This window comes from Hibiscus syriacus, unplaced genomic scaffold (genome assembly GCF_006381635.1).
Source record: "Hibiscus syriacus cultivar Baekdansim isolate YM2019G1 unplaced genomic scaffold, ASM638163v2 tig00110556_pilon, whole genome shotgun sequence".
NCBI lineage: Eukaryota > Viridiplantae > Streptophyta > Magnoliopsida > Malvales > Malvaceae > Hibiscus > Hibiscus syriacus.
This window is the reverse complement of record NW_024062779.1, coordinates 1,690,632-1,762,720: the sequence shown is the minus strand read 5'-3', so window position 1 is coordinate 1,762,720 and position 72,089 is coordinate 1,690,632. Positions and strand designations below refer to the sequence as shown.

Here is a 72,089-nt window from a genome sequence, read left to right as displayed (position 1 = left end):
GCATGGACATAAGGAGGTGTGTTCCCTCGAAATTGAACTCGATCCCCTAAAGCCTGTGATGGGCCAGGATTGAGGGTTCGACAGCCCAAGGGGCACCGGCAAGGACAATTCGAGAACCTATTACTTTAGAACCGAACCCATCATATAGTGAACTTAGAGCCCGAACTTAGGTCGAGCCTAACCCGAACCTTAAGAGTCCCGTGAGAAGGGTACACAAGGAAAAGCTTTTTGAGTCATTTATTTTCACTTTTCGAATAAATGCATGCGAACTAGAAATCATGCGGTTAGGTTTATTTGTCAAGCAAGCATGTGAATTAGATATTATGCGGTTAGGATTTTAATGTTCAAACAAAGCATGGAGGTAGATATCATGTTGGGTAGGATCTACTAAAACATGATTGGGTAGCCAACATGTAAGGGTAGGTTTTATTTAATGATTATGATATTTATTATCTTGTTGTTGATATTATGTGTACTAACCTATTTTTTTTCTATGTCTATTTTATTTTGATTTTATTGCATTCGCATCTTCATGTCATCACAAGGTGTTAATTCGCAAGTGATTGACTAATAAGAAGGCTGGTCATACTGAAACAAGAAATTCTTAACCATGTAGTCAAAATCAGGAGGTTCAAAGATATTCAGATGATCCATGAAGAAGGACATCCGATGAATGAAGAAATCTGAAGCTGATTGAAGACTTCCTTTAAAAGAGTGAAGGCCAAGATATTCTCAGAAGATAGATACAATTATACCAAGGACAAGAAGACCCTTCACAAAGACATGAAGATCACTTCGTATTGAAAGTAAAAATGGAGACCTCAAGATTCAATTTAAAGACATTTGGTGTCATTAAAGGTGATAAAGTACGCCGACAATTTTGGACGCAATATTAGATTCCATGAAGAGTACAACTTAAGGAAATAAAGAAATGAAGAATCACATTTATATTTTGACTACATGGTGTACTGAATTCTTGTTGTCTAAATGAAGGTTGTTCTATGGTGGTCACTTTTGGAATTAAAACCTTGTGCATTTGCATTTGCATTCTTATTAGCATTAATTTATTTATTTAGTTATTGTTGCTTTTTTCATTTTGTTATCTCATTTGTACTAACTTGTTTTTGTGTTTTTTCTCTTTGTCTGCATTGCATGATCATGACATATTCAAGAGGTGTTGATTTGTGAGTGGTTATCATAGTAAAAGGTTTTCATGATGGACAAGGGGTTTCGTGATCAAACAGACTATAACACAGTCAAGAAATGGCATCCTGAGAAAGCTTCGAAAACAGTGGAGAGTTGCACACATAAAGATCATATGTCTGACGAAGAGCACACTGAGATAAGAGAGATAAAAGAGCAAATGTCCAAGATGATGGATAGAATAGATATTTTATCCAAAGGAAGAGAGACTTCTACCAAAGAAAAGAAAGAACTCAATGAAAACAATCTCGAGGTGTTAGATACGCAAGGGACTACTTTAGAACCTGCTGATTCTAGCCAAAATGAGAAACCACACACAATCATTATTCGTATCAACAAGTTGTTTGGAAATGCCAAGGAAATAGTGGCAACTATAGAAGTTCAGAATGATGAAAAGAAGACATGCAGTCCAAACTCGTTGGAGTTTGATAGTCTATTCCCAACATCAGGGGAAATAAAACTGGAAACTCCAATTCAACCCAAGTTGAGAGGTGGATCTCGTTGTGATTCCATCCCAATATCATATAAGGAATTATATGATGAACTGTTAGAAGCCCGAGAAGTGGCACCGCATTATGTGAAACCTTTGTAACCTCCATATCCAAGTTGGTATGACGTCCACGTTCGTTGTTAATATCATGCTGGGATTCAAGGACATTCTATTGAGAATTGTTCCATCTTCAAACGTCGAGTCCAACTTCTTCTAGATCATGGAGTATTGGAGTTTGGATTGAAAAGACAACCCAGTTTGAAAACAAATTATCCTGTTGAGTTTGAACCAAAATTGACCAAGGGTAAGAGTATCAGTGAGGACATCCATGAAGAAAATTGTTTGCCAAAATACGAAGCTCTGATTCGTCATTTAAGAAGTGAAAATAATAAATTGAGCAGAGAGATGGAAGCCATGCGAGATGATTTTTGAAGGATCAGTCAAACTTTTAAATTTGTTGGTATAGGAAATGTCCCAGAGGAGTGGATAATAGGGGTCACTAAACTTAAAAATGATGTTGAACAGTTGGGAAAGAATTGCAAGATGCACAAAGGTCAAGTTGAGAAGTTTTCTCATGATTTACAAATTGCAGAAAAAAGACGCAATATAGTTGTTGATAATTTGGGAAGATATCAGACCGAGAATCAGATGTTGAATAAGTCCATTGCCAATATGGAAATTTCATATCAACGCCACAAGCGGGAGAATGACGCTGAGCTTGAAGCCGTTAGAGCCAAGAACGAGAAGTTGATGAAGATTGTGGATGATTGTAGTGATCTTATACAAGAGCTTCATAACCACAATGACTTTCTTACAAGTAAGATTCAACAGCAGTGTTTACAGCTCCGAGAATCGACACTCAAGATAGAGAAAAAAGACAATGTCATGAAAGAAACTATGACACAAGCAAGCGATGTGGCTCACAAATGGGTTGATTTAGCTGGCTTTGCAAGAGAATTAAAGCAGATTAACAACTCGACCCCCGAGCATGAGTGGAAATTAAATTGGCTTTTGAAGGAGATAGAAAAGTTCGGAGTGAAAGCTGTCCATTATATGTAAAGTTTGTTTGATGTACCGAGACCTTTGTGTTCAATGAAAGTTATTTTAAGATGGTCACTCTGGAATGACACCTTTTGTATTTGCATTTGGCATTTGCATTTACATTGTATGTATTTATTTAAGCATTTTACATGCATTAATTATAAAAACACAAAAATAATTTATGGAAAGATATGTGACAGTAATCACAAGATCCTCCATTCATACTACTTCCTCATCATTGTGAATAAGCAAATGGAAGCAATGGAGCAATCTCATAAGGGATCACAAGATCAGTTGCAAGAGTAGTTAGTCGGGTCACAACAAGATACAAGGAATCAAGCATCGAGTTCTTTACAAGGCGTATCGAATCAAATGATCCAGGTACTGGTACCACAGGCTGCTGGTAAAGAGAAAATGAAGGATAAAGGAAATCAATCTCATCAGACTGGTACATCAAGAGTGATAATTTGCCCTGGAGCATCTAACTCAGACCTAGGGATGAGCCTCGTCAATTTTGAGCAATTTGAAAACAAATTCAGGTGGTTGAATGAAGCCATTAAAGATATGAAGGTTGTTAATGCCCCTCACAAGGAGTTAGAAGCTAGAGAACTCAGTTTGGTCCCTGATTTGGTTATCCCACATGAATTTAGGGTGCCCAATTTTGAAAAATATGATGGCACTAGTTATCCCATAATTCATCTGAAGATGTTTTGTAGAAAGATGGAAGGGTACCTAAATAATGACAATCTGTTGATTCATTACTTCCATGATAGTCTTGCTGGGCCAGCTATAGTATGGTATAACCGTTTGAACAAAGAACATATCAAGACATGGGTCAACCTAGCTGATGCTTTTCTGGGACAATATCAATATGTTAAAGGCTTAGCCCCAAAACGTCATGACCTTCAAAGGATAAGAATGAAAGCTACTGAGAGCTTTAAAGAATATGCCCTAAGATGGAGAGGAGTGGTAGCACAAGTTCAACCTCCTTTGTTAGAAGAAGAAATATCATATATGTTTCACGATTCTCTTCCAGCTCCTTTCTTTGAGTTAATGTTGGGAAAGTCGACGAATAACTTCAAGGATCTTATGACAGCTGGAGAGTTAATTGAGGATGCAATCAGCAAAGGAAACTTGAAAGACACTTCTAAAAACCCAACCGATCAAAAGGAACAAACTGATGAGGTGAATGAATGTTACGTCCAGAGCTCTCAAAGCCGTAAAAGAAAAGGGGTAGGCGGTTACTCGAGATATCCAAAGAAAGTCCCAAGATCGAAAAATGCTTTGAAAGTGTTCCAAACTCCTATCTCAGATCTATATTCCCATTTGATTGAAGGTCAATACCTCACACCGAGGCCAGTGAAAGTGCAACCAAACCCTTCTGCTCATAGCTATGATCAAGATAGTGTCTGTGATTTCCACTTGGGGGCATTGGGACATTCTACGGGAAACTGTAGGCCGCTGTTAAAGGAGATAGAGATGCTTGTGGCAAATGGGACGTTAACAGAGGAATTGGTGGAACAGTGGATGACGAGCTTGAGTGGGGCATCAAAGAACAATAAGTAACATCCGTTTGAGTTAAGTACCACGACATTAGATGGGTAATGGGGCATCCTAATTAGGAAGAGATCATTTTATTCATTATGGAGCTTTATTTCATTTGCAACATCATGTTTGAACTTGTTTTTCATCCTTTCTCAGTTTTTTTAATATATATAATGATGTTTAAATAAATTCATGTTACTTTGAGGATGGTGAGCATTGAATCGAATTTACAACTTGAAATTCTTTGAATACCTACTGAATTAAAAAATCTGTAAATGATTAAAGTTATAAATCTTTGACAAGATGACAAGGTTGAAACCTGATAAAACAAAGACCTTTACCTTATCTCCAGAAGATACAATCGAACACCATACCCTTCTATTGCAGGGATCGATATAGCCTTCTTCTATCATAAGGAGATGAACAATAGGTTTGGTATTCAGGTATGTATAGGAGCGGACAACATGAGGCATCTTTTGTGTATGATGTTACAAAACTGAATAGACCACACTTTTGTTGATGACGTTCAATGATGATTATGATCTTTACGGATGGAATAGTCGAGTAGGTGAATCTAGTTTAGGTCAGTTGCTTGGGAATTGAACTCTAACGATGAGATTTTCTGACTTTCAACAACACCTAGACTATGACAGGTTCTTCTTGACAAGCTTAAGAAATTGGATCCGTATACCCAGATTATAATATTATATGTATACAATAAAGCTTGATCTGTCCCTCTAGAGCAATTGGTTAAACACCCCGGCTTTATGGACAAAATTTAGCTAGCCTGATAAAAATGATTATATATTATATATATACAATAAAGCTGAGCTATTCCGCTAAAGCAATTGGTTATAGAGAAACTCGAAAGCCCTGGCTTTATGAATAGATTATATTCAAACCATGACCTTGATCGGGTACCTGGCAATTTGGTGTATGCTCCACTGTGATTGTCAAGTCAAAGACTTTGTGATGAGATGAACCCTTCAGCTAGCCTGATAGAGGCAAATTACAATAAAGCTAATTTCAGCTAGCCAGATAATGGCAAATTAAATCAATTTTAAATAAGGAGTTTCGGTAAAATGGTCTAAGGGAGTTAAGGAACACCTGTTATAGTCAATTTCATACGAGCACTCAGAAATTTCATTTTTAGATCGATATTTCTGCACTACCTTTGTTAGAGGAGTCTACGAAGCTTGAACAAATGGAAGATTTCAGAGAACTGAAGTAGAAGTGTTCTAGAAAGTCTAGTAATTGATTATGCAAGTTGCGTCATTTTGTTCGTATCCGATTAAAATACCAAGCCGAGAAAGAGGTACATGTTAAAGTATTCATGATGATCGAGAGGGAAATGAAATTTTGGTGGCCGAAACCTTATAAAATAATAAGCCAACCTGAAGCCAACTCCTCAACTTTTGACACTTGTCAAAGAGTTATAACCCTGAAAACATTAAAGAGCTATTGATTCTTTTGATATTCTGTGAATTCATGGTTATAATTGGATTCATTTGTGAGCTTGAATTAAGGGGGCAATGTTTTATAAAAATTCTTTCATTATTTGATCTCTATAATAAGAGAAAAGGAAAAAACATTTTCAAACATGACAGTTTCAAGTGTGAAAGGTCCTTGAAGCTTGTGAGACTCAATATGCCTCTATTAGAGAAGGAATAAGCGATTCCAGAACATGAACCATTCCATAATCTTGAAGTAAATGGTCCAAGAGAACAGAATGAATGAAGAATGAAACTTATAAAATTTCCTTGTGACGTTGTCAATTACCCATCAAGAAGAAGATGATCTCATTATTCAGAAGGGGCATTTATCACAGCTTGTATAAAATGCAAGACATTTTGTTAGAAAAATTGACCACTTTTTAAGTGTTTATGACAATGTGAAGAGATGCCTTCAAGATACTTGGCAATACCACTGTGAAGTGACACCAAAATGAGAACATTAAAGTTAGGATATGTTGGGCACGAAGAGATCTAAGAGTACCCACTTTGGGGCATGATCAAAAAACCAAATCATGTTGGGATGACAAGATTCAGACCAAGAAGTTATTGAGAATGAGTCTCGCAACTTGAAGTGTCAGGGGCAGATCGTGAATTTGAGCAGAGCTTACCTTGTAAAGCAAATCAACTGAGCATTGATCAATGGCAGAGTCCTGGAAGAACAACTCTGAAAGCATAATTGAGCCAAGGACGGAAATGGGGCAATACATTCATATTTCTGACCATAATAAGAAGTTGGGAGAGAAAGCAATTTCTCCGAAATGAAGATAGAAAATGAAGACAACAAGAAGATAGAAAAAGATCAGAAGGCTCTTCAAAAATGCAAATTGAAAATTATGAGTTGCTACACTGATATCAAAGCAAACCCTGGAAAGGAATGATCAAGTAGAAAAAGACTGAGTTTGCCACTTTCAAGTCAAATGAAGATGGAATCGACATTTATGCATTCATGAGAACATCATTTGCATAAAAGAAAATGCATTACACTAATACATTTAATTGCATTCGTGTTTCATACATAAACACATGGTTTTGACAGATCTTCCAGTGAAAAGAGAAGATGCAGGATGTTAAAATCCCGACAATTGAAAGGTAGAAGTTAGACATCAAATACAAGGAATCATGTTTAGAGAGGCAGAACTTGAGGAACGCAGGGGTCAATCCACAGATGAAGCTTTCCTTTGAAGAGGGGCACGTGGACCGATCATTAAGTCATTTTTATGAAATGAAATGAGAAGGATTTCTCATTAAAATATGAAATTTGAGATTTTGAAGAGTAAGAAAAGTTTCTTACTCATTTATCAAAGTAAGTCCTTTGGGCCATCAGTAAGTCTTTTGAGCATGATGATGAAGTCCTTCGGGTCATCAATAAGTCTTTCGAGCATGATAATTAAATCCTTCGGGTAATTTTTAAGCCTTCACGGAAGAGTAGTAAAGCAAACCCATCAGTAAGTCTTTCGAGCATGATGATTAAATCATTCGGGTAATTTGTAAGACTTCACCGAAGAGTAGTGAAGCAAATCCATCAGTAAGTCTTTCGAGCATGATAATTAAATCCTTCGGGTAATTTTTAAGCCTTCACGGAAGAGTAGTGAAGCAAATCCGTCAGTAAGTGCCATCAGTAAGTCTTTCGAGCATGATGATGAAATCCTTCGGGTCATCAGTAAGTCTTTTGAGCATGATGATTAAATCTTTCGGGTCATTTGTGAGTTTCTCGAACAAGATGATAAATCCTTCGGGTCATCCATAAGACCTTCGGGTAGGATATTTTCACACCAAGATGATAAGTCCTCCGGGCCATTTTAAGCCTTCTCGGAAGAGCATTGGAGCCAGCCATCAGATCATCAGATGTGGGAGGAAAGAGAAGGTTCTCAAGTACAAAGAAACGAAACAATTGATTAAAAGAAAATGCGTACGAATTAACCGATTCAAGGTCCCAGAAAGAGAGAGGTTTAGATGGTAGCCGAGTCCAAGAAGATTCTCATATATAGTTGCGAGACAAGCTCCCTCAAGAGAAATGAATTCTCAAAGATTCTCTTAAATTTTAAATTTTTCGAGTATAATGTTTTTCAAATCTTCAAGCATACATTAATGAGTGGCAACGTTTGATTTTCAGGTTTAACCTTCGAAGTTGAGCCTTCATGGAATAATATTGAAGCAGAATCACACCAGAAGATTGCTCGAGTTCTACTCCCTGAAGCAAGAGGGAGCGAACCCGTAGGCAGAAGTTTGTTCGAGTTCTACTCCCTGATGCAAGAGGGAGCGAACCCATGAGCAGAAGATTATTCGAGTTCTACTCCCTGAAGCAATAGGGAACGAACCCGTTTTTAGAAGATTGTTCGAGTTCCTTAATCCCTGAACAAGAGGGAGCAGACCCGCCATTTGAAGATTTTTCAAGTTTAATTTATCCCGAAGTAACAATGAAGTGCTTTAATCTTTTGAAGTTCTCAAGACCGGACAAACTCGATTATCTTTTGATCTTTGCTCTATTCTCGTTACACGACAATGAGCAAAGAGGGGCAGCTGTAGATACTCGGTTTGTCCGGGATTAAGTTGGAGCCCTGAAGAATCTAGCCCGTGCCCAAACCAATTATAAGCCCAACATGGAAATCAAAGACAGTTATGAGAAGGGTTAGTAAGTCATTATCAAGAGGGGTCAGTTTTTTTTAACTACTAGAAACCACTATAAGCCAGGATTAACCACCGGAAACGGGACAGAAAAAAGGGACCATCAGCAGAGATTGGGAAAAAGGAGGAGACCAACGAAAAATTTAAAAGGAAAGCATTTGAGAAGAGAGGACAGGATCAACAGGCAGAGAAAAGAGAGAGTTTTACACAGGAGAGTAAAAGGAAAGAAGAACCAGAGACTATTTTTTAAAAGAAAGGAAGGGCAAGCAGTGTAACAAAGATTTTCCTTACTATTGTCGAAGCAATACAAATTTATTGAGGTATTTTTTTATTTGTTTCAATTTTTGCTTTCCAGTGCCTTTGTGTGTGTGCAATTGTTATGTAAAACTAAAATGGGGAAAGAAAAAAAGAATTGAAGAGGAAAAAAGAGAGAGATGGAACCCACTTCCAACTTTGAAAATGTCGACGATAATGGCGACCAAAGCTACTTGGCTTTCACATTTCAACATCAAACCTTCTACATTATGGTCAGGGTCCACGTCTAACTTGTCTCCAAATCCGAGGCTCAAGTTGCAGACTCGGATTCACCATTTGATTGATGGACTTTGTAAGATGGGTGAATTGGTAGTAGCAAGGAGTTATTTTGTTTGTATTCTCAAGTATGGTGTTTTGCCCAACATTTTTGCATACAATTGCTTGGTTGATGGCTCCTGTAGGGCAGACAATTGGAATTCCAATGTATTTGGTTTGCTGTTTACGTCCAAGATGGAACCAAATTCAACTTATATGATTTTGCTAGTAAACCTCTCTATTGAACAATGTTGAAGCTATTCCCGCGTAAACAATCACCTTTTCTTTGCACCAAATACCCTTCAAATCTTTGTAAAATACTAACCTTCTCATCATCATCATCACCTCATCTGAATCTCACAAAGAATATCCTCAATACCCAAAACCCTCAACAAGCTCTCCAGCTTTTCAATTCCAATGCCAATGTCTTAAACCCTTTGAAGAATCTCGAGCCTTACTCAGCTATGTATCACGTCTTAACTGGTGCTGGATTTTACGCGGACGCCAGGTGTTTGATAAAATTCCTACTAGAAGCCCTCCAAAGCTCTTTGAAACCCCACCGTGCTTGCTACTTAATTTTCAACGCCCTTAACAGATTACAAACATCGAAACTCACTCCCAATGTGTTGGGATTCTTAATCATTTCATTTTCCCATATGGGTTTAATCGATGATGCGTTGGGGGTTTATAAAAATATCAAAACTTTCCCTCAAATGCAGGCTGGGCGTTTTGACTCCGGTTCTTTACGCCGTCGATCATGTGCTCCATACCCTGACTTACGAGTACGTGGAGGGGCCTTCCATCAAAGACGTTTTCCTCGGATTCGAGTCAAACGGCGTTGTTCAAGAACGTTTAGCCGATATAGCCACCCAAATTATCGACGCAATAGGCAAACTCCACGACAGTGGATTTGTTCACGATGGCCGGCCAGATAACGTGAGTGTAGACCCTTTGGCGAGAATGGCGCCGTGAGAGAAGAGATAGGGGAGAGTGGAGAGCTTGAGCGGCAGAGGTGAGGTTATTAGATTAATTTAGGTTTGTTTTTTTATTTAGGTTATATATTAGAGTTTTTGGTTAAATTAGTATTTAGTCACTGAATTTCTTGGTAAAATAAGGTTTCTAATCCCCAAAGTCTAAGCTTGTTTTACACTTTAGTCACCTTTAGGAATACTTTAGAATTTAACCTTTTGTGTTTGTCCTAATTTTGCTGTTTTTCCAGTTTTAATTTTAGTTATAATTTTGTTAAGTTATTCACGTGTAGGTCCCTTGTTTATGTGTATGCTTATATTTAGGTCCTTGGTTTATTTTTGATTTGCAAGCTGAATTTTACATTTATTTAAATTTAGACACTTTTTAATATGTACATATATATATTTTAATTTATAGTTTAGCATGTTATGGTTTTTATATTTAGGTCACATGTGTATATAATATGTTAATGTGCATAATTTATGATTTTTAATTAAAATATACGTGTATATATATATATATGTATTTGTATGTCACACTGTATGATATTTTTAATTTTGTTTAATAAATTTTGGCATGACATATTTTTCTGGATAATTTGTATGATACCCTCATGAGCATAACTCGATTTATAAATATATAATCGGACTAAGGGTAATACCCTTTTAATTTAAAATTGTCTTGAGTGGCTTGTCTTAACTGATTAGAGAGACATTTTGACTATTTTAAATTAAAAGTGAATCCCAAAAGTGAAACTAAAAAATCGATTCGTCACTTAAAATTTGGGAACGAAAGAAAATGAAATGTTCGTTTATTTAAATTTATCGAGAAAATGTTGTTATAGCTTTTAAGATCTGGTCTCGATATTTGTAAATAATCGAACATTCTTTATCTTTCTAAAATGACTCGGTAATTTTAATTTAATTTATTTGAGTGCTTTTGAATGTTTTAAATTTACATTTTTATTTTATGGGATCAAAAATCAAAATAAATTCGAATTTGTAAAGTTCATTGCAAATACGTTAATTAATCGACTAGGTACCGTTTTAGGGCGTTGTGGGGGTGCTAATCATTCCCTGCACGTAACCGACTCCCGAACTCGGATTTTGGTAACGCAGACCTTAATTTGTTGTTTTAATAAAAATTATTTTTTATTTAAAATAACAAACAATTTTGGGTGCCCAATCACACCCTAATCAAAGATTGGTGGCGACTCTTTGAACTGTATTTTTTTCGATCGTAAAGGAAATCCAAAATTTTTCGAAACGATAGGTTTTTAAATCGTATTTATTTTTAAATTAAAAAGCAGTTGAAAGAGGTAAATTAAAAATTAATGTGGTTTTTAAAATCTCACATTTTCACCTTTTTAGAAGAAATCGTTTCGACAATGATGTTACCCGACACTCCACATTTAAAAATGTCGATAGGTGGTTAAGAGAGTTGAGAGATCACACTGATCCCAACATTGTAGTCATGCTCATTGGCAACAAATCAGATCTTCGACACCTTGTGGCCGTCCCAACGGAGGACGGGAAGTCGTTCTCTGAGAAAGAGTCCCTCTACTTCATGGAAACTTCAGCCCTGGAAGCAACAAACGTGGAAAATGCATTTGCCGAGGTTCTTACGCAGATCTACCATATTGTCAGCAAGAAGGCGATGGAGACGGGTGATGAAGGGGGCTCAGCTGTTCCTTCCAAGGGGGAGAAAATTGACGTCGGCAAAGACGTGTCTGCAATGAAGAAGGGGGGTTGCTGCCCGAGCTAAGGATGAAGACTTTAAAATCTGCAGTATACGGTTTTAAGGGATGGAGGCAATTGAAGTTCTTTGTAATTTTTTTCTCAAAAATGGTACCCAATGGTAGGATACGGGTGGCCTGGAGACTGATTTAATTTACATAAAAAAATCCTAATGGCTATTAATTTTAGTAGATAGGAGGCGTATGAGGTCTAAAGTTATTAAAATTTTAATTTTAACATATTTGTATTTAGTGCAAATATCAATTTCATTATTTATTATATTCTTATGGTGTAAATATTAGGATTTAAAATTATATTTTTAGCAAGATCGTCTCTAAAATTTAAATATATTCTTAATTCTTCTTTTGTCTTATATCGAATGGAGTTCTGATAATTTTTATGCAAAAAAGAGGATGAAGTCGGGCCAAATTGCTCGAGGAAAAATCACACACCGGCATATGCAATTGCCATTGGCACACGCATTAATTAATGTTCTAACCCTGATAGGGAGAATCTAATCTAAGCTGGCATTTGTTGTAATTTACGTGCAATAATGGAATGGATAAGATTAAAATATATTTTTATATACGTCATCATAGATCACTGCTCACGTTACCCCTAATTTATTTCAAATTACAGAGATTAAATTTGACTTAATCATTAACCAATTAAAAACAATTTAAACGTCTGATCTTTTAATTAAATATCAACTTGGGCCCCCTCTTTAAGCCCTCATTATTGATTAACGCCTCTAATTTTTCAACAGAAATTATAATATTGCAAATTGATGTGCGTTGGGTTTGGCAGTGGAAACTCAAAAATTGAGGTTTGAATGAATGAAAAGAGCTCGAGATATTTCACAAATATGGGTTTTAGGAACAAATTTTTACAACATAAAAGCCAAAAGTTTTGGGGTATGGCCGGCAAAACATTTCAACTTTCATCAAAAAAAAAAAATCAGAATCTTCCCACGTTCCAATTTCGTTTGTACACATCCAACTTGGCTTTGGTAGGCCAATTTGAGATGCACCTTCATTTTTTTAAAAAGCCAAAACTTCTAAAACTCACCCACAGATGAAAATTCCAAGAGAAATTGTCTCCTCATGCACCGCTTCTAACTTACTGGGATTGAATATTTGTGATAATTCACAATAAGACGTACGAATGGGACACTAAATTTGTTCATTTCGGGATAATCCATTATGACTCGGTTAGAATAGGCATGAGTTTTGCTTAAAAAATGATGCAATTTACGGATATTATAGGTTACACCTCGAGATCCGTCTAGGCTTTTTTTTTTACTAGACTAGGGATGAAAAGGGAGACGATATCTAAAACGGCGAACTGCCATTGTTTGTTTTCATAAGAAGGAAGATAGAGCTGACATTGAGAACGGAGAAATGCTGTTGTGAGTTCCACTAACTTTGTTTCTATTCAATCAAGTCCCTTGAAGCAACGCAAATGTTGGTAAGCCACAACAACATAACCACATATTTCGGAATTTTTATTCATTTACCACACCCAAATCAATGCCGAATTAAATTGTGAAAGGAAAAATATATCCAAATAAGTTCCTACGTAGATGATACGCACCGCACAACGTTGAAACTGAGGACTCCCCGGCCAATAACAAATTGTTAATATTCCACGTGTCAGCAGATCCCGACCTGGGGTCCCACATTCCGCTGATGCCTGAACACAAACGAGCATTCGGGCAACTCGCCGAGATCGGCGAATAATGATTCGTCTTCTTCCTTCATCGGGAAAACCATCTGCAAGTCGGCGTCGAAGTTATACCTTTCCGTAAACAGCGGGCTTTCCAAAACCGTCGAGGACGTCGTTTCCATCTCCCCAAACCAAGCAAATTCATCCCCAGTTGTGAGAATGGAGCCGTCCGTTAAATCAGCAAACCTCTGTTCGATCCCTGATTCATGTTCCGTATCATGTTGCGACGTAGATGGCTCGGGCTTCAAGGCTGTTTTCCTTGTAGTTGGTGTCTGAGCCGCTGCAGCTTGTTTAGCGGAGGCGCCGTTGTTTCTAGAAGTGGGCCAAGGGTGATTGTGTTCGCACGAGTAGGTGATCACTAACATTTTAGGGTCCACACGACTCCTCTCAACTTGTTTCCTGGCCGGACATCCTTTGGAGCTACTACATCGGTAATAACCTCTGCCGGCCGCCAGATAAAAAAGCAGAAACCACCATCAGAGGTCGATAATCGCAGAACCCTAAACTTAAAAATTTACGCCTTTCGGTGCAGAAAAACGTTGGTTAACTGTTACTGACTTCAATTTACCTGGGATAAGGAGAGCCTTTGATGGGTTTCTGGCCGTACTTTCTCCAAGCCCAAGAATCGGACGGCGGAGCACTCTCACCTTTATAGCGGGAACCTTCAACGTCCTTGATAGGCACTGACACAACTCTTTTCTGTAAAGATCTTCTACTGTAATAAAAACCTCATTACGTCAAAAAGGAAAAAAACCATGCAAACAACGAGCTTAACAGAAATTTACCCTTTTTTAGGGGAGAGTTTGGTGTCGTTGAAGGTGGTAGAAGGAGGAGACTCAGCGCCGGTTTCTGATGAAACGTTGTCGTTATCTTCTAATTCTTGTTCAGTAACATAAGGGTTACCAGTTTTGTTGAAACTACCATCACCACCGTCCATGATTGATGATTTACAGCTTGATGATTTATCCCAGAGACTGGTTGTTGGGCGAAGAAGAAGAAGAAACAGAGAGTGGATCTTTCAAAAATGGAGGAGAGAGAAGAGGAGGATCGGCAAGTCGACAGATTGGGGTTTGGCATTAGTTTATAGAGGACTTGTAAAGCAAATTGTATATACAAATCCTAAACTTTTTATTAAAATACGACATGAATATGACACCCTTTTTAATTTATTATTTTCCATCTTTATTACAACTGATTGGAGTTTTTCCTCTATTTATCGCCTTTTGTTTATGTATTGGATACCATCTAACCACTCTGGCTGCTTCTGTTTTGTATAGACGGTGGATCTTCGTAACTTAATTCGAGTAAGATATTATAATGCATTTAATGTTTATATGTTAAATTTAAGTATTAGCATTTAAATATAAATTTAAATCAACGTCATTATTCTTTATTTTTACTTCTTTCTAGGGTTATTGCTGTTGTCCATATTTGTATCTTTCTCCCGTCTAAATAATTAACCCTTTACCAAGAAATCGATTTTAGTGTTCCTAAGAAAGGTTTAATGTGTTGGATTTCGGGGCTCCAAAAGAAACTAGCCGAGTACCTTTGATCTTTCCCAAATCAAACACACATTTTGATTCAGTTTCACATGGTGTTTTCCTAACAGTGGGGAAAACCGATGTATCTCTTCATCAACTCCGCTCAAAGTAATAAAATGAAAGCACAATAGCATCTTGTCATTTGAATGAAAAATGAGATTCCCCAGCTGAGCTCTCACTGCATACGGATTAAAAATAAAATCCATGTATGATGCATTGGGTTATTACTTTTCTTTGTTTTGGGGCAGTCAGTGATCTCCTCCATCGCAAGTTTTGAAGAAAGATTTCCTTCTTTTAACGCACATTGCACGCGTTCAAGTAATGGAATGGGAGAAATCATTTTCTGATTGGTCACTGATTTTTGCCATCTAGAAATCTTTATGATTTTATCAACGTTTTGTTTGATTATGAGGAGCACATACGCCGTTCAAAAACTAAAACAAGTATGATGATTAAACATTTTTGTCCTTAATGGGGAAAATCAAGGGGATTTACAACATACGCGATTACCAATCGTAATTATCCTTAGGAATGAACATGGCGGCGAGCACCATTAATTTAATTTATAAAAATTTAAATTTTAAAAGACTCAACGTATAATTATAAATTAATTAAAAATTTAAAAATAAATTATTTAAAACAAAGGGTAAATTATACTAGTAATCACCTAACTATTGCTCCTTTTCATTTTGATCATTATTTTTGAAATTTTGTCAATCATGTCACTCAACTATTTAAATACGTTCAAGTAAGCCACTTATCGTTAATATTTAACAGAGAAGCTGATGTGTCGATTAAAATATTTGGCATAATTACATATTTTTTTGGATAATTCAAGAAATCCATTAAGTAAAATGAAAGCAGCCTGCTACAACAGACCAAAAGTAGGGTTGTTCATTCGGTTAAAATCGAACCGAATTAATCAAACTTTTTTTGCTTTAACCGTTAATCGAACCGAACTTTTTTTCAAATATATTAACCGAACCGAATAAATTTCGGTTAATTCAGTTAATTTTCGAATTAACCGAATTTTTTTAAAATTTTTCTAATTTATATAAAAATTAAATGTTTTTAATTAAAAAAGTTAATAATTAATTTAAATAATATATAATTATAAAATAAAAATTTCAGATAAATTTTTTAATTAATTAATATTGATTTAGGTTTAAAAGTTATTGGATCTTAAATTATTAATTGGGTTTTAAATGGTTTGGGCTTAGCCCATATGTTATATATAATATATATAATATTTTTTAATTAAAAAAACAGTTTACAATTAATTTAAATAATATATAATTATAAAATAAAAATTTTATATAATTTTTTTAATTAATTAATATTGATTTAGGTTTAAAAGTTATTAGATCTTAAATTATTAATTGGGTTTTAAATGGTTTCAGTTGAACCCATATGTTATATATAATAATATATTTAAAATTTAAAATTTAATTTCGGTTAATTCGGTTAATTAACCGAATTAACCATTAACCGAATTCTAAAAATTTTCTTAACCGTTAACCGACCGAACTAATTCGATAACCAAACCGAATTAACCGAACTAATTCGGTTCGGTCGGTTAACCGAATTAATTCGATTATTTGAACACCCCTAACCAAAAGGACCCAATTAAGGTAGTCCCCACGCAGAACACAACCTTATGTTCACCTTATCCCCTTATCTATACAAGTACTACTAAGTTTAATACGAACAACCTCTTTTATGCTATCAACAATGAGCTCACTCGACTGAGCAACACCTCTTAATTGCCTAAAATTACGTTCTTCCCCCACATTATACACATAGCCAACCCAAGCAAGCGTAAGAATACAAGTAAGAAGTGAATTACCTTTCCAATTTTTAACCGCCCAAAGCGCAAGTTGCTCCCAACTCATATGGTTAGATGGAGCCCACAAAGTGTCAAAATTCCCTGCCAAACACCCATAGAAAACCCACAATCAACAAACAAATGATCACGGGATTCCAACACCACTCCATATAAGCCACAAATCCCATTCGAAACAATACTAAATCAAATAAGTCTGTCTTTAATAGGTAATATATCCAAGCAAGACATCCAAGCTATAATTGAATACTTAGGGATGTGCATAGGAAATCAAATGAGTTTATGCCAACTCACTTTATCCCTCCTATCACGAATCCCCTCCCACACCCACCTACTAGTGACAGTCAACCAATTAACAACATCATCAAACAAGACCCAACATGCTCCCTCAATCTCAACAATTTCCTCATAATCCAACTAAACCAATGCTTGCAAACAACATACCTAAAATCCACACCTTTAAGAATATATGGCCCACTCCATTCCACCCAAAGAGAGTCATCACCCACGCAAGGATCTTCTTAATCAACATCAAGCAACAAGCCTTGTTCCAACCAAGAAGACTCTTAAGGCCCAAACCCCCTTGAGATTTCACATCATAAACATTGGCCCAATTCACCCGAGCACCACCCAAAAATATGTCGTAATTTTAAAAATCTTTTAAAATTAAAGATTTGAGTGTTAAGTTTTTTTTTAAAATTTATTAAAACTAGGACCAAATTGATAAAATATATAAGTAACAGTGATCAAACGTGTAATTATACCAAATATTTAATTATTACATCGGCTTCTCCATTAAATATTAATAGTAAGTGGCTTAATTGAATGCATTTAAATAGTTGAATAACCTGATTGACAAAATTTCGAAATATTGGTTAAAATGGAAATGAGCAATAGTTACGTGGTCACTGATATAGTTTACCCTTTATTTTAAATAATTTATCTTTAAATTTTTAAATAATTTATAATTATACGTAATCGAAAGAAAGAAACAATGAAGCGTGAAGCAATGCGATTATGATCCTTTTTCTTATGCAAAATTGAAATTGAAGACTATCAAAAGCATTGAACTAGAGTGTTATTAATTATGCACATTTTAATAATGTCCCCATCTTTGACTTCCCACACTTACGGCATCACTCATCCAGCCCTCAATAAATATTTTTACTTTTTAGCAACAAATAGTACTTTTTTATTGTCCTTCGATTTTAAGGATTCGTCTTAATTAATCTAGATAGATTCGAGTCGTACTGCTGAAATTTGTTACATACACAAGAACTCGAATTTGAGACCTTGCTTAAACGATATTAAGTTGCTTACTACTTGAATCAACCTGTTTGTAACAACAAATAGTATATAATATAATATAATATAAAACTATTTATGGATTAATTTAAGGAATAAAAAATTTTCCACGCTTTATCTAAATTTAGAATCTAATTGTTTCTTACTATTTATTTTACATAAAATATTTTTGTACTGTTTTTAATGGTGTAAAATTTAGATTGTCTTTGATATGGTCAAGTTTGTTTAGAACAAAAACTAAAAAAATAAACTTATATAGAATGAAAGCCTATTCAATTAGAGTACTTAATTTAAATAATTAATTTAATATTTTATTAATAAATTATAAAAATATAACTAATTTTTAAACACATTATTTTTATTATTTTTCCAACAAAAAAACCCTTAAATTAAAGTTGTGTTTGTGAACAAAAATAGATTTTTGAAAACAAAATACTATTACTATTTGAATACCGGTTTCTAAAATTAAAAGTTGATACACATTACCAATACACCACAATATTATTGACTAAACTCTAAGAATATGAAATTAAAGATGGAAGAAACCAACCAATAAGATTCTTCAAGCAATGTCAAGGGTTTGAATCCTGATGTTTGCGAATGGAATAAATTAGATTGGGAGGATTGCCCTTGCCTCTGCAGTATCTGATATGGATTAATCAGTCAATAGATAGATACCAGTGATTAATTTAAAAAATTTGGAAGAAACCAACTTCTTGTGAACTAAGAATCATCCTAAAAGGAAACACATTATAATTTGTAACCATGAATGTTGGAACCGAGGGCACATCTAAAAGGCCAGGAAACCTTGGTTAATTGAAACTCTCTACTTCTGCCTAGTGGCAACCATTCTAATTTCTAATAGCTTTGTTGTTTTAAAATTCACCGTTTGACTAAGTAATTGATATAAGAACTATGGACCCCATAACCATTTAAGGAATGCACCAAACTCTCATTAATAATATAATATAATTAGAGTGACATAATGATTTTTTTTAAAATATGATACAATTCCATCATCTTTTTCTTGATCACATCAACGAATATATAAATAAATGGAAAGTCAAGATGCTTACGGAACATCTAATGTAGACTTGTTACTTAACATGCAAGATAGAAGAGAGGAAATGATAGGACCAAATCTCGATTGCCTAAATAACCCTAATTTAATTACACCGGAATATTCAAATTTCCATGGAATTGGAAATTTTCATACACGTTGATGGGTGGGATTTTTATTTACTTGTCATGTCACGTCCAGATTGTTTTTGTAATTCAATTTGGCGATTGATTTTGAGTACCGACTGGGTTTAATTAGTGCTTCTTGTACAACAAAAGTGTTGAATTGCCCAGTCTTTGAATAACCCAAAAAAGGTCAAATATTTTAATGGGTCAGAAGTTGCCCAAGTCCAAAACATCAATCCAGCCCATTTATTGATGAAACATAAATTGGTATTAGTTTTTTTGGATCATTAATTATTGGGTAAAGTACACAAATGATCTCTAACTATAGGATACTACTTTATTAAGTCATTGGACTATTAAAATGTATAAAATGATCATTCGACTATAGAGTGTTGTACTTTTGTTGAGTTCATCGAATATCTTTTTTATTAATCTAGTGCAAGTACAATACAATAACTATTCAAAGATAACTTTCAACCATCTGTGTAATACCCCAAATTTTGGTTAGTGACTAAAATATAAGTTTTGAAAGTTTAATAGCTAAAAAATATAATTTGCAAAAGTTTAGGGACCAAAAAATATAATTATAAAAGTTATACATTTTGGCCATAAATGAATAATTTGTGCTGAAATAATAGTTTTTGTGGGAATAAGAATTTTTATTTCGGGTTTGTATTAAAAGTTATAAAACAGTAAAGTCTAGTATGAAATCGGTAACTAGATCGAATCAGAAGCTTACAAAAATTTGAACAAAGGTAATTTTGGGTTAGAAAAATTATACTAATAATTTTAATAAGTATAATCTGATGTGGAATTGGGTGGAATTACACTGTAAAGTAGAATAGTGCAATTTAACGACTAAATTAAATTTTAAGAAAATTAGAAGAGCAAAAAGGGACGGAGGTTGAAGGAGGTGGCGGTGGTGGAAAAGTGACGAAGGGGCAACTCAGTGAAAAATGGGGAGTTAGGAGTTTAGGGCTAGGGTTTTTTGCTCTAATTTACTAGTTTGCACTCCGGCTCTAATTGATAAACAGATAAAACAACCAACGTATATCATTACGAAAACCAATCTATGATAATGATTTTAGGATAAACTACATCATATACCACCAAATTTTGGCGTTGTATGGTTTATATCCTTAAACTTTTAATTTTATTAATTATAGCTTTGAATTCTAATTTTCGTTTCAATTATATCATTAGGTCGTTAAATCATTGACATCCGGTTCAAAACGACGTTGTTTTGGTGAGATTTCTATGTAGACAACCATCAGCCACATCTGCAACTGTTAGTCACATCGTGTCATTGACAATTTAACAATTCAGTGTATAATTGAAACAAAAATCAAAGTTCAGTATTATAATTGATAAAATTAAAAATTCAGTGGTATAAACGATGCAATGCCTAAAGTTTTAGTGTCTAATATAGTTTAACCATGATTTTATAATAAATATGAGATAACTGGTAAAATTGGGGTAAAGGGATAATTGTTATCCTTAGAAGTCTTGAGCTTGAGCATTAACTATTATAGGATATTTGAGTATTTATTATCAAGTGATTGAGAGTCTTTAGAATAGATAATACTATTTATAATCATCCTATTTTAATAAAAGAAATTAGGGATGGTAGCAGCTTAATTCAAAAAAAAGGTGATTTTTTATAATGCAATCGAAGTTATTAGTAGTTGATTTTTTTTGGTCAAAGTTTTTAGTAACTGTGGAAAACTTTATATTTTTTATATAATTTTAAGATTAAATTGAGAGAAACTTAAAATTAAATTTTTTTATATAAAATCGAATTTCACAAGAAATCAATTCGAATACTTCCAAATATCATAAATTATAAATAGTATTTAATTAGTCAAATTTCGAACTTAGAAAATTGAGGTGCTATATATCACATCTTTCAACATTAATATATGCATATGAAAAAGAAAAGGAAGGGCCGGCCCTGGGTTAGGAAGGAGAGGCCCCGCCCGGGGGCCCATAAATTCTTATTTTTATGATAAATTTAAAAAGAAAAATTGTAACTAACCCGTTGGTCTAGTGGGTTGAGACTCTAGGTTCTTTAAGCAAGATCAGGTGTTCGAATCTTGACGTTTCCGAATGGAGCAAACTGAGTTGGGAGAGTCGCCCTCGCCTCTGCAATACCTTATCTAGAATAGTCGGTCAATAGATCAGATACTAGTGATTAATACAAAAAAAATTGTAAAAATAAAGAATGAAGCTTGTTAGTTTATTAAAGTGTCAATTTTTATCATTGAATTTTTATATTAATATTAATAAATTGTTCAACTTCTCATAAAATTTAATTCAATGTCTCTTTCACAGAATTAAAAAAATTGAATCTCTTTAATTTTTTTCTTACCAAATTCTCACCATCAATTCACTAAGTCTCTTTTCTGATTTTTCATATCAATGGAGAATTTGATTAACAATATTTTTTCTCTTCAAAATTCAAAATTGAAGTATAATTAGTAGGCTCTTTTTTTTTCTTTTCCATATTTCATAACTCCTCTGAAAATTATTACTCTCACATTTTAATTTCTCATATTTCTCACAAGCACAAAGTCACAATTGTTTATCATCAATTGTGGTGTTTGAATCATATTAAAATCTTTCTTGAAATTCTAGGTAGATTATGTTTTCAAATTCTTTCTTTTGAATTTTATATATTTCTAAATTCTAGATAAGATCGTTCTTTTATTTCCAAATGTTATATGTATTGAGAAAAATATGTTGAAAAATTGATGTTGACACTATTGTCATATACCGTGAGCGACGACCAAGGTCACCATGCAACAAGCAGCCCATGACTACTTGAGTGTCGTGTTGGGCTTGTCCAAGTACATATAGTCTGGCACATTCCATGGGGATGAATAGCCTTGCATGATTATGGCAAGTATATTACTTGGTTAATGCACAATCATCTTGATTCTTTCGATAATCTTTGTAATCTTCTATCTACGCCATGTTTTCAATAGCTTTGTTTAGTTTCCTTAGATGAAGAGATCTTGCAATTATGATTCATTAGATTGAGGGATTATATTCAATCTAGTCGGTCGATATACTTAGATCTTGGTCGTTCATTGAGGGGAGCCTCTACCATAAATAGAGGCATCCCCTCCTCATTTGTACTCACTTTTTTATTTTAAGAAACCACAAAGCATTCACTCAAAGTTCTCTTGTTTTGTATTTGTGCTTGTCTTCTCTTTCAAAGTTCTTTGTTTTCGTGGGAATCTAAGCATTTTGTTTGGATTGTTTTCAGGCTGACTTAGTCTCAATCACTGAGAAAGCGACTAACGTCGCACGTTCAAGCCTTTTGAAGTTTCAAGGGCATGACACTATCATCAATGATTTTACATCAAGAAATGATGGAAGACAATGTTTTTGTAAGAATTTGTATGATTAAATGTATTTTTTTGACATTTTTATATTGTAACGAATTACTATTTGTTTAATTTAATAAAAAAACTTTAATAAAAATTTTATACTACACATTTCTTAAATTTTTTAAAATTAAGGGCTCATTTTTTTCATCCCTAGTCAGGACCGACCTTGAGAAAAAGTTAAATTGAATCCTAACTAGTTTTGCCAAATACTTAAGGTTGGCCAAAAATGTTACATTTTCTCTACTCGTCCATATCGGGGAGTTCTGTTGTGAGGCGTCTAAAATAAGAACCGGTAAAAAAGGTAACATGTTAAAAACAGAACACAAAATGTTTTAATTCGGAACCAGAAAAGTTATCAATCATAGTAACATAACAGGTTGCACCTAAATGTTATAAAGGGTAAGATAATGAGTTATAAACAGTAAATGTCATGAATATTATTAACATTTTAGTTTGCGCCTAAAATATTACTAGATTTTAAGTTGATGGGGCCTCCAGCATTCTCACGATAACAAAATAAGTTAAAAGTTGGAAATGTTATGTATATCTATAATAAATATGGTTGCGCCCAAGAATGTCATAGTTTACTAAGAAATTAAGTTGTGTGATATGGAATGTTAATATTTTTATTGTAAAATAGGTTGTGCCTAAAAAGTTACTAGAGTTTAAGCTGATTGAGCTTTAGATTTTCCGACAATAACAAAATAAGTTAAAAACTAAAAATGTTATGAATATATATAATAAATACGGTTGTTCCCAAGAATGTCATGGTTCACTAAGAAATTAGGTTTGCTAGAATGTTAATATTTTTATTAATAAAATGTGTTTCACCTAAAATGTTACTTAAGTTTTGAATAAAATATGTTAAAAGCTAAAATGTTATATCTATTATAAATCTAGTTACGCCTGAGAATGTTATCGGTGAAGAAGTATTGATATCTATTCAGAGTGAATAGAAACAAAAAACTAAAAAAAAAAGTTTGAAATTTTAAATTCAATATTTAATAAATGATGATCAATAATTTAAATATTGAAAAAGTTGAAGATAATATTAAAAGTTAAAATATAGATACTTATGCAATAATGATCAATACTTTTAATGTAAAACCCTAAATTCGATTGGACTAAAGTGTCACACTGAGCCACCGAGGTGACCCCTAATTTTCAAAACCTATTAATTTTTTTTCAAACATACTAAATGGTATCATAATAATACATAAATAACAGTCATAAAAATATTTTATAAAATCGAAACTCTATGACACATATTTTAAAACACAATAATACACCTTAAAGTTTACAACTCAAATACATAAGTAAGGTTTTATGAATACACATGTCCACTAAAGTTACAGTACAATACTCTGTCGGAGATGCTGGAAGTCCTGTTGCGACGGTGCTCAACGAACTGCCCAAGCTATTGATCTGCCAACGAAAAACATCCGAAGGTTGAACTTACAAAGTCCAATAGTATAATCGCTAATATAGAGCAACATAAGAATTTCACAAACATAGACATATTGAGACGTGGTACTAAGCAGTTGGTACATGCATGACCTAGATCCAGTGCTACTTACTTAAGACTTTACTGCTCTATCACTGACGTAGGGTTCTCACGTTTCCCTTAATCTTCTGCTAAGGGCCTCTCCATGAGTACACCTCTAAAGGATCTCTAACCCTAACGACTGAACATACTATGCATTATCTAAATATGAACCTGGCATACTGTGTATTATCTGAATGCAAACTTGACTAGTATATGGTCTCACATAGCTCTCAGGCACTAGTTACTGAAGGAACGTTGGTGTCACAAAGCATCGTCGTAGTTTCCACAAAACATACTGAATGATCTCTTGGTCCTCACATAACCATCAGATAGATCACTGAAGGGAACCCAATGTCACATAGTATCAGTATAATTCCCGTACAAATTGAAGCATTGGCTCGGTCTCACATAGCCTTCAAGCGAAGCTTTAACATATCTGACATACTAAACTGATGGGACTACACATGCATGACTAACACAAACATATATGAGAAAGGTCTAGTGGTGTGGTAAGAAGAATTTATGTGCATCTCGGAGCAACACCCTAGCCTACCTTGATTACAAAACAACCTAAGGGTAAGAACCGAAATTTAATTACATCGGAAGCTTAAACTCAAGTAAAATTTTAATCAAAACCTAAAATGTTAATAATATTAATAACTTTTACAGTTTATGACTTATTTTCTTATCATTATAACATTTTAGGTACTATATGTTATGTTACTACTATTGATAACGTTTCTGATTCCACCTTATAATATTTTATATTCTACTTTTAACCTGTAAGATAAGTTTCCAGTTACACATTTTAAGTTAATTTAAAATATTTACAACCCAACATATTACATATAAGTCTACATTTTCTGTTGTACTAAACCAATTTTATTAAGATTTTTTTCAAATTTCCGGTTGCTGCAATTTTTAACCTTACCTTTGTCTATCCTTTAACAACTCCGTCCATATCAACAATCCAAGGAACGAACAAACGGCAAAAGGCGTCAGACTCTGATCTGTTCTACCTTCATTCCTCTTTCGGCAGTGTTATAGCAATGTCCAACCAGCCATGTTCCCCGCGGGACTTTGCCAGCTAGTTTCATCAAAGGCTTAAGAAAAATGCTGACAATCAGCTCTGCCATATAGATTAGCTGGGATGGTTGGAACAGAATGGCAGCAGTAGCAAGAAGTGTAATAACATTATTTTGAGCAACCAATAATAACAATTTGTCCCCAATTTGAAGTCAACCACCAAAATAACTAAAATCAGAACAAACGCGCTCATAACCAATCACTTGTCTAAGTCTTCCAGCCATTTCTACGAGGGACCTTCCTAGCAACACATACACCAAACTTTTCCCCCACTAGAAGATTTGTGGCTGTGGTCCACCTTAGTCTAATCTTTTTAACTATCAAACGTGTTACATGTACATAACAGAAAAAAGTGCAATTTGACGAAAAGTAAAACTCATATAACAAAGGAACAAGAGAGGTAGAATTCAAGTAAAACGATTAAGTGATGGTAGCCATCCAGCTGCCAGATACTGTATGCCTCAGGGAAGAGTAGAAAATGATGCTAGACAGTCCCTCAAGGTAATCCAAAGATGGTACTTCCTCTGTCTCATGGCATCAACTAGGACATATCAAATCTTATATCACTTCCAAAGTTTTATGTTCCAGCTGGATGCATGAAATGTTGTAGCCCCATTTGCCGTTTCACATGATCCGGAATCAACTTATTAATAAGCTCACGTGAAGCCCCAGATAACTGTAACCAAAAGAATGAGCATGTAACTTTATACATACCAGATTGAGAACATGAAACAAAACCTCAGATAGAAAATAATCCAACCTAAAGTATTTCATGAAGATAGATCTTTGTATAAATTCAAAGGTATATGAGAATGAAGCTTAGTGCAGAAACATACTTCCTGTTTAAAATTGAAAAGTTGTGGTAAGGGCCGTCCATTTGGTAGTCGAGCATTAGGCTCTCGAAGCTCATCAAAAAAGGGATGTGCACATGCTTCAAGCTGTAATAGAAAAGAGCATGTTACAATGACACGAGGTTAGGGTGGTTATCACTAAACTTATTTTTTGGGGAGCCAAATGCTAATCGCGAGAGGTGCAAATTTCTTATGTCTAAAATGGAAATACAGTCAATCAAGGTGGTAGACACTTGCAACTTACAGCTGTACAGCGAAGACTCGGTGAGTATTGCAGGAGTCGTGAAGCAAGATCAATTGCTTCAGGAGGCATCCTTTTGTGAAAAACCTAAATCCATGAGCAAAAATATCCACAAGGCATTAAGAAAAGAAATGTGCCTTCAAAGGCACTTTGTAACTTAAAGAGAACAAAAAGCAAACCTTATGCCATGGGTGCGCTTTAATCTGTGGGAACCTAAAATCTGTGTAATTAGGATTCATGCAGCGAATCTCTTCCCTAGTGGGTGTACCTAGGACCTACAGGAAAAGATGTAAGAAGCAGTACCTTGATACAAAGAAAAGTAAATTCAAGAATCACTAAGCAGATCATATTCGTACCTTGATAATCTCTACAAGCTGGTCCACAGCATTTTCCCCAGGAAACAATGGCTGCAGATTAAAAAGAAAAGCTATCAATGAGCAGAGAACTGAATTATTGCTAGAGATTTTCAAAAAGATCAAAATCAGAAAAAAAGGGCAAAAGCTAACCTGGCCCAGCAAAAGTTCAGCAAGAACACAACCGGCTGACCAGATATCAATTGAGTTTGTGTATTCCGTGGCACCAAATATAAGTTCTGGTGCCCGATAGAAACGTGAACATATGTATGATATATTAGTTTCACCTTTGACCTGATCACATGTAAATTAATAGTATGTGTGAAGTATTTACACAAAAAAAAGGACAAGCAAAAGAGGACCATTAACATGTTAATACTGCTATTTGATCTAATCCAACTTCAAAGCAGTAGAGCAGACTCAAAATGTGTCACAACAAAATCCCACCCAATCCCCAACCCCACAATCCTTTTCTTCTTCAACCCTTCACGCTTACAAAGAGGCCATAAAAGACAGGTAAACCGGTAAAGCTAACAAGGGAGAAGTGCCCGTTTGAGAAGGATCAGCCTAGAAAAGATTCAAGGTCAGCTAATATTTCAGATATAAAGCATTTATAATGATGTAAAGAAGGGCAAAGGTTACACAAGCTTTAGCAGAACAACATTAAGGAGTCATAAACGTGTGTTATCAAAACGCTTATTCTGCAAGCTAGTACAAGAGAAATACTTTTCACAAATAGCAGATGATAACATATGATACAATCACACAAATCCCTTTAGAAATTGCAATCAGAGTCGAACATTCAAAAGACAGAGAGAGAGAGTAAAAACTCTAGTTTTAGAAACTTATGAGCCCAATAAAAATGTTTCAGTTTTGCACTTCGAATATAGTACAAAGGGGTCAACTTACAAGCACTTTTGCACTTCCAAAATCGCAAATCTTAACCTGGTGTGTCAAAGTATCAACCTGTACAAAACCAACAATTATGTCTCAGAAATATTGTCGAGACATTGTACAAAAATATCATCTGTAAGAAAGCATACCAAAATATTTTGAGGCTTCAAATCCCTATGGCAAACTCCCACAGCATGATGGAGGTAGGCAAGCCCCCTAAATATCTATAAAACCTCCACTATTTAGCATAAAGAAGAAAATTACATATGAAATCAAGCATGTAAAAGAGTACCATGCACACCTGGTACGTGTAAAGTTTCACATAGACGAGTGGCATTCTCTGATTTGGAATGCTGTAATGCTTCAAAGCTCTATACATGTTCTCCGGTACATAATCCATAACCAAGTTAAGGAAAAGCTCATTTTTACTAGTGGTGGAAAAGAAACAATGTTTCAAGGAAATAACATTCGGATGATCAAGTATGCGCATCAATTGCAGTTCCCGATTCTTATATCTTCTGTCTTGTAAAACTTTCTTTATAGCCACGGTCTCTCCAGTTTCCAAGCATTTTGCCTGAAAGAAAAGATGGATCAGTATGTGAACAAGAAGGTAAAATCAGCTAAGTCCGACTATGTTTCAGTACCTGGAAAACAATCCCGAAGGATCCTGTCCCCACTACATGCTCTGCCATATAACTGATAGTCTACAATAATCAAAACATCTAAAAACATGAAATTCCAAGTAAAAGAGTCTGGTTACAATTCCTAATGTTCATCTTAAACGTATAGTATTGATAGCTAAAGTTGAATTTGAACAGAGATAAAACCGGGTAACCCAAGAAGTGACATACCTGTTTTGGTTCACCGTTTCTGCCTCCAATAGTTGTGGAAATTATGTGACCGTTGACCGTATCCTTCCCATCGACGACAGGGGCAGACATTTCCTGGCAAATTAATAAATTTTTCAGTAAAAAAAAGAGCGAAAAGAGACTTCGTAGGAGTTAGCATCTAAACTGGAGATCCTTCAAATAAAGATAAGATATAACATATTAACATATCCAAAATAATAAGACAAAATTTTCATCATCTAGGGTTCGACGATTAGCTCAACCAACAAGATCGCCGTAAGATAAGAAGATGAATATGCAACAAAAGATTTTCATTCCATAAACATATATGAAAGTAACTGATTAAAACCTGCAAATCTCATAAGTAAAAAAAAATCCCACCGACACCCCAAATAAGCAGAACAACCAGAAGAAGAAAAAAAGAGAGTTTTCAAGCAGACTTTCAAAAGAGAAAAAAAGTGGAAACAATAAAAAAGAAAAATTTCACAAAAAAGGGGGGGAAACAGAAGATGACCGAATTCCGATGTAGAGGGGAAAATAAGGGAAATGGAGAAAATAAAGCTTACCTTATCGTCAGCCATGCTAAAAAACCGGGAAAAATATAATGACAAGAAAACAGAGGAAACAAAAATCTAAGTGAAGAAAGAGTACGGTAGTGGCGATCGAAGAGAAAAATGGGAACAAGAAGTAGAAGAAAGAAGAGGGAGGAGGACCCAGGGGAGACACACCAAACTAGTGCCCATGTGATTCCATTCCACCTCCTCTTTCTTCTGTTTTCTTTCTTTATTGGAGTACTATTTTTCAAATCATTTTATTTATATTTATTTTCTTTTTCTTCCTCTGTTTACTTTCCGTACTCTTCGCACCCCTTTTTATTCGTAGACTGCCCTTTGAATCCCTTCCGTTTTATATCCGTTACCGTTACTTGTTTTTGGTTTGTGGTGTGGTGTGGTGTGGTGTGGTGTGGTGTGGTGTGGTGTGGTGTGTGGGATTTGATGGGTTTGATGAATCTTATCCATTGGTTGTTGACGTGAACAATTCAATTAGTTTGATAAGGAAAACGAGGTTTGGGTTAAAAAAATAACATATATGATCGTGATGGATGAAATAAAACTAAATAAATAAATACTGATTTTTACCAAAGCAAGCAAGAAAAATGAATTCGATTAGACATGAATAACCCAAGTTAAATATTTAACCGATCATGGGCGAGAGCAATTAATGAAAAAACACATGAAACTCCACTTCATTCTTCAGGCTGTGATCATCTTTCATCATCACATATTGAATGGATTCTTTTTGATGATGATAGTTCATAGTTTTATGGTGGTGGGAAGAAGCGGTTGAGGTTGAAGGGGTGTGTCAAACTCTTCGTTCCGGGTATCTCCTTCGAATGTCCGGAATTCAACCCACCTTGCCATTCCTCTATCTCTTCCACTCTCTTGTAATCGAGTGTGTTGTCTATGAATACAGAGACGATTAACGCCACGGTTGGTGACGAAAAGAATACGGTGTTGAGGAAATCATTGAACTGCATTGCAATGCAAAAGCAAAACATGTCAATGTTATTGTTAAGAAAATCATTGAATTGTGGACGGCCAAGGAACATCATTTTAACTCACCCAGCCACCCCTGGTATGAGCTGGACCATGAAGAGCCTTGGCAGTGTATTCTCTGAAATACTCTGGAACAGATAAACCTAAGAACAGGGCAACTCCCACAATAAACAGATTCCTCATGGAGTTCATGTTCGTAAACTGCATGAATGACAGCCCCACCGAAGCTGAAACCAACCGAAGCCGTATTACAAAAAGGAATGTTGGTTATACAAGAAAGAACGTTACTTAATGTGATACTCACCAACAAGACCAAACAGAACACAATACACAGCAGCGAATATGGTAAAAGGTACTGATGCAAACAAAGCTCCAAATTTTCCTGCAGATGTTAAACCAAGTCAAAACAAGAACCTTTGACAACAGATTCCAGACTCCAGAGAATTGTCTATTTTAAGTAAATTCTCATTACTCACCTAATATTGAGAAAAATATAATAAAGCCAGCCGAGATTTGAATTACCCTCCGGCTTCCAACACGAGTGCTTCCAAGGAGCCCCACATTTTCTCTGTTGTTTCTCATGGAATTAGTATAGTAGCATAACATGATTTTCTGAGACGGAAAGTAACGTTACTTATGCTGAGACAGTTGAACCAGTCAGTGTTCCAAATAATCCATTCAATAGGATCCCAATGCCTTGCCAGCCAATACCACGACTAAGAACATGACGTGGAGGTGGAGTGGCACTGGCTAGACGCGAGGCGGCCTTGTAAGCTCCGGTTGACTGCCAAAACAAACATTATTTAGCTCTGATTAACTAAATAGCTGTGCATTCAATTTATTTTCTAGCTCTAATGACAATACCTCAATCAGAGAGACCAAAACAACAGCCATCATTCCAAAAGCATGCCCAGCATCAAAAGTAGGAGTACCCCATTTAAGAGGATAAGGTATCTTTATCCTGATTGAATAAATTTCAGTCAGAAAAGTTAACACAATCAAGTTCTGACTCTTAATTTTGAATTGTTTTGTCTTCTCAGTGTGCATAAAAGTATTCAACAAACGGGGAACGGCTTTAGTACCAACCATGGAGCAGAAGAAATGAGGTTGGCCTTGTCGATTCTGCAGTTTAATTCCGTTAACTCTGGACGATGTTTGTATGCACCACTAGCTGTCAAGAGATGAGCATATGCCCATATTACTGTGATCGATACAAGAAGAACAAACCGCTCCAGTATTTGAAGTTGTTTTAGCTGAAAATTCTTCAAGTACTGTTTTTTGTGACACAACATTATTAGATAAACAAACTACGAAAACCAAATGCATTTTGAAACAGATTAAGAATACTTAAAAGATAAATTTGGCCTCTAATTGATAAGCATCGAAACACTGATTTCCACACAGCGACCAACCTGATAGAGGGATAACAAGTTAGAACTACATGAGTGATACGACAAGAGGAAATTTGCATTCAAGAATTTAAAATAGCAACATAGTTTCTGTGTTATACCACAGGGAAGCCTCTATCAAACAAGCCAAAGCCCACAAGTTCAATGACTGGAACCATTCCATGGGGGCTGAAGTACCTGAAAAGCAAAAAGGTAACTTATGTCGACAGTTCCTCAATTTGTGTTTCCTGAATTTGGACACAAAATCTTCATTCAAGATTAAAATTGCACCTGGAGCAAATGGCCCACATCTGACTGTATCCCAGGATAATTTGTATGCTTGATGCGACAATTAATGCACCTTGGACAGCTCTCATAGTGTTTATAAATCTCTGCAAAATGCATAATCATAAAAGACCTTCTAATGAACCAACAGCTCACATTCTTTAATCTGAAATGCTAATAGGTGCCGCTTTAGCCTAACTAATAAAGTACCCTGATGTTTGATTTATAAGAGATCTAGTAACAAAATATGCCAAAGTTTTGTTTAGGACACGTAAGAGAGAGGGAGAGAGAGCGCCGCTGCAACTTGCTTATAATTTCTTGAACTTACTAGGGAGAGAGTGACTCATTTGAAGACTTTGATGCATGCAAGCGTTACAAAATCAACACTAAGTGGGTCACACAAATATTGACCGTAGGTCCTTGATTCTCCTTTTGAACAAGAAGATCGAGGTCAATGAAGAAAAATGCAACAGTTACAAAGTAGAAGATTGAAAAGTGTACTAACCTCGTCATTGTCCTCGATACTCATCAAGGAAGAATCGTGAATTATTGAGATAATGGGAACCATGAAGGCATAAGACCCTCCAATCACGGTTGGCAACCGAGTTCCAAACAGTGTTTGTACAAGTGTATTAATCCCTTCAACAAACAGTAGTGTCTGCACCACTCTTATTACTTTATCATCCTAAACCATTAGGGGGTGTCATGTTAAAAACAGTAACAAACAATAAAAATTCATGTTAAGCGTGCATATTTTGCTTTGTTGGTCGATTAAAAAAAGGAAGAACATCCAAAGCGTAGAAAAGAAACAGTCAGCAGAATTGGATGTGACATACATCAGTTCCACCCATCAAAGGAACAAGAAAAGAAGCAGTTCCTAAGACCAAAAATGTAATGTTGAAACCCCAAAGCTATAGTCTCCCCTGCTTCAACAAACAAAAGTGAGCATTACAAACACAAAACAACCGGTAAAGTTGAGCAAAAGAGATTTTTTTTTTAAAGGACACACCCAAATAGGATTTGAGTCAATGCAGTACTCTAAGCCTTGAAGATTGTCCATTGGCGGGTGGCTTATTTCTTCATGTTTTGGAGCTGCCATAGCTTTAACCACCTACTGTTTTGCCTCAAAAACTCAAATGGGTATCCACCAAGTGAATCAAAGAATCGATGGGTAAACTCAAAACTCTAGCATGAACGTAATGAATCATCAAGAAAACCAAGGGTGTGGATCAAGAATCGATATGGAAAGAGAAGAAGATGAAGGCAAAAGATAGATTGAGACAAAGGGTGTGTATAGAGACTTGTAAACAAAGTGAGAAAGCAAGGAAAATGAGGCACTTTGCCGCCCACTAAAAAGGATATATTATCTTCGCTCTACTTTTATTTTACTCACTGTAGAGGTAGGAATGTAAATGAGACGATATATATCGCGAGTTATTCGAGATCAACTCGATCAAGGTTCGATAAATACTCGGATCGAATGGACAAAACTTGAGTTATTAACGAGCTACTCGATATTCGACTCGAAAAGCTCGTGAGCAGCTCGAAAATATAATATATTAAGATTTTATTTTAAAAAAAAAATTAATATTAATATTTATGTATTGATTTTTTTAAAAATACAGTAAGATTTCATGTATTTAAGGTTCATGTTCGAGTTCGAGTTTAAGGCTTTAATCGAGTTAAGTTTAAGAATTTTTTTCATTTCGAGCCTTTTCGAGCTGCTCACGAGCTTCAGTTCATGATTTCGAGTTTGAGTCGAGCTTGAAAATTTTAAGCCAGCAAATTTTCAAGTCAGTCGATCTCCATTTCAAAGTTTTCGAATCGATTCGAACTCAACAATACTCGAACTCGACTCGACTCGTTTACACCTCCGGTGGTGGGGGCTTTCCTTTTCACTTTCTTTTGATTTTATGTAGGAGAAAGGTAACGTTAACTTTTCCATTTTATTCCGAAATTACCCCTTAAGCAACTTGCAAAATAAATTGATTTTTACAACTCAGCTCAGCTTCTTAAATTAATGTTTTCCCTTCTTTTGGGTTTGTTATTCTTTTTCGAGAATAGGGACCGGCATGCGTCTGCTTAGGTCACGTAGAATTTTTTATCTGATTCGGAAATTATATATCCTTTACTCGGTTGAATTTAATTTGAAAAATATACACCTTCTACCGATCTAATCCGACTTAGTTTTTTGAGATAAAATCCAAAGTTGACCCAACCTTAAATAATATATTTATTAAAAAATATTTTTATTCAACAAAAATAAGGATTTAATTGAAAGAAAATAATATATATATAAATAGTATTGTAATTATCTCTAAATATATAATATAAAATTATAATTTTTTTTCAGGTCGATTAGATATTTTTTATCTTAAATTGAAATTCAACCCGACCCGAACATAACTTCAAAAAAAAAACCAACCTAAACCGACCTTAATTTAAAAAAATTCAACCCAAACAAATTAGGTCAAATTAAATCTCGGATTTCATGCCACTTCCTAGTCCAGACCTGTGTTTTGTCATCAACATAATGCTTAATAAATAAACAGTTCTGGTCTTTCTATTAAAATTAAAATTTTAAATTTTAAAATAGAAAAATTATAATTTAGAATATTTCAGGAGTGTTTATTAGCAAAATATTAACTAACATCATTGGACAATAACAAAATATTTAATATTTATAATTAAAAAGATAATTGCATTGGTATATTATAATAAGCAACCATTAGTCGGACTCAAACACTTATTACTTATAATTACCAAAAATATTATTACTTCTAAGTTGTAATCTTTTTCCTTGAAATCAGAGAAAGGGCGAAAAGTAGGGGCATTTTATAATCATTTTGTGGTGGATGAGCATGGCATGAAAATTTAAAAGTAAGACCCTATGCTTTGATTGCCCATCTTAATTCTTAGCCCTCCTTTGTTACTTTACTGTCAACTTATTATGATCTCAAACATAGTATAAATGTATAATCACTTATTTTCAATTCATTCATTGATTATTTTAAGTATTATACAGTGATAGATCCATAAATTTAAGAATATAGTCTAAAATTTTAATTTTTTTCTTAAAAATAATGGATATGTTAAATAATAGGATGCACTTGACTCCCTAGAAGACTTAATACATCTGCCTCTGATACTCCATAGGTTTATTATGAGGTGATCCTTCCAATTTATTTTTTTCCGTTCATATCATTAAAATTCTAATTTTTGATTCTTTTTAAATTAATGTCATATCTCACTCGACCAATTGTTTATTGATGATCTCAAACACAACATTAATGGCTTTGTCTACCTTTTTTTTATTAAGTGGCTTAACACATTTTTAGGTGCTTAAATTATACCTTAAATGATTTTTAGTATTTAATTTTTTTTGCTAAAATAAGTACCTAATATTTTCAACATTACACTTTTAGGTGCTTGGACAATTATGGTTGTTAAATTTGATCGTTATCTAACACATGTCATGCATATAAAATTTCAAAAAAAAATATTTAAAAAAAGATTTAATATTATAATTTAAAAAATATAAAAGCTCAAAATTTTCCACCGATCAACCACCGTCAAACAAATTTAACCTCCAATTTAAATAATTATATTGAGGATTAAATATGTTAACTTTCACGTCAGTACTTCCGTTAAATGTTGATGAGAAGTGGCATGATTGAATATATATAAATAGTTGGGTGACCTGATTAATAAAAAATCAAAAGTTATGGTTAAAATAAAAAAGGACTATAGTTACATGATCACTGATATAGTTTACCCTTAAATTTATCGTTAATATTAAATTTTCCAACGGACGCGGAGACGAAGGCAGCAAATCTTTGAGAATCCCATTTTATATGGCTTAATATAAAAATAAGTGTCTAAATTATACTCAAAATTAATTTTTGGTGTTTAAAGAATTTTTCGCTAAAAATATGTTATAAAGTTTTATCCGTTACACTTCTAGCTGCTAACCGTAAAAAAAAGTTAAGTGATATGTATCACGTCCATATTTTAAAAAGAATATTTTTAAATAAAAATTTATTTTTTAAAAAATATGGACGTGACACGTGTCACTTAACGATTTTTTAACGGTGGACACATAAAAATGTAACAGAGAAAACTTTATACACCTATTTTTAATGAAAAATTCTTTAGACACTAAAATATTTTTCAAGACATTCTTTATATAATTATTTTTATATTAAGCGTTTTATATTGCTCAAATTTTCATCCATATCGTTACCCTTATGAATTATTATTATTTGGATCCAGCCATTTCAAATAAAGATGCTGAAGTAATTCAAATAGAGACATTACTCTGTAATCAGTCATTTTTTTATTTATATATCAATCTCTGAGGTGGAAAGGACAGCGCAACAGCCTTTTTGTAAACAATAATCTGTACAGCAAGCCAGTGATATCAAGCCAACCTGCTTCTGTCGTAGCAGCCACATGAAAGCAGAATGAGTATATATAGTTTTGTTGTTTCAGGTTGATAACGATGTTGGGATGGCCGAGTTGGTCTAAGGCGCCAGATTAAGGTTCTGGTCCGAAAGGGCGTGGGTTCAAATCCCACTCTCAACAGTCGTACTTTTCTATCTGTCACAAAATGATTGTAGTTTTTCACTCGACAGATGATCATTTTTTGTGCTTATTTTTTAATGTGTGAAAACTATTGGCAAAAAGACTGGAGTAAAGAAAAGAGGGCCAAATGAAAGAAGTGCCTCTTATTACGATGGAAATTAGAAAGCATCAGCCATGTTGGAAAGTGGGTATAAAGGCCATATATTTTTTACATACTCGTATGTATACATTATGCATGAGGGAAGGGAAAGGGATTGCTTTCTAAAACCTATCTTTTTAACAATGCATGCATGCATGTCTTCTTAACTTCATCAACAACATAGGTCAAGGTTACTACGTGAAAGCTGGAGAGCAAAAGGCTGTGCACCTTGGAAATACGGCCACACAACGCTTCCCACCTACAGGTTTTCAATGTAAAAAGCTTAGCATGAGATGAATAATTTATCTATCATCAAATCCATAACAGCTGCTTTCAAAACATTGCCCACCGTTTTCACATCAGTCAAAACAATATTCTATTGCACAACAAAAAATTTCAGCTACACTTGGGAAAAAAGAGAGAGAGGGCGCAAAGCAGATTCAAGCATGCATTCTACCACTACAACATTAAAATTGAGTTACTATTAGGGTTTATAGCATTATGATTTAATCCTTCCGTTAATGCACCTGTACATTAATTTTGTTAGTTAAAAAATTGACTTTTAAAGTTTTTTTAAACTTAAAAAAATAAATTCTTTTAAACATCACATGTTTAATTTTTGAGACTTTTGAAAACATATTAACCAAGTTTAATGAAATATAAATGCTGAACATGACCTCTCTTTGCTTTGTCTTCTTTTCCGACATCAAGGTTGGAGGGCTTTTATAAAAAAGATTGAGAGGGTTCAAGATGCTTTAAATAATAAGATTTCTGGTACATTTTACCAATGAAATTAATTATGTTATATTTTATTAATATTTTTATTGAACTAATATCTATCATTCAGTTTATTATAATCAAATTAATCAGTGTTGGCAATAATTAAAAAAAAAGATTAAATGAAAATTTATAAGTCAGTTATTAACTTCCTATATAAAAGCATATATTTTCTCTCTAACGCCACAATATAACAAATTTTAGAAACCACTCAACAAAAGGAAAAGGGAACCAACCCTCTAGCTAGTTTTCCATCCTTTCAAACCCTAGCGAACACGGCAATGGATTTCACCTCCGTCGTCGCAAAGAAGGACACCGGCAATGGCACAGCGCTTCTCTTAGGGCGTTACCAGGTCGGGAAACTCCTCGGCCATGGTACTTTCGCCAAAGTTTACTACGCGCGCAATGTCAAAACCGATGAGAGTGTGGCCATTAAAGTGTTAGACAAGGAGAAAATCCTCAAAGGAGGCTTAATCGCTCACATTAAGCGCGAAATTTTCATCCTCCGCCGTGTACGTCACCCCAACATCGTGCAACTCTTCGAAGTTATGGCCACCAAGACAAAGATCTACTTCGTAATGGAATACGTCCACGGTGGTCAGCTCTTCCACAAAGTCGCCAAAGGACGATTAAAAGAAGACGTCGCCAGGAAATACTTCCAGCAATTAATCTCAGCTGTTGATTTCTGTCACGCCCGCGGCGTTTACCACCGCGACTTGAAGCCCGAGAATCTACTCCTCGACGAAAACGGGAATTTGAAAGTCTCGGATTTCGGGTTGAGCGCGGTTTCGGATCAGATCCGGCAAGACGGTTTGTTCCATACGTTTTGCGGGACCCCTGCTTACGTAGCGCCGGAAGTTCTGGGGAGGAAAGGATACGATGCCGCCAAAGTAGATATATGGTCTTGCGGGGTAATTTTGTTTGTTTTAATGGCGGGGTATTTACCTTTTCACGACCGTAGCATTATGGCCATGTATAAGAAGATTTACAAGGGCGACTTCAGGTGTCCCAAATGGTTTTCACCTGATTTAATATGCCTACTTACAAAAGTTCTCGATACGAACCCGGAAAGGAGAATGACAATCTCAGAAATCATGGAGAACCGTTGGTTTAAAAAGGGTTTTAAGCATGTTAAATTTTACATCGAAGACAATAAATTTTGCAGTATTAAGGACGACGACGACGACGAACTGGGATCATGCTCCTCGGACCATTCAACATACTCGGAGCCAGACGCTGAGCTTGAAACTAGGAAGAAAGTGGCTTCATTACCGAGGCCAGCTAGTTTAAACGCGTTTGATATTATTTCGTTTTCGCCTGGGTTTAACTTATCTGCATTATTTGAGGAAGGAGAGGAAGGGTCAAGATTTGTGTCAGGTGCACCCGTTTCGAGAATTATATCAAAACTGGAAGAGATAGCGAAGCTGGTCAGTTTTACAGTGAGGAAAAAGGATTATAGAGTGAACCTGGAGAGCTGTAGAGAAGGAGCGAAAGGGCCATTAACCATTGCCGCCGAGATATTCGAGTTGACGCCTTCATTGGTTGTTGTGGAAGTGAAGAAGAAAGGAGGGGACCGAGGGGAGTATGAGGAGTTTTGCAACAAGGAACTGAAACCAGGGTTAGAGAATTTGACGCTGGAACAATCACCGGAACATGCACCCGCACCTGCTGATGCCGACAATTCATATGCCATGTCAGATACGGAATAGAATTGAAAGAGAGAGGGTGACATGAAGGGAAAAGGGCAAAGCTCTAACAATTCTTTTTGTTTTCCCTTTCTTTTATCTTAGGTTCTTGTATCATTAAAAAAAAGGGTATCTTTTGACCAGCTTGAAACGATGTATGATCTATTCTTGTCGTGACAAGGGAGGATTAGATCGCAGAGAATTCAATACAAAGTTCTATTGATCCCGGCAATTGTATTTCTGGCTTGTATACTTCATTTATATTGTCTCTGTCTTTTGTAATTTTGACCAGCTAGTGTGACACAAGTTCAATGCTTATTGCTTAGCATTAAGCATCTAGGTTTGGTATATTTTCTTCACCATTGCTTCTGGCCTGAATGGTTTTCTGGAGGATTCATATGAAACAGTTTTTGCCTCAATGGTTTGTGCTCGTTATTGCTAGAATGTTGTATTCGTAGTATGGGTAGGAATGGGTATAAATATCTTGCAACAATTCCATTCAATGTCTCTTTTTCTATCCATGCATTTGAGGAGATGGGACAGGTACAATAGACGGGGACTGCGAAGAGGACAGAAACCTATCATTTACTTAAAATCATTTAGTTATCTGTCAATTTGAACTGGCCAGTGGATTGCCTTGGTATGGGGCAATTATGTAGTTAACCCTTTGTTGAGGATCTTGTTAGGACATTATCGAACGTGGCCCAATCTATGTTGTCACTATTTCAATCCGGGAATGAATGCTGAAAACATTTTTATGGGTTTTTTTATGTTTAGGGTGTTTTTGGTTCACTAGATGTAAGATTATCTTTGGGAATAAGATTACCTAAATGTAACATTATCCTGTATTACCCTGTTTGATTTGCTTAGGAGGAATGTAAGATTACAGTGTTTGGTTGGAAGAATATAAGATTATTTGGATGCATATTTTACCAAATTATCCTTGTGATATATATTTTTTAAGGGTAAAGTACACAAATGGCCCATCGATTATGAAAAGTTACAAAATGGTCATCCGACTATAGAGGTTGCTTTATTGAGTTCATCGACTATTAAAAGTTACAAAAGGGTCATAGATTATTCATTATGATACAAGCTCATCATTTTTTTGTTAAGAAATTAGTGGTTATTTGAGTTGGATGTTAACATAATGATTGTGATATGATAGTTGTTTGAGATTATGAGATTAGATTTTATCATATCACAGTCGGCAGGTTAATGTTAAGCTCATAATACTGTTGATTTTTTAACAGAAAAGGAAGAGTTTGGAACAAAATGAATAGTCAGGTGACCATTTTGTAACTTTTAATAGTCAAATGACTCAACAAAGCAACACTCTTTAGTTGGAGGATCATTTTGTAACTTTTAATAGTCGAGGAATTTAATAAAATAATACCCTATAACTGGGGGACTATTTGTATACTTTACCCTTTTTTAACAAGTAAAACTTTAATATTAAATTATAAATATTTGAATGAAAATTTATAAAAAATATTTTAATTATTATACTATCTAAGTTTAAAGAAAATAACACATTTAACACATAATTAATATAATTAGTATATCAAACTTATAATTTTAAATAATTTTCATAAGAATCGTATTTATTTATATAAAATATAATGTAAGATGAAAAATAATATTATGAACTCGAGCGGATAAATATATTAATTTTTAATGTATAAGATCTATTTTTATATAACTCAAACTTAAATATTATTTTAAATAATTACATTTTTACAATAATAATATTTTCACCTCATAAAATTATAAAATAATTAATATACTAAATATAAAAATATAAAATAATTTTAATTACTCAAATTTATTAATATTTTATTAAATTAAACTATTTGTATACTTATTATTATTATTAATTTATAATTTTGAGTAAAACCCGAAGAATAAAAACTGAGAAGGATCCATATGAAAAATTATTATTTCATGGGTATTTATGTCTGATAATCGTCGTTTTGTTATCAAAATAATTTCGGTTTCTTAAATAGAAAGAAAAAGGTAGTATAGAATCAGGATCGATCCACAGGGACTGTGGTGTTTTTGATTTAGTAAAATTATTTCCTGATTTTAGGAGGAGATGGAATTCCAAGTAAATTTAAGAAGATTTAATAAAATAAAATAGATAATAATAAATAAAAGAGAAAATAATAAAATAATAAATAATAAATAAATAAAAAGGTTTTTAAAAGTTGTTTTAAAATAAAAGATAAGAATCAAGTAAAAGAAACAATTAAATAAATAATTGAAAGAGATTGAGATAAAGAGAAACTTATTGTGAAAGCAGCCTCAGACTTCAGCTTTGCCTCAAATTCCTCGGATCATCGAAACATATTTTTACTTCAAGATTCACGTGGACTTACAAGGACAATTCTTCGTTGCCAACTCGGATTGTGTCGTTTCAACAATAACTGATTCTGATCTCAGTTTCCTCTTAGCAAACAATTTTGCTAAGTGTGTTCTCGGGAAGTTGAATATGCTTCAATAAGCAAATCTTTCTTCAAATGTTAACAATAACAACATCCGGACCAATGTCGAAATCATTTAGATTTGAAAAGTATGCTCAGAAAACAGAGAGAAAAATCTGAAGTGATTTAAGTACCTTACAATTTTCACGTTTGGAATTGAGCCTTCGCTTCAGTCTTTGGTTTGAGAGAAAATTAGCTAAGTAAGACCAAAGTCATACTGAGCATAATTGAAAAGTATGCAAAAAATAGAGAGAAAGCTAGAGAGAAAAAGAAGATTTTATTCTCAATTAGAAAGATATGTTTCTAGGCTTAGCCTGAGAGGGTATTTATAACCTTCAAATTCCTAAAAACAAGCTAAAACATCTTAAATCCTAATTAAAACACTTAAAACTATTTAAACTAAAATACCTAAAAAAATAATATTTAAAATAATATTCTAAATCCTAATTAAAATACTAAAACCTATTTAAACTAAAATACCTAAAACAAAGATAAAATATAAAAATAATATCCTAAAACTTAATTAAAATACTAAAACCTATTCAAACTAAAATACAAAGATAAAATATAATGTTTAAAATATTATCCTAAACTCGAGTTTAATTCAAATCTGAATTATAGCCAGCTTTGATTCCGAAAATAAAAAAGCTGTAGAATTCTGTCCTTTTTGTACAATTTCTAGAATCTGAAGTCCTGCACAGAAAATGAATCAAAACAAACAATTAAACCATAAAAACCAATGATTAAGGAATAATTTAAAAGTAAAATATTAACTAAATTAAGCATTTATCAATGTCTAAAATGGTGGGAATTGTAAATTACCTCAGAATTTGGAGGTAATTACATTCCCACTATTTTAACAAAAAAAATACTACTATTGATAATAAGTTATTATCATGTAATGATATTTTCTGTGAACCAAACATAAAAATATAATTTCGAAAAAGATCATTCTCCTTGATAATGATCTTCTCCGTTAACCAAACCCATGATTAATGGCCCAAAATACAAAAACAACAATTGGACTCAATTTTTTTTGGGGTAATATAACAACCAGAAATATTACCTGGATTTCGAGAAAAAAGGCCTTTATTAATGAACAATATTGACGCCATGTACATATATTCAGTAAAAAAAAATTAGCCTGTCATTGGAATTTTTTGTTGAGAAAATAACCTCAGTGACCAAAAATGCCTTATAATATACGATTTTAACCAACTTTTTTTGGATTTGCCAAAATGACCAACTAAATCGCAATGCGATCGATAATTCGCAACGCGATCTCCAGTATCGCAATACTGAATTTCAAATTCGCAACTCGATTTCTGAATTCGCAACAGGTTTTAATTTCGCAACACAAATGTTTTGGGTATATAACTACGCAGTAGCAGCAACTCATAACCTAAATCTCTAAATCGCAACTCATTCCATCTCCATCTATCACTCTCTCCGGCGACATCCGTTCCTATATCCAACGATATCCTTCCCCATCCGGCAACAGGTTTTAGTTTCGCAGCTCGTTTGTTTAGTAAATTAATTTACAATAATGAAATCATCTAATGTTGATCATGTTTGGATAGATTTGTGTTTTGGAGGGTCATGAGAGAATGTTCATGGTGTTTTACAATATATATCTTTACCCATGAATCTTCAACTAAAACTGTCATTAAAAAAGTTAACTTATGAAACTCTAATGTTACGTGTTGCAAATAAATTGAATTTAGAGCCTCTAAGTGGATTTAGGCTATCTTATCAGAGAAATGGTAAAGTTTATTTGTTAACCGACAATGAAGATGTTGAACGATTCATTGCTTACATTAGTGTTTCAAGTGATGATGTTACATTGTATGTTGTTGAACCTAGAAGTAGTGAAGTTGGGTCAGTAGCGGGTAGTAATCAACTAAGTTTTTTAACCCCAATTTATGGTGCTCAAAATTTAATGGTTCCACCACAATTTCATCACCAAGCAAATATTGTTTCACCACATTTCCAATACCAAACACAATCTCAAAACCCACAACCTTTCCCTAGTCCAAATCCCAATCAACTTTCAGCACCAAATTTTGGTTTTCGTATTGACCAGTTAGACGATGATGAGCCAACAAAAAAATTTGTGAGTACTAGTCAATATTCGAAATTTGATCTTAGTCAATACCCAGACTTTGATCTTGGTCAATACTCGGATTTTGATGATTTTTCAGAAGAAGAAACAGACCCTGTCTGTAATGATTTTGATATTGGTCAATACCCGAATTTTGATGATGAAACAGCCGTTGCCGAGGAAGATGTTGTTGATGTTAATGAGGAGGAAGTTACAATTGTAAATGAACATGTTGAACATCCATTCTGTAATTCATATAACACTGAAGAAGAAAAAGAAGAAGAAGAAATCCCCAAAGAAAAGTCCCCGAAGAAAATGCCACGGGAGTATAATTGGAATATGCTAGAATTACTTCAGATACCGGAAGAAGAGTTGGTAAAGATAGCAGTTGATTGTTACACAAAAATTATTCGTATCAAGAAAGATGATTGTTTTGATACAAAGGAAGACTTGAAGATAGCTTTGTATATGAAATGTGTGGAAGATGGCTATCAACTAAAAGTTAACAAATCAAGCAAAGATCGTTTCGAAACAAGGTGTATGATTGACAAAAACTGTATGTGGCGTATGATTGCAAAGAGGATAAAAGATTGCGAAATGTTTCAAGTTAGGACTTTTATTGATAAACATACATGTTCAAGAACCCAAGTTTTTCCTCACCATAGACAAGCAAACAAAAAGGTGTTGGGTGGTTTTCTGGCTGAGTTAATGTTTTTGAATGGTAGGGTATATCGGGGACATGAAATTATGACTGACATGAATGCTCGGTTCAAGATTAGTATCTCATATTCTCAAGCTTGGAGAGCCAAATGTTATGCCTTGGAATTGTTGAGGGGGTCGCCAGAAGCATCATTTGCCCAACTGCCGGCTTATTGTCACAATTTAAAGCTAAAAAATCCTGGGTCGGTAACTCATATCAAAACAGATAGAGATGGACGCTTTGAGTTGCTGTTTATCGCCATTGGTGTTGCGGTTAGTAAATCAATATAATTTTGTTGACTCATTTTTGTTAGTTACATGCATTTCACATTTAAATGATTATATTTCTTGTGTATATGATTTTGTAGATTTGTTCGTTTATTAATTGCATGCGCCCAGTTATTATAGTTGACGGAGCACTTTTAAAAGGTCGATACATTGGAGTAAACTTATTAGCAGTAGCCATGGATGCTAACAATGAGATACTGCCAATAGCTTACGGGGTTGGCAAATCTGAAACCTCTGATTCATGGATATAGTTTATGGGGCATCTTAGGGATTACATAGGTCCTATTAGCAATATGACAATCATATCCGATAGGGCAAACTCAATTGACAACGCTGTTAGAAGGTGTTTCCCAGATGCTTTTCATGGACTTTGTGGTGTTCATTTGTATAGAAATCTAAAATCAAGGTCTGCTGGTATAAAAAATCACAAATGGACATACTGGAAGGCTGTAAAAGCTTATCGGGAAGTGGATTTTAATAAGCATATAAACTGTTTAAGATGTGTTTTGCCTCAGTGTTCTCAAACACTAGAAGATGTCGGGTTTGAAAGATGGTCAAGAGTACATCAACTTGGAGCAAGATATGGTTTCATGACGTCTAATAGTGCAGAATCAATCAACGCTCTAAGTCGTCATTCCCGGAAATTACCCATTACTATGTTAATGGAGTTTTTTCGAGCCTCTATTCAACAGTGGTACTACAAGAAAAGAAACCATGCAGGTATTATTTCTTTAAATTCGTAACTTATCATATATTTTACTAAGTATTATTTATTTAAATTTACAGGAACATTGGAACATCGTGTTACACCATGGACAGAAAAAAAGATAACGAAACGTGTTGTGAAGTCAACGTCATGGAGAGTTAAACCATGTTCAAACACTTTGTTTGAAGTACTGGATAATAACTTAAATGGGCTTGTCGATCTAAATGCAAAGACGTGTAGTTGTATGAAATGGCAAACATCTGGTTATCCGTGTGGCCATGTTATAAAAGTTTCTCTTCATCTAAACCAAGATGATTCAAGCGCATAAGCTATGGATTGCTACACTACAGAAGTATATCGACAGACTTATGGCGAGATTGTCTACCCTATTCCACATCCTTCTGAGTGGGATATACCAGATGACTTACAAGCAGTTTTGCCACCAGTCATGGACAGAAGGCTACCTGGCCGACCAAAAAGTCACGATCGTATACTGTCTAAGGGTGAAGAGAAGAAGAGATCGACATGTAGTCGGTGCAAGGAAAGTGGTCATACAAGGTTGACATGTGGATCACCAGTGCCATCACAATCATCTTTTCCTCTACCAAAATATGGATCCTCATCAAAATCCAAAGCTCATATGGTATCAAGCAAAAGGCAATCAAAATCGCAATCATCTTTAAAATCCCAATCACAACCGGCTTCACCTTTTGGGACTGTTAACTTAGGTGATTTTTAAATGCAAACGTTGTATTATGTGGATTTTATGTGTGAACTTTTAACATTTTCAGTTAGGCATGTATTAGTAACTTGAGTTTGAAAATTGCTATGATCTGTTCAGTTGTTATCACTTATTAGGCATTTATTTGACTATCGCAACACGGAAATGACGTTCGCAATCATCTTAATGTCTATCGCAACGCGGAAATGACTATCGCAATACGAAATGAAAATCGCAACGCGAAATGAAAATCGCAACGAGAGAATCGCAATGCGAAATGAAAATCGCAACGAGGGAATCGCAAAGCGAAATGAAAATCGCAACGCGAATTTAGTTTCGCGTTGCAATTTTAGTTTCGAATTGCGATTTTAGTTTCGCGTTGCGATTTTGTCGTTGCGATTCTCTAGTTGCGATTTTCATTTCGCATTGCGATAGTCATTTTTGCTTTCAACATAATGCAGATTGAAATCAACAAAATCAACCATTACATTTCAATCAATTAAACAAGCACAAATAAGAATTATGTTCACATCAATTAAACAAATCAACTTTTACAAATCATCTTTTACAAATCAATTAAACAATAAAAAATAAGCAATAATTCTTATCTCCTCATCTACTATTGAATCAACTTTTACAGCCATACATCATTTTCACGCAGCTCACTTCTGAGATTAACCTGCAGAAACCAAACATTTGCTCAAACAACACTTCTACACATCTAAAACCTACAAACAGCAAATTATTGAATTCTAGGTACTTAACCAAACATTTTCAAACCAAAAGCCTATAAACTTACCAATTGTTTATGGACATTTTTATAACGCGGATGCAAGTAGGCAGCGTCTCGTATATATCGATCTAGCCATATAATGCCGAAACCACAAGCCTACTGCAACTCTATCTCTATCGGTAGGAGGTAGATACTTTATACTTCCTGTGATCAAACGCTCCAACGCCAAGCATACGAGAGGACCACAATCCCCTCTGGGTTCTTTCATTTGTTGTGGTGCGGTCTCGTCTCTGCTAACTGTAATATTGAGCTTCTTTGGCTTCTTGTTTCCAGAACGAGTCCAATAATTTATCGCATCCAAGAATTTACCCAAATGAGAGCTCCATCCCTTAATAATATCTCTTAAATCAGCCAATGATATGTAATTTATCATGTTGTCATATACTATTGCCTTAAGGGATGAGAGCTGAAGCTCGACGAGAAGTCAATGTTTACGTTCAAAACAGGGATAAACACCTGCAATCATAAGTAATAATTCATTCATTTGCGCATTTATTTATGAATACCTTTAAACTCAATCTAAAATAAATACTAACCTTATTGACCTCCCACCATGCAGGATAAAGTTTAGCTTGTCCATTGCCCAACGCAAATGATTCATCTCGTTGATTCTTCAAGTGAACGGCGTTAAAAGATGTCGGCATAATTGTATATCGTATATTTCTTTTATTTTCCTTAAGTTTCCTAATTATTAGAAGACGTGACACCCACGCATCGATATGCTGTTTTACAAAAAAAGACATATATTAGTAACTTACATAAATTTTTTAAAAAAATAATCAAATTGAAATATAAGAAAAATATAAGACTTACCCCTCCATCGAAATAGCCATTGTCTTCGACCCCTAATAATATGCCCCACCAAGACCGATCAAGCAACAAATAGATATCATCGTTGAGCTTGCATATGTCAGTGAAACACCCCTGGCTCCGCTCTTGTAGATAAAAATCAACTGCGGTCTTAGCCCAAAGGGTATTATCCAGAATTGTGTCCGGTAGTTGTCTCCTCTCCACTTCAGATACCGGAATGGTACTGGCCGGTAACTCATACGAGAGCCAACTCTCATCCATCATGTCCGACACGTCAGAGGGTTTCTCAAGAATTTTACATATGACGCCATGTGAATCGGGCTCTTGAATGGTGGGGGGGACCTCTTCAACGATGACAGTGGCCTCTTGAACGGTAGGAGGGGACTCTCGAGGAATGATAGGGGCCTCTTCAACGATAGGAGTGGACTCTTGAGGGATGACAGGCGAGTCGGGCTTCTTCTTGCGGTGTCTTCGCACTATTGGGGTGTACGGAGACTTAATAGCACGTGCACGCCGTCTGATGCGTGAACTCTGTCGTGCAAGAAAAACCCGACGTAAAGCATCCACCTTATCGGGGCGCTAAATAATTAAATACAAAAATCAGTAAATAAACAGACATGATATTTAAACAGTGAAAACAAATATAAATATGTTTCAAACTTGCATTGAATTCACCCAAGTCATTATTCTATCATAGTTCACAAAATGCATCAGATAACAAAGGCAAATATGTTTCAAACTTGCAACACTGTCAACTTAGTATTTGTCTTTGTCTATTGGTTGAAGTAATGCAATTCATTCAAGTTTCAATTTGCAGAAGAATAATAGTTTCTGAAACTTAAAATCGCAACGTGAAAAATGACTGTCGCAACACGAAATGAAAATCGCAACGAGAGAATGAAAATCGCAACGCGAAACGAAAATCGCAACGCGAAATGAAAATCGTAACGAGAGAATCGCAATGCGAAATGAAAATCGCAACGCGATTATAGTTTCGCGTTGCGATTTTCATTTCAACCAAAAGAGAAAACAGTGTTGCTAAAATATAGTTTCAAGAATAAACTATTTATTCTTCTTCTGCAAATTGAAACTTGAATGGATTGCATTACTTCAACCAAATGACAAAACAAAGACAACTACTAACTTCAGAGTATTAAAGAATACACAGTTTAGCATAATTGGCAGCAAACGAACAAATTTACTTTCAACCAAAAGACAAAACAAAGACAAATACTAACTTCACAGTGTTAAAGAATACACAGTTTAGCAGAATTGGCAGCAACCGAACAAATTTACTTTCAACCAAAAGACAAAACAAAGACAAATACTAACTTCACAGTGTTAAAGAATACACAGTTTAACAGAATTGGCAGCAACCAAATAAATTTACTTCAACCAAAAGACAAAACAAAAGACAAATACTAACTTCACAGTGTTAATAAACAGTTTAGCAGTATTGGCAGCAACCGAATAAATTTACTAAGCAATCTAAGTGAAATGGTTAATCTAAGTGAAATTACGAGTAAATTTATCATCAAGTTAAATATGGAAAATCTTAAACTTACCTCGTTGCGTAGAGTATAAACCTCATTCTGCAACGATACTACCATCTCACGTAGAGCGGCAACCTCACCACGTAAAGTAAACACCTTAACACTCCATGCACCATCGTTATCGCGTAGAGTACCGATCTCCTCATGCAAGACATTGACCTCATCACGTAACTCCCTTAACTCATCCCGTGGAGGTGGAGGTGGAGAACAGGGAGATAGAAGTTGTGGCATCTTTGTCGGTCGTCTATCATGAGGTGATGGTGGAGAAGAGGCTCGATGATGTGACGGGATAGGTGATGGCTCTCGTTGTAGAGGTGTATAGTCGGGTCGATCATGTGATGGCTCTGGGTGAGGTGATGGCTCTCGAAGTGGAGGAAGTGGAGGCTGCTCATCATTCGTGCCATCAAGAAAACGCTGACTAGCTTGCCACCAATCAGTGGCAAGCTCAGCCTCCGTGGGTGTCAGTCTCATTAATGGAGTGTTGGCCTCCTAAAAATATAAAAACTCAAACAAAGTTAAACTTCTACTATTAATAACTTGTTTATATATGATAGTATTTGTGTTAACTTACATTATTTATTGTCGCATATGGTATTAAGTCTTCCCAATCCAACAGACGTTTCCTCTTCCAGGAAATAGCCCTAGGAATATCATTTGAAGTTTTTAATGCATATGTTCGCATGCTGGGGAAAGCCTCGAATATCCAAATCTACAAACAATATAATAACAAACATTAGTAATTGTTAAATAATTAATTATAATTTTGAAAACATTATATAGAAATTCTTACCTTAAAGGTCCAAACAAAGCCTGACAAAGTGTATTTTGACCCATCGCCACGCAAACTTTTGCGGTCATCAAAGGCAGACGACAACTTAGTCCAGGTAGCTTTCCATATATACGAACCCCATGGAAACAGATTCCATGCATTTAGGTCTTCTACCAATAATATTAGCTCTTGAGGAATAGGTTGTCTGGCCTCTCTGCCTAAAAAGCCGGCATACAAAAGTAGTAGAAGGCATACTCGGACAACATCAACGTCATTCATCCGAGTAAAACCATCTTTCTTATTAAACAATTTCTTCAGGTCGTCGACGTGTAAGTTCGGCTTCTCTATTGACTCATCAGGAAAAACCCTGGATAACCATGATGGGCGGGTGATATGACGAGTGTACCGGCCTACATCATCGTGTCCGAATCGTAGACCAGTGATTAAGCAGAACTCCTTCCGCCCAAAACAAGTATACGCCGGTGGAAAATGAAACCATATCTCTTCCTCACCACGTTGTATACTGTCGGGTAGATCGCTAGTCATGGTCTGAAGCCACAAATGGGTCAAATTAGCATCTCCACCCGAATGCTGTACTCTCAGCCATGGCCCGAAGCAGGTTTCCTCAAACAATTTTCTTTGTGCAGGTGAAAGCTTCGAAGCAATTGTAGTGGCTAGGCTAACTTTATTCCTTAATGTCAATGAAGCCGAAAAAAATTTCTACAAAAATAATAAACATACCAAGTTAGATATACCAAAAACTACACTGTGAAGATATACCAAAAACAATAAACATAAATAGTAGTTTATTCTTGAAACTAAAATTTGCAACACTGTTTTGTCTTTTGGTTGAAATGAAAATCGCAACGAGAGAATGAAAATCGCAACGAGAGAATGACTATCGCAACGCGAAATTAAAATCGCAACGCGAAATGAAAATCGCAATGCGATTTTGGTTTCGCGTTGCGATTATCTCGTTGCGATTTTCATTTCGCGTTGCGATTTTCATTTCTCTCGTTGCGATAGTCATTTTTCGTGTTGCGGTTTTCATTTTCATGTTGCGATTTTAAGTTTAGAAACTATTCTTCTTCTGCATTACTTCAACCAAAAGACAAAACAAAGACAAATACTAACTTCACAGGGTTAAAGACTAAACAATTTAACAGTATTGGCAGCAATCGAATGAATTTAATAAGAAATCTAAGTGAAATGGTTAATCTATTATTGAAATTACCAGTAAACTTATCATCAATTTCAATATGAAAAACCTAAAATAATGCAAAAATTTCAAAATAAAAATAATTAAAAAACTAACCCTCGGAGGTTGATTTTCCATTTCTGAATGATTGTGAGGGATTTCTGACCGTGAATGGTTGTGAGGGATTTCGCCGGCGATGGGGACGGAAATCTTCGGAGATGGGGACGGATTTCGCCGTAGAGAGTGAGAGATGGAGATGAGACTGAGTTGTGATTTTAGGTTTTAGGTTATGAGTTGCGATTACGGGATATACTGTGGACGGTTCAGTTTCCGATATATTAAGAAATTCGTGTTTGGAATTTGAAAAAAAAATACGCTTTAATACGAATGGCGCTATGTAAATCGCATTGCGATAGTCATATTCACATTGCGATTTACGTATTCGCATTGCGATTTTCCTAATTCGCATCGCGAATTTGGGAAAGCGCAATGCGATAGTCAGATCGCGTTGCGAATTATTGATCGCACTGCGATTTAGTTGGTCATTTTGGTAAATCCAAAAAAAATTGATTAAAATCGTATATTATAAGACATTTTTATTCACTTAAGTTATTTTCTCTTTTTTGTTTTGGTCAAATTTTGGCTGAAAAAAATCTGACAAAGCCAGAAGATTTCAACGGACATTGGAATTATAATAAATACTACGAGTTTTGCTTTTACTTTTATGGATCAATTAGAATATATACATCATATAAAATAAACTTAAATAAGAAAACAAGAGGAACGACATGACATTGTCAGGCGCTATATATAATTATATATACATAGTTATCTCCTACCATCAATTGATTTACCCCTCATGCATGCAAAGGTGAAGTTTCCTACTCGCCGCCAGAAAATCCACGCCCTGCAAAGGAGTTATGCCGAGTAATTACTTAAGGTGCTTAGCCTCAGCTTGTCAGCCTCCTTCAGTATATTCGACATAGAAACCTCATGCTCCTCCAGCGCACAGTCTACTTCCAGACTATTGGCTGGTCCGCTATGTTCTCCTGCAAGTTAGCCAATTGATTCGACAGCTTCTCTTCTTCCCTGATCGTCTTCATGTGCAAATCATTGATCATTTTCAATTGCGTAGCAGAAATCAGGCCTAGGCTTCCCCTGGCCAAGCCTTGAATGATCTCACCATGCTGGAACTCCACCTGTGACCCGCAGAGTGCGTAAGTGAGCCTAATGTAGATGGAAGGCCTACAACCGGCTCTCCAGAGCATGGAGTTCTCCAAGGCAGTGTTCCATGAGGGTGAAAACAAGCCTGATATATCCTAGCTAGCCAGTCGGGCTCTCTTGTCAATATACTCCTGGAAGCTGTTGACGGACTTTTCGGTCGGTTGGAAGCAGGCGTTTTCCGTTAAGTTTCCATCAGTATGGTTCTTGTCAAGGGCTTGGATGAGATCCTTGAGCTCTTGTTATTGAAAATCCATCCATTCATGGAAACAGCGTTGTAGAAGCTGATCATTGCTGGCCATCCCCAAACGCTAACCGAAGCTGCTTTCCGCTCCGTAGTATAATAGTATTTGTGCGAGGTTTTGGATTGTAAGTATATGCATAAGGGGAGCACGGTTAACATGTGAAGCCTGATGAATTCAAAGCTACAAAAGAATGAGAAGAGGGGATGGTACTGTGTGGGTTGTTACCCTCAAATCCATTCTTTACATGTCGCAAAAGACAAAAGTTTCCAATTATTTGCATTCCCATCGATTGTTCATTGTATTTGGTACTCGGGTTCTCAGGTTTTGTGTGGTGATGGTTAGGGCCTAAACTTGTCCGAAAGACATTTAAGTATTAAAAGATTCCCACAAGAAGCAAAATCGTTGTCATAACGATAAAACAATTTTATCACCATTAGTCAAATGTGCCCATGTAAACATAATGCAAACTCTTAATATGTTGTAAATGCATGTCCTCTCTTTGCTTCACGTTGGTACTTTTCTTTTTTCTCAAAAGAAACCAGAACTTTATGTTAGTATTAGGCAGAACCATGCACATCACTGATTGATGTTATTGCAACTTTGGAGTGCACAAATCCTTAAATTAGTAACAAAGAAGAAAAAGAGAGGGAAAAAGAAGCCCACTATCTTATCATGAAACTAATATCAAATCAAAAGCCTTGGCAAAAGGCATAAAAGGTAAAACACACACACACACACTCTCTGGACTACCTAAAACGTTTAAGAGGTAAAAAGAGAGTCAAAACATAGATTTGTTGGTATGTTAGTAGTATTACAACACAAGAATTTATAATCACAGAATACATTATATCTATTACAGTCGTGTATACATGGAATCCCTGTTGCCGAGTACAAAATACACATTTATTGCAATGTAGCGGTGGCAATAATGAATAGATTGAAGGACTGGAGAAGTATGATGCGTGTGTTTATGGAAGAAAAGACACAAAAAGTGGAAACCAAGTACAAGGAAAAGGGCTATTTTTTGGGGGTGGGGTGGGGGGAGGATGATAAAGCTAATTCTTTCCGACTCGAGGCAAAATCAGAGAGAGAGAGAGAGATAGACTTGACTTACAACACAGAGAAGAGAGGTGAAAGAGAGACTAGGTTGCCTCCAGTGATAAAATCTCTAGTTCAGCCCACCACAAGGGGGAAAATCTTGGTGTAGCTTGCTCAGGGGCGATGTTAATGGCTTGCTTCAATTTGGAAGTGACATCCTTCATTGTTGGCCTTTGCCTTGGATCCGTTAGGATGCACTCGCGTACAACATCACATATTACCTCAAGCTCCTCATACTTGAAAGATTTAAGGATTGGATCGATCATCTTGCTGATGCTCCCTTCGTCTTTCAAATATTCATCAGCCTGCCATGTTCATGATTAAGTTAACCAAATGCATAAAACTATTGTGAACCAAACCACTACTCATTAGGTGTCATCCTAAGCATACCCATTTCTCGATATGTCCCTGCTCTTCCGAGTGGGCAAGCTTTCCGGAAATGATTTCAAGTAACAATACTCCAAAGCTGTAGACATTCAATTCCTGATCAACAACAGGTGGCAACTCTGAATGCTCTGATTTACCATCACTTGAGGATTTTAACTTGGCTATATCTTCTAAACTAGCACTTTCTCCAACCTGCAAAAGTAAAAATAGGGCAAAATAGAATTGAGCATTTTATGATGATAAGAAGTTAATGAAAGCAATTTCGACTGAAATTGGTTTACCTTTGCGGCATAATCATCTGTCAGAAAGACAGTCTTTGAACTTAAGTTTGAATGAGGCAAGGGAGGATTGAGATCATCATGCATATACTGGAGGCAATAGGCTACACCCATGATGATCTCACCCTTGCAGTCCAATCAAGGTGCTCCATTTCTTTGACTGAAAACAAAAACAAATATTTAAGCTCTCAAAGAATCGAGATTGAGTAAAATATTCACAAGGAAATGTGCATGTAAGTGACGGTATTACCGTGCAGATGCTCAAAAAGGGTTCCATTTGGAGCATATTCAAAAACCATAATCCTGCTGAATGGTTCATTCTCCTCGCAGAAGCCAATAAGGTTGACAAAGTTCTTATGGTTAACTCTTGACAGTGAATCGATCTATGGTGAGTTCCAACATTACACTTGATTAAAAAGTTTGGTAAAACAAACTATCAGAAGATTTAAAAGTATTAAATTGATTTCTGTTACAGCAAAAAAATAGTCCACTTTTATGTTTTGAGACTCTAGAAACAACAAACCTTTCTCCGATAGGCTATTTCCGAGTTATCTGACCACTCCTTCAAAGATGAAACACCAATTGATGCAACAGCAATCTCAACACCGCTGGAAAGAGTCCCTTTATACACTGTACAACCACCATTCATGTCAATTATATTGCTAAAATCCTCGCAAGCTACTTCAAGTTCCGACCGGTTTAGCTTAGGCACTCCTGCATTTTCAAAAAAAAAAAAAAAGGACCGTATGCATAAAACATAAATAATACAAGTATCAAGCTAATAAATTCAGGGTGATCTGGATATTATCAAGGTCACGGATCAAAGAATATCAACTGGCTGCCATATGTTCCAAAGAAAATGAAGAAATCACTCTACAAATTCAGAAAGTAAATTAACAGGGTTATCACATATGACGGAGATGGACACTACATTTCTGTGAATTGACAGAATATTTTAGGAACTTTTGGTTTAATCGTGGTTTTTCCTATCATGAACAAGCCCATGTTTATGTAAATGAAAAAACCTGACTGTTTAAACTATACAATTTCCTAGGATATATTTGAATTATCTTGTCAACATATACAACAGTGTCAAAGTCAAGATTCAAGATGTCATTTGACCATCTAGAAAATTTAACCAGGCTCAAAAATCAATAGTTCAACTAGACAAATCAAACAAAATATTTTACAATTACCTGTAACAAAAGCTTTCTGCAGTTGTCCACTTAGTCCAGTTTTCCAAGGACCTATAGTTTTTTCTGCCCGTTTACGATACATGATAACCACAACCACAATAAAAAGCAAGATGACCACACAAAGAATTGCAATGAGATATTTCCACAAATTTCCAGAAACTGCTTGAGCAGGTGGCTCTGCTTTGGAGGATTCGGATAACTGGTCAACAGGCTCTGAGTTAGTAGACCCTGGAGGAGCAGAATCAACTTGTGGTGCCCGTTCACGATTCTTTTTTTTCGGTACAGCAGAGAAAGTCCCACTACTTCTGGTAGTTGGGACAGAAATGATCTGTTCAGTGGAAGGGACAGCAGGAGGAGGTACAGCAGGGAGGTTCTTTGACTGCTCAACCAACTTACGACGTTCAAAAGGGACAAGATTCCTCAGGCCATCATGCTCCATTTCTTGCATAGATGAACCTAATTAAGAAAAAAATATCAACTTTTACCAGAAACCATACTTTGTTGTCTAATAGATATGTTTCCTCTACTCACTAGGTACTTCACTGCAGCAACGGTCTTGGTTCTCAGCCAAAGAGTCCTTTTGCAACTTGAACCTTGTAAGAAGGTAAATCATGTGAGAGACCAAAATGATTTAAAAACTAAAATAATACAAGCAGCAATAAAAAAAAGAAAAGATGGTAACATGATATATGAAAAGTTCATATCATGATAATGGCAAGGAATAGAGGTAATCAGGAAACTATAGAGTTTCATCCAAAAAGAAAAAGTATAGAGCTATAACTCTTAATAAATTCAATTAATCAGTTAAAAATAAGCTACTCCAAAAAATGAACTGTATTAATCTCCCACATGTGCTTTGACAGTAGACTGAGACTTATCATTGTGAAACTGATTTCTAGCATGAAATTTAGATTTTCTTTCTTCCAGACTCCAAATTTCCGACAAAAGAACAAGGCAAAACGATGAGCGACTTCATAATTCCAAATTGATACAACCACTAGAAATAACAGTTTATCGGGGAATACAAGCCAAAGATGTAGAATACCAAAATACTTGAATAGATTCAGTATCATTCAGAAGGATAAAAGTCAAACTGAGTAATGTGAACTCAGAAGCACTCATTCGGTCAGAGGTTTTTTTTTCTTCTCTGTGATTCGAGAAGCATTCATTTTAAGGAAAACTGAAATCTACCATTACTTTCGCATAAACTTGTTGCAAATTGACCTTATAAAACTAGGCATTCAAAGATATTTTATGTCGATGAATGAGAATCAGTCTGCTTAATGAAACGAATAATGTATTCTAATTTTCCCACAGCGCAAGCTATTTTCAAGTTCATGCCACTTTCATATGGTCAACCAAATGGCAATGGGATAAGAGTTCTGATGGTTTTGTAGCATGCATGCTTGTGTTGTGGATGTCGAATAAGGGGAGGCAATCGACCAACAACGAGAATGAAAAGTCCACTGTAATGTTTATGGGCTCTTACCGAAGTCCAAGCTTCCTATTTACACAGCCAATTGCAGTAGTCAACATTGGCATAAGATTTTCATCTAACTGCAGTTCGGAGAGCAAATTTAGTTTCCAGAGTTCTGAAGGAATACAGCTGTCAAATTTGTTGTCACCAAGTAACCTGGGGTGGAAGACAATTCAGTCGAAAATAACATAGAATAAAGTTGCATGGTATAAGCTTGCTAAAATGAACCTACAAGTGTTTTAGAGACAGCATGCTGAGTATCTCGGATGGAATCATTCCACTCAAGTTGTTTTTCCTCAAATCCAATAGCTCCAGCTTTGTAAGCTCGCCAAACTCCTTTGGAATGGCGCCCGAGAAATGGTTTTTATAGAGCACACTATTAACATAAACAGCGAGAAAATGTCCAGAAAGTTCGAATAGGTTAAAGCTAGAACTAAGATAATGATCAAATATATGGAAGCAAGATTGTGTGACTATTTACAGTGATCTTAAGTCGCTTAACTTCCCCAGCTCAGGCGCCAACGTTCCTTCCAAAGAAAGGGCACCTAAATCCCTAAATACAAACAAGAACGACGTTAGAGGATTCATCTATGCACAGTTTACACCATAAAGAACTTCAAGGACTTACAACATTTGCACTTTACTGTCAACACAATGAACCCCCAACCACATGCACGGTGTGCTATCATTGGAATTCCAATTCAATAAAGCACCATAAGGATCACAGCCAATTCTCGCTCGAAGTTTTAATAAAGCTGAACCTGCATTTCCAAATCCATTAAAATTGTTGTGAGTGTGGGGGGGGGGAACCAGCATTGTAAAAATTAATGAAAAAAGATACCAGAAGAAGAAATTACCATCAGTTAATGGCCAAAGACTCTTCAATGACGAAACTTGGAATCAATAAGAAGAATTTGAACAAATGGAATCTAATCGGGTTCCATCTACCCCCCATTACTTGATAAGCCAAATTCCGCAGTGGCAGAGGTAGAGGCTATGCAGAATCGCCAGGTTTTCCTTACACAGAAACACAACTCTTCCAAATTTACTCTACAAATGAAACATCACCACCACACCAAAATGTTAAAAATGCATAAGTACAAAATATATCACATGGAAACGTAAATCCACCACCTTTGATCAAATCAGGGTCTCCTATTTCTCTCTCTCTCTCTCTTTTTACTTGATCTCACGACACCCGTTAGCCTAGCGCTGTGGGAGGGAAGAATTAAGACAAAAACACCATAAAGAATGTTAGCAACGGAATGACCTAAGAGCAAGCAATCCAGGGGGGGTGGGGAGCAACCGGGTATCGAATACAAAAGGGAGAGTTGAATTTACCATAAAGGGTGTACAAAATCAGAAAAACTCTTTGTCCCTCTTCTTTGATGCTATAATTGCAAATGGTAATGTTGAGATTTTGGCAAAACAAATTAAAAAAATAGAGAAGGGGTAGATTCCTCGATAGGAAGACGAGGTGTTGGACAGTAGGTTTCTGAAATCTGATTAGAGACTAAAAAAGGCAGCAAAGAAAAAACAAATGTAAAAAAGAATTGGAATTTGAAACAACAAAAAATAATTAAGAAAAACCCAGAAAATTTTATTTCCTTTTAATGCCTTTTTTTATATAATGATTCTCAGCATTCTCAGAGCAGTAATTCCACCTCATCGACCAGCCCCATTGGTATCTTCCTCCCTCCCTCGTCCAAGGTTTTTATTTATTATTTCTTGTTGCAAAATTTTCCAGAGATGTTCTTTTCTCTCTCCTAAACTCCTTTCTGTTTTTCCCTTTCTAAGCTGTATCGTGGAGCCCCACCAGCCACCCCGACAAACTGTGTTCTGTTTTTTGCTTTATTTCCCTCAATATTTTTCCTTTTTCTTTTTTCTCTTTGGTTTCATTGTGTGTATGTTTTTGTTTTGTTTTGTTTTTTTTTTTTTGAAGGGTCCTGATACGATTTGCCATTTTTTGAGGTGCTTAATTTTGGAGGGTAAGGGGAGGGGTCTACATCCAAGTATGGATTATTAATATTAATTAGTTGATTGTGTTTATTAAATATTGGCGGGAAGGATTACCCCTGCTCTGAGAGATTCTACTATAAAGCGCGTGAATGCACGCTTTTCGTGCGGTTTTGTCCTGGTCTTACTTTGTTACGCCACATCTCTTCTCTGTATTATCAATTAAACTGTTGTCTTCTCTCTTAATCAAACAATAAGTTGTCTAAATTGACGTTAGATATTAACTTAATATTTTGGGTAACTTACGCATTTCAGTACTTAAGCTATTAGTTTAGTCTATTTAGTATCTAATTTTTAATTTTTTCAAAATCATACTTAACGTTTAGTTTGCATTTCATTTTATTAACCCGCTTTTAAAAATTTAACGCGTTTAGTACCTAAGCTATCGGTTTGATCCGTTTTAGTACCTCAACTTTCAATTTTTTTCAAAATTCAATGTTAAATCTTGAACGAGAGTACTAAAATGAAACAAAAACTTTTAACGACGAGGTATTAAAATGAAACAAAAACTAAATTTTAGATATGATTTTGAAATTTTTTTGAAAGTTTAGGTACTAAAACAAACTAAAACTAATAGTTTGGGTACCAAACACATAATTTACTCTAATATTTTATAAAAAAAAATAAAATAATATTTAGGCTAAATTACATGTTTGGTATCTCAATTATCACTTTTCTTCCGTTTTGGTCATTAAGTTATTTTTTTAAAATCATACTTAACATTACGTTTTGACTTCATCTTGGTCACTCACTATTAAATTATTAACGGTTATTATAATGTGTAATCATAAGATAGTGTCCCGTCATTATTAATTTTTTTTTTCAAATATCACATCGACAATCCTGTTAATCTTTGAAAGGGTTACCAAAATATAACATCATAAGTATGCGTTTGAAAATAATAATAATTGGATGATCAAAACGAAATAAAATGATAGTCGTAATATTTTTTTTTATTAGTGTAGGGTGATTACAAGTGGTGGTATGCTTTAAATTATAGACGGTAGGATTATCCAACTACGAGAATATAAGGATCAAAAATAAATTTAAAAATGAAGAATAATGTGAAGTTTCCAAAGTAATCGAAGTTAAAAATGCAGATACAAAATGGATGGAATCTACAGGGATAACGAAGAGCACTTCTGTTGAAGGCTTCTTTTCCAGTTTGTTTAAATTTTTCCTTAACCGTTGCCTGGGCCCACTGTTTGCGTGCTACCCTGTTTCTAGCAATGCTTGTAAGGGGGACTAGATCATATAAATCTTCCTTTTATATTTATAATACACGTTTGGGAGCTTTGTTGTTTTTCGTGGCCTCCCACCACAAGGCTGAATCGTTGAATTTCGGATTTCTTTTCTCTTCTTTTTCCTTCTCGGGTTTACAATTAGGTTTCGAGTTTTTAGTTCAGTAATTTTGATAAGTTAAAACTACCCAAGTTATCATTGAATTTTATATGATACTCCCATCTTTCCCATTAATTATGCCTATTATTACCTTTAAAATGTGATTATTTTTATTATAAATAATTAAATTTTATAAAATATATATTTATAATTAATTGATTTAAAATTTTTATATATATATTATTTTTCATATTTTATCAATAATAACGAGTCAAATTTAAAAAAAAATTGACCAGAAGAAAGTCAACACTAGACGGATTCAATATAACAGAGGGAGTATATCATTTATATCATTAAACTTTAATTCTTCGTTATAGTATTGAACTTTGATTTTGACTTTAACTATACTTTTGAGTCGTTAAATTTTATAGGCATGACGACGTTGACATATATTTCTGTCTTATAACGACGTGAACAAATGTTGTCGTTTTAACGACGGCTATTGTGCCGATTAGACAATAAACTTTATGTTAGGAAATAAATCGAGTACAAGTAATTTCTCTATAGTCAGATTTGTGAGAATACGAATAAAGCGGAAATATAATACCCGAAATTGATACGGAGTTCAGCCAATTGTGCTTACGTCTCCGGACTGCTGCAGATCTTTTACTAGAGAGAAAATTTACAGGTGTTTACAAAACACTCACTACTCACAAAAAGCTCTCTAGTATGGGAGAAAGAAATGATTTTTGGGATGTTTTGAAGCTAAATGAGCTAGGGTATTTATAGTTGAAACTTAGGACTAATCTTGTAATACCCTAAAGTGTGCAATGGCTAAAAAGTAATTAACCATTTACAATTCAATAAAATATGGGCACCGAATTCGATTCCCCTTTTGTTGAAAATGTGTGTGCCCCCCAATTTTGAAAATTTCTGCTGAAAACAATTCAGCTGGCCCCACCTTTGATTACTTTAACAATCTCCCACTTGAAGACTGATTTTAATATGTCTTTACACCTCGATCAGTGCAGCAGCATTTCTAGTCTTGTTATTTAGCATGCCAACTGAAGCTGAACACAACTTCAGTTGTCTGTGGTCACCGTCTTTGTCAACATGTCTGCCGGATTTTGAGCTCCACTAATCTTTTCAAGTTTCAAAATCCCATCTTCCAGAAGAGACTGAATAAAATGATATCTCAATTGTATATGCTTCGTTCTGGAATGAAAGACGGATTCTTTGCTAGATGGATAGCACTTTGACTGTCGCAATACAACATTGTTTCTTGTTTCTTGCCTAACTCTTCCAAGAAACTTTGGAGCCAAACCATCTCCCTATGGACTCCGTGTGCAAGGCTGAGGTGATGCTTCACCCGATTCTCGTCGAATTTCTTCGCTCAATACCAGATCCCGAACATCGTCGAATTTCAATTTGCTGTTCCCCGACGAGCTGCTGACTGCTGTAACAGTAGCATTCCAGCTGTCTGGTAGAGATGATAAGAGAATTAAAGCTCGAACTTCATCATCGAACTCAATTTCCATGAACTCAACTGGGTTGTGATTGTGTTGAGTTCATTTAGGTGTTGTGCCACCGATGCCCCTTCCATCCGCAATTGAATATCGCCTCATCAAATGAACTTTGTTTGAGGCCGATGGCTTTCTACATACTGGAGAGAGCAGCCATAAGACCCCGTGGTCTTTTCCTTTGCTATGTTGAAAGCACATGCGGGATAACGTCAGTCGGATAACTCCGAGGGCTTGTTTGTCGAGAAGAGCCCAGTCTTCATTATTCATGCCCTCTGGTGTTTTCCTGAGAGGGGTTGATATAGATTTTTCTGGTACAAAATCTTCATTTGCATATTCCAAAATCCAAAGTTCGCACCATCGAACTTTCAATTTTCATTCCCTTCGTCTGCAGCCATCGCTCCCACTCGAATCTGGCTTTGTTTGGATCGTTTCTGACAATTTCTGCGAACCGCCGTGTATTAGAACACCTCCGTCGACAAACTCGTATCGCCGACCGAATTTCACTATTCACGAAATTCACTATTCTGTGAATAGTAACCCGAATAGTAACCTCGCAAAAATTGACAGAATTCACAACCAAAAAGCTCTGATGCCAGTTGTTAGGAAATAAATCGAGTACAAGTAATTTCCCTATAGTCAGATTTGTGAGAATACGAATAAAAGCGGAAAAATAATACCCGAAATTGATAACGAAGTTCAGCCAATTGTGCTTACATCTTCAGACTGCTGCAGATCTTTACTAAGAGAGAAAATTTACAGGTTTACAAAACACTCACTACTCACAAGAAAGCTCTCTAGTATTAGAGAAGAAATGATTTTTGGGATGAGTTTGAAGCTAAATGAGCTAGGGTATTTATAGTTGAAACTTAGGACTAATCTTGTAAATACCCTAAAGTGTGCAATGGCTAAAAAGTTTAACCCATTTACAATTTCAATAAAATTGGGGCACCGAATTCGATTCTCCTTTGTTGAAAATGAATGTGCTGTGCCCCCCAATTTTGAAATTTCTGCTGAAAACAATTCAGCTGGGCCCCACCTTTGATTACTTTCAACACTTTAGGGGTGTATCAATTTGCCATTAAACTTTTAAACAAATTACATTTTTGTTTTATATTTTTATATTTTTTCGGTCGCCATCAACAATCATCATTGTCATCACCGATTACTTTTTACAATAATAAATTCTAAAAGTTTCACATTTCAATCATTTTTCATCTTCTAAGATTGATTGTCCACGAAACTCACTCAAAATCAACGAAAGTTTATTTAAAAGTGTGATGTTCTAATATGGTCGTTTGACGAGATTAGTTTTGGAGTATTTTGTTAATATTCTCAACTAATACTTCTCAAAGTTTCAAATAAACACCCGAAGTCTCTCAAATATAAGAAAGCTCCAAACCCTAAAAGTTGTATCTTTTTATTTAATTCCATTGATTTTAAGTGTGAGAAGAATAAATGAAATACAAACGTTTTGATATTGATCTTATCATGAAAACCGATCAACCACTAACGATGATTGACGTATTACATAAGTGCGTAAAATCATTGATACCCCCGATATCAATACCTTTACCCATTGTGAATCAAACCAAACTAAAATAATATGTGCATAAAAACATACAGACACCTTAACCATTTTGGGAACGTTACATATGCTAAATTTTATGTGGAAAATCAGGTTTTACCTCAAACCTATATTAAAGCTCAATTTAGCATAACGTGAAAAAAATGTCACAATTGTCAATTGGAACATGGAAAAACTATAGTTCTAATATGCATAAGCATCAAACTTTAAAATAAATGACATTTGTAAATTCTTCAAGTTTTGGCATACTTTTAAAAAGCATGGCTATCAATGAGGTTGGTTTAAGTGGTAAGTAGTTGATATCATTTAAGCAAAGTGTGCAACCTAGATCAGTCTAGATTAATTAGGCAAAGCCTTAGAACTAGAGGAAACTAAAAAAAATCATGGTTAAACACACCAATATAATTTATAAATTATATTCAGTTATCCTATGCTAAATATGCATCATAAACTAATGTAAACACCTTTCTTAGTTTTACCCCTCCTAGTATAATTTTAATATTTCATTTATTTTTAAGTTTTTAAAAATGTTTTTAATTTTAAATAAAATATGATGACTTTAAATACAAATATTCAAAAAAACGTACAAAAATCATAAGGAAATGTCACAAGAGCAGAGAAAAAATGTGTCATGAAAGCATAGAAAACATGTCACAAGGTTATTTTGATACAGCTGCCTGTTAAATTAATATCGCTGTTATTAAAATAATATCGCTGCTAGTTAAAATTAATATCGCTGCTAGTTAAATAAAAATTAAAGAAAAAAATGAAAACGAGAATTTTAAAATTTATATTTTAGCCCGTAAATGAACAGTTTGGCCTAAAACAAGAATTTTCATGGTAATTAGATTTTTGGTACGCGATTTGTGTATAAACTATAGATTGTTAAAGTTCGGTGTAGAAATCGAATAATCGGATCGAATCAAATATTTTGAAAATTTGAAGGATGTTAGATAATGGTTGGAAATATTATTTCCATATCTTAGATCAGAGAAATTTAGCTCAGATCAGTGTAATTTTTCAGATTTACCCGAACAGTGGAATTTTAGTGACTAAAATGCAGTTTTGAAATTGCATGACTAAAGTAGAAAGTCAAAGCTAAGTTGATTCATCTTTGACTATGGAATATTTTAGTGGAATATAATGACATTCGGTAATTATCAAGTTTTTAATGGTAATTTTGGAATTTCTCATTGAATTTTAAATTCAATTATTTATGAATAAGCCATGTGTCAAGGATTATAAATAATCAAGAAATTAACACTTTTCAGCATCTTCAAGCTTGAGGTCGAATCACCATTGCTTCAAGGTAATATTTCATTTTGATTAAGCTTGTATGAGTGATTTTTTACTAAGTTGCGAATAGAAAATTGATCTACATCAAATTCTCTATCATTTGGTATAAGAATTCTGTAAGCATGCTTGGATGTTGAGATTTGGTGATTAGGGTTTATGAAGGGTTTATGGATTTTGAAGATTAATGGAAGATTATTGTATTTTTTATGTTGAAGATTAATTCTAAGGCTTGTATGATGATTTAAACTATGTGTAAAGCCTTGTATTGAATTCGGTCATGCTTAGGGTTTTAGGAGATTGATTGATTTTGATTCATTTGATATTATGATGGTTGAATTGCATGAATTTGATCATAGGATTGAGTTCATTGAAATGAATGAAATTCTTGTCTTAGTGCATTAATTAGGTTTGGCCATAAGAAAAGTTGGGGGATTTTGAAAATTTTCCTATGCTCTAGAATTGATATTAGAAGTACTCTGTGACTTGGATATCAATTTGGATCAATTTGGAGCCTTGAGATAGTAAAAGGTCTTATTTGCAAGTTTTGAGAATTGTGAGACATTATTGATTAAATGTGAGAATTGGGATTTTCAATGTTAAATTTTAATATTTAAATGCTGGAATTTCAGGTTGGGAAATTGGTGGAACCAAATTATGAGTTTGGTAATTTTAGGGGTGGAATTTGAAAAGTCTCAAATTTAGGGACTTGTTTATGAGCTTGAAACATGTTGGTATTAGTTTGAACAAGAAATAATACAATGTTGGAAATTTTATTAGTATGCTGATTTTTAGTTTAATATTGAGTTGGGATCAAATTTCAAGTTAAAAGGTGGATGGTTGAATTCGAAAAGTCTAAGAAAGTTTAGGACTAAATTGTAAGTTTTTGAATGTTAAAGTATGGGTTTGAGTATTTATCAAGGTGCTGGAAATTTTAGTAATTAATGTGCAATGATCATAATGGTGAAGGATCATTATGAATTTAATGGAAAAGTAAAGATGAATTCTAGAAGAATTCATAATTAGAGGTTTGATTGTGTAATGGCAAAAGTTGAAGGGTTGATGGGAAATATTTTATGGAATTAATGAGTATTTTGAGAAGTTTGAAATTTTGATGGAAAATATGGTTTAGTTTTATATCATTATATTTCTATCGAATTTTACATTTAAGCTTAGATTATGTTAGTTCGATACTAAGATATAGTTGAATATTTTATTTATTATGACTTCGTCAAACCTCGATAATATAGTGATTCAAACTAGAAAGAGAAGGAAAAAGTGCAGGATCGAGAAGATTATCGTAGAGAAGATTCGATAGTGTGACAAAGGTGAGTGCATATTTAATTGTATTTATGTTAACGAACATGACTTGCGATGAGCCAGTGACGAAGTTACTATAGTAGAAGTGACTCCTAATATTATGCGATTTATATATATTCACTTGGTAAGTTAATAAAGTTAAGGAATAAGCCAAGGGTGCTAATTAAGGAAAGCTGCCTAGAAGTTACTATTTAAATAGTAAATTTAAAAATACCATAAATTATACAAATATGATTAGAGGATGATCTCTATATCGTCAGATTCGTATATCAGTCTAGGTTCGTTTAATAACAACCAATGATTCCAAGAAGTATACAAAATATATGAATTTTTTTATCGAGGATAGGTCAGAAAACAGAGCAACAAATTATGCTAAAAACAGTTTCTAAGTTAGCTTTAAAAATTCGTTATAAATTTTACTTGTCTATATGGTTAGATTCGTATTCGAGACTAGTTTCCATAGGTACAAAAGGATAATTTTTAAGTATGTAGTTTAATACATAAAATACTTCTTTGAAGGTTGTGCAAACTGCCAGAGTATGAAATTTCAATAAATTTTGTAGACGAAGTAATCAAAAGCAAATAACTAAACTAAAGCTTAGTGAGACTATATTTTGATTTATAAAGTGTCAAAGTGAGTAATTCGTTATTTATTATTTGAACGATGACGAGTTGCAATAAGTCAACCTCATTATTTTCAAGAAGTTTTCTACTTTATTTATGGATTATTTCCATGTTTACATGAATTTTATGGATGATTACGGTATGAATTACCCACGTTGTACGATAGTAAAATGATTTGAATTTGAAATAATGATTATAAAACGAATAATATATTCTGAAAGACCATTGTATATTGCATTGAGAGTTGTAGGTACAATTGGCATGCCATGAGGTGGAGTGATTATGATTATGGTATGGTACAATTGTGTACATTATGTGTAGCACCGTTGGTGCAAATGATGAATGCACTTGGAGTGCATGTTCTGATTACGATTATAGCACTGAAGTGTTTGTTGCGCACTCGTCTCTCACGTACCTTACTCTTACATATACATTGGGTTATAAAAGTAAATGTGAAAGTTATGACAAATATGTGAAGGAAATAATATGAATGTTTATGATATTTGATGTTGATTTACATGATTTTTGATAAATCATAAGATGATTTTTTAGGTTTTCAAGAGTAAAACAACTTGAATAGCTCAGTTTGAAAGTTTTAATGTTTCGATTTAAATTAGCACTTTATGTTATTAATACTTTATAAATTTAAGTATTATTTCTTTAGCTATATTACTATCTCTTTAAGTTTTAATTAGCTTGTGATGATTTTCATGCATATGATTCAGATAGAGAAGGAACGTGAAGTGAGGAGCTCTTGAGTCTTTTCAGAAAATCATACCTAATATCAAAATAAGACATCTTATTTTTGACTTATTATTGGCATGTATATATTTTGCATATTGCTTTATCGTATTGTCTTTAAATGGTTTCATAATTAAGTAGTGTTTAGACAGTTATATATAATGAAACAACACTAAACTGCTTAATTGCGGCATAGGATTTGATTTTACACGATTAACGAAAAAGTTTTAAAATTGATAAAGAAATGTTTAAAAATGGAACAAAAATTTAATTGTATGTCCCAATAAATGTGTAGTGTGATGTAACATCTATATTTATTCGAAATATATGTTTGGGTTACACGCTCACCCCCCTGATATTCTTGATGCTCGAATCCGATACCTCAAGAAATAACAACAATTCCTTTACCACCAAGATTTTTTGATTCGTGATTATCAAAAGCAATATACGTAATTGCATTTATGTGATATCACATATATCCTTTTTTGTAGTAGCAAGCTATCGAAGAGAAAACTGATTGGAGTATTGTTTTTCCTTCCCGGTGTTCTTTGTTCTAAGCGTTTTCAGCTGATAAACTCTCCATGGACTTTTAGAGATTTGTGGCTATTCCACTTGAAGTCATTCTTGATGGTTTAATTAAGATGGATCGAAGTTCATTTAGATAGTTATTTTCGGCATTATGAATTTGTTTCAACTTTATTCCGCCTGCTTTGGAGTGAAGAATGGGTCTCCCTAGTGTTTGTATTGAAAGTGTCATCTAATATTAGAGACGTGGTGTTTCAACTTTGTGATTACGTATATATCCTTGAGAGGAAGTACTTTTTCCTCCACCTAGAATTAGAGTGGTGTTTAAACTAAAGTAACTAAAATGTAACACCACGTCTCTAATGTGATTTATTTATAACCATAACTCAGCCTTTAAAAAAATAAATTGGTCACTAACATTATTAATTTATAATTGGTCTCTCAATCGTTAATAGTCATTATTGGAGTAATGAAATATGATGTAACACTTTAGTTTAACTTTTGGCACTATCTAGCCACGTTAGGTCTTTTATGACCAGCCCTTACTTCTCCTCCTCCTCCTCCTCCTCCCCCTTCCCCCCCCCCTCTTCTTCGACACCAAACTTAATTCAAAGTTGTTTTTCTCTTGATGCATTAATTAAGAAAAAGTTCTAATAAAGCGTTGGTGCAATTCACAGGAATGGGAATACATGATATGATTTTTCGTTTTTCCTATTTCAGATATTGATATAGTTGAATGGTAAATAATTACAAAGTAATTTTCAGCCCTTAGATGACAAGAATCAACGAATAAAGTTTTGAAAAGTTACCTTCTTCCAACCATTATTGTTCAAAACATCAAAGCATAATCATGATGCAGAACACATGCAGTTCCCCTTTACAAACAAAAGATCAGAAAATCTTTTCAACATTAAAAGGAAAAGAAAACAGAAACATTTCTACCTGAACATAGCCAATTTCCTTTCTCATAATCAGTGGCTTCATAGTTGTACGTCAACTCAAGCCAATATTGTTACCTTCAGATTCATAGCCCATCATGGCTATTGTGTAATAAAAAAATAAAAACAACCACACGTCGTCGCGCATATCTAAAAAAAAAAATCTTAAGTAAGCTAATCCCTCAATTTTAGAGTTCTACATCAAGAATAGTATTTACCTTGTACCCTGGATTATCTTGTGTGCGAAAAGGCTTCATACCAAAGGCCTGCAAGAAAGGGAGATGGAAACTAAGACCTACAGCATGGCATAATACATAACACTTGACCCCACCTCCACCTCTTAAAAAAATTTAAGGAAAGGGATGCCACGTTCATAGAAAAGACCGTAAGTAGCATCAGATAATTGGCAAAGGTTCTGCAGCAACTCTCACCTTCTCATAAAATTTTATGGACCAACACGGAGCATTACTTGGATAAAGGGTTCAGAAGCAGCCACATATCAAATAGCTCAAACTTATAACCATCAGGATCCTCAACAAATGCATTATAGTAGTACCACCTTTCGATTGAGTTCGGCGTCTGACGTGGACTTGCATTCAACGCAAATATGTTCACCTGATGTTGGAAGTTGAGCAGTTGAACTTCTAATTAGAGGAGATGAAGAAAAAGAGAGGAAACTTTAAGAATTTGAGAAGGATGGACTTCAGAAAAAAAAGAAATGGCGAGTTGAAAAAGAAGAAGAGAAGAAGAGGTAAGGATGGTCAAAATGATCTTACGCGGCTAAATAGTGTCAAAAAAATAAAACTTACGTCCACTTTGTTACTCCAGTAACAACTGCTAACGGTCGAGTGATCAATTTGTTATAAATCGATAACGTTAGTGATTAATTTGTTACTTTTGAAACTTAGTAGGGAAAGTGGCAACTTATTAAAATATCAGTGATCATTTGTGTAGTTTACCCTTTTTTTATTGTGATGTTGACATCAAATAACAGTGTTTTGTCATTGTTTCTGTTGATAATGTATCCCACATCCAGGAGCATTTAAATCAGCGTGTAAATATGAACATGCAATTTAGGCCCAACAATTTACTATTGGGCTACTGTGACCCAGCCGAAGGGTGTGCAAATATAATACCAAGTCTTTTTCTATTGCTTGCCGATTTTCTCGTTCTAAAGTAATATGTATTTGCATAATGAACATGAAAAATTAACCTATCATGAAACCTTATTTGATGTTAACATCTAATTTTTAAAATTAAATTATCCAAACAAAAATATTCTAAAATAATGAATACCCGATACTATAAAACTATTCGGTTCTTCTTATTTACTATTTGTTCTCATTCGTGTTAACATCTCATCGTGGTTTTTCCGACAATAGTAACATTTTGTGAATTTTCAGGAAAAGAAACGTTCTTACCGGTGAATTTTCCGACAATAGTAACTCTTCAAAGTTTTGGTAATTAAATTTTTATGCCTACCAGATCAATTGCCTAGAAGTACAAACAGTTAATATTTGTACGGATTAAAAATGTATACACTCGACACTGACACTAAAATTCGAAGAACGATGCTATGATATTTTTTTTTTGTAAAGGGTATTTTATTAGAATTAATGCAAAGTACATCACCTTATAGACCTCATTAAAAAATTTCCCTATCTCTAAATGGAGAAAAAAAGTGAACCAAGAGGTGGAAAAGAATAAAATCATGTATATCACAGAGCAACAAATCATTCACAACCAAACCGCACCAAAACTCATGCAAACTCTCATACCTACTGAACGTGTTACATAAGACCTTGACAATCACAACACTCAACCCACACAATAACCAACAATAACATCCTAAAGACCCTTTTGAGGTAAAATCAACGAATAATCTCAAAGAACACAGCCTGAACTTCACACAATCCCAGGCAGTCATGCACCAACCTCGAAACAAATCTTGTGCAACCCTAAATTGACCGTGTCACTTCTTATTAACTACATAGCCCACATTTCTTCAAATCAGAATCAGATAGCGAACTACTAGATATTCAGAGGAATTTAGATCAGATTTCAGCAATTTTAATCTCTTCAATGCTCGATCTCTTTTTTTTCTCGGCTTTTGAAAGAACTTTGTCTTGAATATCTAGTAGCGAGCCAAATTTCTTTTGTTTCCTATTAAACCTATTGATCGACACCTGCTTAGAACTCGAACTCTCAAGAAGCCTTAGATTGTCGGAATAAGACTTGGACTGCCGAGGATCTACATCTGAATTTTGGACCGAGCACCCAAAATATTGACGAAGGCCCTGCTCGGCAGCCCATCGAAAGGCTCACTTAGCAAATCCAGCGCATTGTCTCCTAACGCTACACCCAAATCTTTGCTTTTCACGTGCGCATTATTATAATTATCCAAAGCGTTGTGATAGCCGCTCCACTGACATAGAGAAAGTGCGCCCTAGCCCCATACCTCAATATCTTGGAATTTAGAAGACCCATGCTATTATTAAAACCCCATTTCACTAACCCATCACAAGGCACAACCGGACAAGCATGCACATTATCTTCTATGGCAACACACATCCATCTCAGCGCCCACGAGCCCACTACAAGCTGTCTCTGAAGCATTAGAATTGTCACATCTCTGACACCGTAAAACATGCGTATCAACCCCATAAGCACTGCTTGGGGTACTGAATCTTGAGCCCATAACTCTTCACAACGAAGACCAACACCATATTTCTCCGTAATTGGACACCTTGATCCACTACCTACTGTCGAGCCATCGAGAAAATCTCGAAACTCATCCTGACCAGTCTCCATATGGGAAATAGCACGAAAAGATTGAGTAGACGTCATACCAGCACAAACCTCCAACTCAGGAGACTTTTCTGATGAGACCTCAACAATCTCCTCTACCATGGGAGCCGGAGAGGCAACATCCCAAGCCATCGAAGACGAATCTTCCCAAATAGAATCTGGGCTAAAACAGGGTTCAAACTCAAAAACAAATACTGAAACAATCCTATCCCCAATGACCAAATCTATTGATTCTTCCACGAGCTTTACAGTTCGTTGTAATCTGAAGCAGAGCCCTATCAAATGATCCGGGACTAAGGGTCCCTTCCTCAATGGAGATGAGATCTCCCCATTTCTTTGCAATGTTTCTGAAAGTGGAATGACTCCATACAAACGAGGAATCCCCCTGCAAGATAGCCATGCTCGACGGTTGCAACACTGAAATTCTCCGACCAC

General features: G+C 34.8%; 4 protein-coding genes, 1 non-coding gene and 2 pseudogenes across 6 annotated transcripts; 2 read left to right on the top strand and 5 right to left on the bottom strand.

The window, feature by feature from the left end:
- Positions 1-13,270: 13,270 nt before the first annotated feature.
- On the bottom strand, positions 13,271-14,494 carry LOC120131624 (probable WRKY transcription factor 65). 2 transcript variants are annotated; one of them, XM_039148575.1, is made up of 3 exons: positions 14,204-14,494; positions 13,987-14,130; positions 13,271-13,859 (listed from the first exon to the last, which is right to left on the bottom strand). In XM_039148575.1, exons 1-3 carry the CDS (start codon positions 14,353-14,355, stop codon positions 13,346-13,348), a joined length of 810 nt encoding a protein of 269 aa, XP_039004506.1. In that variant the 5' UTR covers positions 14,356-14,494; the 3' UTR covers positions 13,271-13,345. The 2 variants fall into 2 exon arrangements, with proteins under 2 accessions (XP_039004506.1, XP_039004505.1); XM_039148574.1 differs by having other exon boundaries at positions 13,987-14,133; positions 14,204-14,492.
- Positions 14,495-25,878: 11,384 nt separating this feature from the next.
- LOC120131390 (shaggy-related protein kinase eta-like) lies at positions 25,879-29,281 on the bottom strand. Its single transcript, XM_039148394.1, has 12 exons — positions 29,070-29,281; positions 28,507-28,599; positions 28,300-28,359; positions 27,957-28,229; positions 27,805-27,879; positions 27,671-27,727; positions 26,915-27,055; positions 26,765-26,815; positions 26,588-26,683; positions 26,412-26,495; positions 26,153-26,254; positions 25,879-25,992 (listed from the first exon to the last, which is right to left on the bottom strand). The coding sequence occupies exons 1-12, from the start codon at positions 29,082-29,084 to the stop codon at positions 25,894-25,896; spliced, it is 1,146 nt and encodes a 381-aa protein (XP_039004325.1). The 5' UTR covers positions 29,085-29,281; the 3' UTR covers positions 25,879-25,893.
- A 543-nt stretch (positions 29,282-29,824) lies between these two features.
- LOC120131815 lies at positions 29,825-32,936 on the bottom strand (annotated as a pseudogene).
- Positions 32,937-36,235: 3,299 nt separating this feature from the next.
- On the top strand, positions 36,236-36,316 carry TRNAL-AAG. Its single transcript has one exon. It is a non-coding gene; the product is annotated as a tRNA-Leu (tRNA).
- A 1,182-nt stretch (positions 36,317-37,498) lies between these two features.
- On the top strand, positions 37,499-39,117 carry LOC120131670 (CBL-interacting serine/threonine-protein kinase 12-like). The gene has a single exon (XM_039148607.1). It carries the CDS (start codon positions 37,514-37,516, stop codon positions 38,939-38,941), a length of 1,428 nt encoding a protein of 475 aa, XP_039004538.1. The 5' UTR covers positions 37,499-37,513; the 3' UTR covers positions 38,942-39,117.
- Positions 39,118-51,888: 12,771 nt separating this feature from the next.
- LOC120131814 lies at positions 51,889-52,561 on the bottom strand (annotated as a pseudogene).
- A 712-nt stretch (positions 52,562-53,273) lies between these two features.
- Positions 53,274-57,756, bottom strand: LOC120131813 (protein MALE DISCOVERER 2-like). The gene is given in 11 exon segments (XM_039148715.1): positions 53,274-53,907; positions 53,993-54,181; positions 54,271-54,386; positions 54,389-54,427; positions 54,518-54,650; positions 54,791-54,981; positions 55,464-55,896; positions 56,931-57,096; positions 57,173-57,316; positions 57,422-57,493; positions 57,569-57,756. Coding segments are annotated over 11 exon segments (1,932 nt in total). The 3' UTR covers positions 53,274-53,646.
- Positions 57,757-72,089: the final 14,333 nt, after the last annotated feature.

Excerpts from the sequence above, each read along its gene's own strand:
- LOC120131624 (XM_039148574.1), bottom strand. The coding sequence starts at position 14,355 with ATGGACGGTGGTGATGGTAGTTTCAACAAAACTGGTAACCCTTATGTT. Across the intron at positions 14,134-14,203 it reads AAACTCTCCCCTAAAAAAGG|TAGAAGATCTTTACAGAAAA; the intron begins GTAAATTTCTGT and ends TTTTTATTACAG. Across the intron at positions 13,860-13,986 it reads AAAGGCTCTCCTTATCCCAG|AGGTTATTACCGATGTAGTA; the intron begins GTAAATTGAAGT and ends GGCGGCCGGCAG.
- LOC120131390 (XM_039148394.1), bottom strand. Across the intron at positions 27,056-27,670 it reads TTGGAAGTGCAAAAGTGCTT|GTCAAAGGTGAAACTAATAT; the intron begins GTAAGTTGACCC and ends ACATGTGATCAG. Across the intron at positions 25,993-26,152 it reads TTTTCAATTTTAAACAGGAA|TTATCTGGGGCTTCACGTGA; the intron begins GTATGTTTCTGC and ends TTTTGGTTACAG.
- LOC120131670 (XM_039148607.1), top strand. The coding sequence starts at position 37,514 with ATGGATTTCACCTCCGTCGTCGCAAAGAAGGACACCGGCAATGGCACA.